The 56991-nt window shown below is 46.9% G+C and overlaps 1 protein-coding gene and 1 pseudogene across 1 annotated transcript; one reads left to right on the top strand and one right to left on the bottom strand.

Annotated features, from left to right (window-relative positions):
• Positions 1-18821: 18821 nt before the first annotated feature.
• Positions 18822-30259, top strand: TXN2 (thioredoxin 2). The gene is made up of 4 exons (XM_043967084.1): positions 18822-18979; positions 21644-21903; positions 23156-23279; positions 29197-30259. The coding sequence occupies exons 2-4, from the start codon at positions 21644-21646 to the stop codon at positions 29311-29313; spliced, it is 501 nt and encodes a 166-aa protein (XP_043823019.1). The 5' UTR covers positions 18822-18979; the 3' UTR covers positions 29314-30259.
• Positions 30260-46026: 15767 nt separating this feature from the next.
• LOC122729054 lies at positions 46027-50592 on the bottom strand (annotated as a pseudogene).
• Between the last annotated feature and the right edge of the window lie 6399 nt (positions 50593-56991).

The following is a 56991-nucleotide window of genomic DNA, read 5'->3' as shown; positions in this document are numbered from 1 at the left end:
TAATTAACTTGAAAATTGTATATGCCATTATGGACGGTGACATCTCTGATACTCAGCCAAATATTTATAATCTAGCTTTTTTGTTCCAAATTTTCATCGTACAATTTGGGGCCTAAGATACTTCTTTCAGGCTCTCTGTTTCTAACTTGGCCTAGATCCTATGGTTCACTGGATTTTTTTTTTTTTAAGTCAAACAGTGATAAGAATCAAATTATACTGAGTAGCCCCTGGTGTCTTTTCTAAGGAGCTTGTAAAAAAAAAATGATTGGTCCATCTGGGGAGAAAAGTAATTGGGTCTGTGAGGAGGAAGTGTGCTTAGAACAGAGTGTGCCTACAGGAGTGGGGGGTGGGCACCACATAGTGAACCATGAAGCCCCACACTTCTGCCCCAGGATTATGAGGCACAATGTGAAGAGAGGAGAAAACTCACACATCAGCACCTTCCCTACTCATTCACATGTGTCCTTTTTTAAAGTTTTTTTTTCCAATTACATATAAAACAAACATTCTCTCTCCCCTTCCTTTCCTCCTCTCATTGAGAAGACAAACAATCTGATATAGGTTATACATGTGTAATCATGCAAAACAACATATCTCCATATTAGTCATGTCCTGAAGGAAAACACAGACCAAAACAAAACCAAGAAAAATGAAGTTTAAAAAAGTCTGCTTCGATCTGCACTCAGACTTCATTAGGTTTTTCTTTGGAGGTGGAGAGCATTTTTCATCATAAGTCCTTCAGAACTGCCTTGGATCATCATGTTGCTGAGAATAGCTAAGTCATTCACAGTTGATCGTCATACAATATTGCTGTTACTGTGTACAGTGTTCTCCTGGCGGCACCATTCAGCAAACAAAACCTGTCCCCAAAGCCTTCCTATGGATAAACTCATGGGAAATGAATGTGCCTGCACAGAGGCACGTGTCCAAAACCCACCACATTTGGATATTGCTTCCCGAAAATGAAATTTCATCTGAAAGAATCTGGTCAGTTCATCACTTTCCAGCAGGCCTTCAAAGGGACTCTCTCTGATCATTCAACACCACCATCTGCTGTGTTATCCTCTCTCTCAGTCTCCCCTTCCATAAGCACAAAGTGATCCTCTAACCCAGGAAAGGGTGTGTTCACAAGAAGAGGTTAAAGAAAATGCCAAAGCACGAAGCACAGATGAGAAGATGAAAGGGGCCCCCAAGGACAGAATGAGCCCATTCTGTTCACTGAGGCACATGCCCATCCTGTGGCACAGGAGACCCACGATGCTAGGCTCCTTTGGAGTTTGCAGGGTTCTGAGTAGTCATTCAGCATTATCCTCACTTAAAGCATAATATACTATCTGACCAATTATGACATCATACCCAAAAGCCAAATTGGATTCCTTTCTAGAAAATAAACCACAGACCACACCATTACTCTGCAGATGCTCATTAAAAAAAATAGGCTAAAAGAGCTGACGAGGGAAAGATTTTTGTCAGATTTCAGGCTTTAAAAAAGCATTTAATTCAATCTGGCATCCCAGACTGAAACTAAATCTGCTGCATCGTGAAGTTGATGGGGAAATATATGAGACACTTCAGTCCAAGTATTTAATCTAAGTAAATCACAGCACCAATTCATTTACCCAGAAACAAAAATAACAGGCAACAGACGTCCGCAGGCATGGAAGAGAAAGAACCACGGAGAGCATTCATGCTGGTCTCGCTCCTTTCCCATCTCAACATATACATTTGCCTCCTGCTGGAAGCAGCTCTGAGACGAATGTGTCCAGTAGTGAGGGCCTGCTCCATCCTTCAGGTGGAGAAGTCATCTGTTGTATCACTCATCACATTGACCCCATGACATCTCCAAATCAACTACAATACTGCTTCTGTGAAGCAACCTAGGGAAGACCCACATCCTCCCTACAGGGGAAGGAGAGTCAACTTGAATTTCATCTTGCTCCAGAAACTGGCCATGTCTGGGCTGCAAAATGAGAGCTACAAAATGTAATTTAATTGAATGTTCCTTAAGTCCCCATTGTGTTCTAGGTAATGGGGGAAAAACAAAGATAGACAAGATATGGTCCCTGCCTCCAAAGAAGCCCTCAGAGTTTACAATCCAGTGGGGATGAGACATGTCCATACATAAAGTGTAATACTTAGGCTCAAAATGCACTTATGGGCATGTGTCATATGTACTGCAACTTTAAATATGGCAAGTTTATGAGACAACAAAACACAAAGGTGAGTGAGATCGTTACCAACTCTGCAAATCTGGGAAAACTTTATGGAGAAATTGGTAGCTGACTTGAACCTCAAAAAATGTGTAAAATTACAGCAGGCGGAGATAGGGAGAAGGGATGGGAAAGGAATATGCTGGTAAATGTTTAACAATCGGCTCTATGAGAAAAAAAATGTACCCATACCTTTAAATTTCATCTCCATTATAACCTTTTTCTCCATTCCTCTTAAATCTAAACCATCAACCAAACAATGAAGTTCTGATTCACAACATTTGCTGATTTCCAAGGCATAAATGCTCATACTGAAATCTGAATAATCAGTTCTCATAAGCCTGTTAGAACCTGCTCCAGCATACCTCTGATTTTTGTAATTAATATCTTGGAGATTTAATCCTGACTTCCCCCACCCCCATTCCAAAGTTCTTCTTCATAAAATAAAACCAGCTCTCCTTGGCCCTGGTCACAGCTATAAACCTTGAGAAGACTGACCCTTCTAAATTCTTGTTAGGATCATAAAAATTTTGTTTGGGGTGAAGATGAATAATTAGCCCTAGGTTGGGGTGTGGTCTGCTATCAGCCTTACATTTTAATATATCCCACCTCCAAATTAAGAACCAGTTAGGGGTGATTAGGCATCCCTCAGGAACACCTCCTCTTCAAAGGACATGTCATCTGTAAACCCATCACCACTAGGGGTCTTTGGTCCAAGAGAGACAGCCAAACGATCATCCTTTTATCTGTAACTTGCCGGCCTAATTACAAAAATATTAGGGGCAGCTAGATGGTGCAGTGGATAAAGCACCGGCCCTGGATTCAGGAGGACCTGAGTTCAAATCCAGATTCAGACACTTGACACTTACTAGCTGTGTGACCCTGGGCAAGTCAGTTAACCCTCACTGCCCTGGAAAAAAAAAAGAAGAAAGAAAAAGAGAGAGCATGACACCAGCAAGGCCCACAGTAGTACTGGAGGCTCTGAGGGACAGTAAGTAGTATAGAGTATGAGGAGAAATAGTATAAAATATGTTGTGTTGTCTTCTGTCATGTCATGTTATGTTAACTATTTGGGGGGGGGGGGACAAGGAGGGTTAAGTGACTTGCCCAGGGTCACACAGCTAGTAAGTATCAAGTGTCTGAGGCTGGATTTGAACTCAGGTCCTTCTGAATCCTGGGCTGGTGCTTTATCCACTGCGCCACCTAGCTGCCCCTGTTATGTTAACTATTAAATAGGTCTGGAGAGGTCAAATGGAATCCAATCACAAAGAGCCAAGAATTCCAAGCTAAAGAATTTAAATTTTTATTCAGGAAATAGGGAGCTATTAAAGGTTTTCAAGAATGGGAATAGCAGGATCAGAATTATTATTTTTGGGTTGTTGCAGTTGTGTCTGACTCTTCATGACCCCATTTGGGATTTTCTTGGCAAAGATACTGTAGTAGAGGGCACAATGGATAAAGCACTGGCCCTGGAGTCAGGAGGGCCTGAGTTCAAATCTGTCCTCAGACACTTGACACTAGCTGTGTGACCCTGGGCAAGTCACTTAACCCCCATTGCCCCACAAAAAAAAAAAAAAAAAAAGATACTGGAGTGCTTGGCCATTCCTTCTCCAGCTCATTTTGCAGATGAGGAAACGGAGGCAAACAGGGTGAAGTGACTTGCCCAGGGTCACACAGCCAGGATGTGTCTGAGGCCAGATTGGAACTCAGGAAGATGAGTCTTCCTGATTCCAAGCCCAGTGCTCTATCCACTGCCTCCCCACCCCCCCCCAAAAAAAATCATCTGAATACAATTACAAAATCATGACAACAAAGCTTAGCAAGTGGTGTGTTAGGAAAACCCCACTTGTTGACGCAGTTCCTTAAGAAAACAATTACTATGACAATTTACTAGTATGAGGTTCAAATGGATCCTGTCTAGGTCTTAGATCAGCCTACTTGGAAAAGATGACTTTGGTGATTTCAGAATGCATTTAACCCCTCACAAAAAAGAAAAGGAAAAAAATAAATATCATACAATAAGGGGCAGCTAGGTGGTGCAGTGGATAGAGCACTGGCCCTGGAGTCAGGAGGACCTGAGTTCAAATTTGACCTCAGATATTTGACACTGTGGGGACCAATTTGTAACTGGAGAGTGCTAGCTAAGCGGCTTGCTGCAATATTGGGGCAAGGAAGGAGACCGGCAGCCTCCCTCAAAACAGAACAGGATTTATTTCAACAAGAACGAACTTAAAAAAACAACACAAACAGGATCAGTAGGATCAAGGGAAAGTAAATAAAATGGGGAAAGGGAAATTATAATACCTGAAAAAATACCACCGCCCAGGAATCAGCTGAAAATACGCGGAACGCCTGTCACTTTCCAGATTCCACCTAGAATGCCCAATTCTCTTCCCCCAAACCTAGAAACACCCCACACAGCCCCAGCCAATGGGATGGCCGCTCTGACAGTCACATGACTGCCCTCACTAGGCTTCCAATCATTATAATTTTGCCAGGCCCATGTAGGCGTCAGCGAGTGGTGATGACGTAAGTGCCAGAGCCCTGGCAATGGCTAAAACCAGTGGGTAGAGCACCCTGCGGTTTTCAGAGCCCCAGGCCAGTGCGCGCCGAGGCATAAAAACCTCAAATAACAATTAATTCTTTACAACACTTACTAGCTGTGTGACCCTGGGCAAGTCACTTAACCCCAATTGCCTCACCAAAAAAAAGAGAAAGAAAGAGGAGAAATATCAGAATGCATTTAACCCAGTTGTGCCCTTGATCATGGTCCCTCCTCAAAAGGGAGCAATGACCCCAGTAGTACTCAAGATAAGAGCTTCATGTCAACGCTGCAATAGCTTATCATGGGATCGTAGGCTGGAGTTGGGGGTGAGCCTGAAGCCATTCAGTCTCCCCTCCTTCATTTTACAGTTGAGGAAGTCGAGGCCTTTCCTAAAGTCTCACAGGGACTGAGTAAATACAGGGCTGGGATTTGATCTTGGGTCTTGTGACACCAAATTCCAGAATCCTCCCATTGTACCCCACTGCTCCCAACCACATGTGCTGCTCACCGTCAGCTGGTTTGTCGGGATATGGGTAAAACAATCAAAATGGAGCCTAGGGAAATCCCAGCTCTAGGCCAGTCAGGGCATGGGAAGGCACCTTGATAGTGTTAACCACGGTTAGTCACAGGGACCACCCACCCCTGAGTCAGGAGGACCAGCAGCCAGGCTCCCCTCAACAACAACTGATCTCACTAACCTAATCTCTGCATCAGTGTTTTCTCATTAAGAACATGGGGTTCATATTCTGAGCTTCCTCATTTGAATACCACAGTTGGAACAACGTGGAGCTAAACAAATTGACCTTGATACCAAGAGGTCTGGGTATGAGTCTCCACTATTGCATTTACCAGCAGTGTGAACGTCAGCAACTCTACGTTGGTTTTCAAGCAGGGAGATGATCTAATCAGAGCTCTGCATTATTAACATTCCTGTGGCCTCGAGGGGGAGGCTGGACTGTCCTGAGAAAATCTGACATGCATTGTCCCCTATAAAATGTAGATGATACCCTTTCTACCTTGCCGCTAGTGACATCACATGAGACATTGTGTGTACAACTTTCTATAGCTAAGGACAGAGCTATTCCAAATGTAAGCTTTTTTTAAAATAAGAGCTTTGAATTCATTGCTATTAGAAACACGTTGAGTGATCCCCTTTGCCAAGGCATATGGGCACCCACTCTGTAATCCAAGTCTTAGAGAGTCACTTGGGGGCACTGAGGAGGCAAAACAGCAGGCCCAGGGTCACACAGCTAGGATGTATAAGAAGCAGCAACTGAAGCCAGGGCTTCTTGCCTCCATGGCCAGCTCTCTATTCATTACACCATGCCATCTCTCATTAATATTAAAGTCATTAAAATATTTCGACATTATTTTAACAGCCTGAGAGAGGATCCCAATAGAAATCCATGTGGACTGCTACCAGCCACAGCCCAGGCTGAAGGAAACCTACCAGATCATCTGCCAACCTCGAAATTCCCACCAAGGCAGTCCAGCCTACAGATCTATAGATCTACAGATCTATAAAAAAAAAAACAACAACAACAACAACACCACCTGCCTCAGGTGTTTTGGACAAGCAAAGCTCTGATTATGACATTTCCCTACCCCACTGCCACCATTACCCTCTTGCCTATAGAACAACGTATTGATTCCTTAAGCTCTCATCTGATTCCCTCCAGAATTTGGTCTCAATCGATGAGAATGGCAGAAGGTTTCTTACAAGAATCCATTTAAAGAACTAGAGATGTTTATCCACAAAAGAGAAGATTGGAGTGGGGTGGGGGTGGGCATTGAATAGCTGTCTTTCAGTATCTGAAGAGCGTTCCTACAGAGAGGCATTAGACCTGGGGGCTGTAAACTTCTTTGAGTTTTTTAAGATGATCTTGACAACTATACTTCACCGTAATTGGTTTCCTTTGTAGTTCTATATACTTCATATGTTTGAAAACATGATTCTGAGAAGGGATCTGTAGGTTTCCCCCAACTGACTGCCCAGGGGATCCAGGACACACAAAAGGTCAGGCACCTCTGGATTAGATTGTTCTGATCATCCTCAGAGGACAGAACTGGGAGCTATTATAATGATAATTGAGAGCGGACAGGCTTACAGAGCACTTTACATACATGATGTCACTTGAACCTCATAAAGTCCTGGGAGGCCAGTGTTCTTTTTCCCATTTTACAGATCCAGAAACTAAGGTTTATTCAGTGATCTATTCAGGATCACATCAGTGTCTGAGACAGGATTCTAACCCAATCTTCCCTAACTCCAAGTTCAGGGTTCTACCCACATGCCAGCAATAGATAAAAATTGCAGAGAAGTAGATTTTAGCTCAACATAAGAAATAGTTCCTAACTCCAAAGAAATGAGATTGGCTGCTTTGGGAAATAGTGGGTTTCCCCCCACGGAGGTCTTCAAGCCAAGGCTGAAAAACTATTGTGGAGGAGATCCTCAGCCACATAAAGGATAGGTCAAATGGTCTCTTCCAGTTCTTCATTTGGGTCTTTTCCAAAGTCAGGGGGAGCAACTGTGTGCCCGTCGTGAGTTGGGGTGAAGGAGTGGAAATCTCCTGCTTGGAAGAGATTTCAAAAGCCATCCAGTCCAAAGTCACCCCTGATTCTGAACCTCTCCCACAACAGGCCTGAAACCCACTAGTTCCTCACACTGTCCACAGTACCCCTGGATACCCCAAAGCCTCCAGGAAGCCCTTGTCTGCATTAAACCCAGAGCTGGCTCCCCGCATCTCTGGCCCATCCTTGCCCACTCTGAGGCAGTGCCCAAATGAGCTTCCCACACACCGCACTTCACCCAGGTCTTGGTACGATTCACTCCTCGCTTGGGCAGTACCCTTATGAGCATCACTGTTTACCCAGCTGAGTAATCGAAATGCACGTTTTGAGTGAACACCAACCAAAACATAGATTTTAAGTGGTGTTTTCTAAACACAAAAGAGACGCTTTGGCAAACTCCGAGGAATAAGAGGCTTTCCATCTCAATAACTGGGTAATCTGTGGGAGGTAAGACAGGGGCGGTAGAAGCTTTTGTGTGTGAGACTGAGATGTAGATCTAATGGGAATGAGAGACTACCCTAGATTCCATTTCGTGCTACGCTGACTTTTGCATTTATTGCCTAGTATAATCACTGAATGAGCATGTATTCACAACCCTGCCATTTTCACCCCTTAAATCTTATCCATCCTTCAAGACAAGAATCAAAAGCCATCTGGAAGCCCTGTCTCCCTCCCCCTCATTGGAAGTGATTTCTCCCGGCTCAGATACCTGCAGGACGTTATTCAATCTAGACAGTAACACTTACTGCCACCTCCTAGGATCACTGAATGCACCTCCACTTAAAAGGAACGAATGTCTACCATGACATAACCAACGCCTCTTCTTGGAGAGCCAGAGCCTGCCCCCTGCAGAGGCAGCCAATCCCACCCACCTTCAGGCGCCTCTCATTGTTGGTAGTTGTTCTGGACATTAGGCCTAAATCTATCTCTCTGCAATTTCTTAAGAGGCAATGATACTGGTATACATTCCCATTTCCTCTGGCTTAGAGGGCAGCAATTACTTTATTAATTTTTCTATCTCCAACAGACTCCAGCCAAAGTCTTTGCATATAATGGGACTCAGTAAATGTTTGCTTAGTGACTGAACTTTAAACAAATTTAATGAAGGTATTTAAAACTTCATACGTGGGTCTTCTGAACACTATCCCAAGTTCAAAACATGTTGTAGGGAGGGACTCAAGCCCTTGGCTTGTGAGCCCCCACCAATGTGTTTCTTTTTTTACCAGCCATTAGTGCACATTAGTGCACAACAAAAGATATTTAATTCAACAACATATCTAGATAAATGAACAGGAAAGTTTCCCTCCTACACAAAGGGCTATTCTCTCCCACATCACTGGGGTGGGAGGTGGGAAGGATGCCACTCAGGGCGTACATATGAAGATACATATAGGGAACATGCATGACCAAAGAATCTGTGACTAGGGTGACCCCACACCTTTACTGCAGAGCTGCTGATGTCCTCTAGTGAAGTCAGAGGGTAAGCTTCACAGCACTGGTGAACTGGCGACCTCTGCTGCCCTGTTTGCTGAACTGCACTGTCACTCCCCTAGGTTTCTCAGCTAGGCTGCTGCTACTGCTGCTTCCGTTCTTTCCTTCCATCTGCTCCCTTTTATCTGGGGTGCACCTTCTTCTCCCTTTGGGGAGGGGTCTTTCACTTCAGTCGCTGATAGCTTCAGGGGTTATCTCACCATTTTGTGACGCAGACCCAGCACCAAGTACTTAATTGACTGCTCTACAGCTCGTCCTTCAGACTTCCTGCCTAAGTCTGATCAAATGTCATAAAATCTTTTTTACTTCTTACCATATCCCCTAGTCTAAGCAAACCACTCCCCAGGGTTCTCCTGAGCTAAAATACAAAGCTGGGTGAAGCTCTCCCCCTCTCTTTAACACTCCTTGTGTGGCATGCAAACCACAGGGTCTAGACAGGCTGAGGTTCCCCCAACGAGACCACTGCCCCACTTCCCTCCCTTATTATGTGTGATATACATTTGATAGATAGATGGATGTGTGTGTGTGTGTGTATATATATATATATATATACATATATATATATATACATATACATACATATACACATATAAATACCCTCTCCAAGTGCCCAGCTGTGCCTACACGCACACGTGCGTGCGCACACACACACACACACACACACCCCTTTTTATTTAATCCAAAAACAATTCTCTCTTTCTCTCTCCTACAAAATGCAGTTACATGAACCATGGAGCCACAAAGGGGCAGGAGAGTGGACTCATCTGGTCACCAAACTGACTTCATCTGTCCTTCTGCCTCATTTTGCTCTGCACTCATTCTGTTATTGAGTGACTAGAGCTTGACATTTTCTTAATTCCCCAATCATTTGGGCCTGAATGTATACTCTGTCTGCAGCTAGATTAGTCCCCATGCAAAAGTTTTCTCTCCCATTTTAAATGTGGGTCATTTTACAAGATGGGAGACTTAGCAGGAAAATCCTAGCATAATGATTCTACCTTCTGGGTTTCATCTCAGGGTGGTTCCCACACATATATTGTTATGGTAAAGATTAGATGGGTTAGCATACCTTATATTTACCTTATATTTTTCAATAAACAATACCTTTTCCACAAATATTACCCTTCCTTCCCTTGGCATGCAAGACTTTCTTTGACTTCAACCTACCTTTCTCACCTTACCAACTGCCTACTCCCCTTTACTGCTCTGCTCCAGTCAAATTTGCTATTTGAAGAACAATATTTCGCACAGTTTTCCACTTCCATGTCTTTGATTACTGTGTTATTTCTACCTGAAAGTCCCTCTCCAACTCCCTAACTGTGCCTTACAATTCCTATCCATTCACTGAGGCCCACATCAAATACCACTTCCTCCGTGGTGCTATCTCTGATCGAGACTTCCCTTCTCGGGGCGGCTGGATGGCTCAGTGGAGAGAGCACTGGCCCTGGATTCAGGAGGATCTGAGTTCAAATCCGACCTCAGACACTTGACACTTACTAGACCTTGGACAAGTCACTTAACTAACCCTCATTGCCCAGTCCAGAAAAAAAAAAAAAAGATTTCCCTTCTCCAAACCGTCTTTGAACTTTATACCTCTCTTATGACATGTTTATATTATATTTTGTATAATAGTGATTTGTATATGTCTTATATATGCTCATAAATGATAAGCTTCATGAATAATGAGGTTACTGCCTTATTCTAATTTATAATATATCCCCCCAACCCCATCACATACACATTCAATATCTCACTGAGACTTGCATATAGTATGGACTCCATTCTATTCAATAAAAATTTCAGTTCCCACTATGAGCACTTACATATTTGTTGAATGAAATTGAATAAATGTGGTCTTCCTAGCAACCTTGTGAGGAAGGCAGAATGCTATTCCAATCACTTTACACATTAAGAAACCAAGACAAAAGTAATACCTTACTCAATAGAAAAAATGGGTGTAGAACTCATGTTCTAGATCCCCATAGTTCAGTGAATCTTACAATGACATTGCAGAAATTTCATGGTTTATAGGGAATGGCATGTCACTTGTCCTTTACTGGACCCTGGGGTTCCATGCCTAACCAACCCAAGGGCAGAATTTGAACACAGGAAGCCAGCCCTGGGACTGCCCTCCCAGAGATAGAGGGACAAGGCGTCAGACCAATTTTGACAAATGTTGCTTGTTATCTTGGTATTTTGCTCACATGTGGACTGTGACTGAAGCAGAGTGGCTACTACACCCACTACATCCATTGATAAGAAGTTTTAGTGGCAGCAAAATAAAGCCCTTATTCTGTTCATAAGTCACTTAAGAATAAGGCATTACAGGAAAGTGTCCTTATTCACAGAGGACAGGTTCTAAAAATTCCCCCAAAAAAGGAAGCTAAGAATTTTAAATAAATAAATAGATGAATGAATAAATGAAAGCTAACAAGTTCCCAACCCTAGCAACCCTAGATGCTGCAGACACTTGACCGTGTAGCATCTCTCTCTTTTCCTCCTTTTAAACCCTTGTCAGTCTCCCTGAGGAGAAAGACGTTTCCACAGTGGAGTCTATTTCTAGGCAGTTGTAGCTGTGGACGGTCATTGATGCAGGGTTAGGTCCCCAACCAGGAGCACAGGTTCCAAGGATTCCAAACTGGATGGGACCTAGGAGGTCATCCTGTTCAAGGCTTTAGGGATAGGACTTATGGCTTCATATGGGAACTCTTGGGAGAGGAAACTCCTTCTACCAGCAGGTCACCACCCACCCTGAAGCCTCTGGTCTGAGAGGGTTGCCTAGAGAACAGAGGGATGAACTTGTCCAGTCCCACACTGTGACTCGTGTGACTTGCTGAGAGGCACACAGTCAGTATGTGGCAGAGGCAGAACTCAAGTCTTCTGGATTCTAAGACCAGTTCTCTAGTCACCATTGCCATATTGCTTCTCCTTTTGTCAACTCCTTATGTTAGAGATGAGGAAACTGACATCAAAGGAATCAAGGGCCTTAGCAAGCTCATATAAGTGGTGACTAGCACTCATTCATTCATTCATTCATTCATTCATTCAACATATCTTTATTAAGCGCCTGCTCTGGGGTAAACAAGGTACAGGTTCAGGATTTGAACTCTGGTCCTTAACTCCAAATTCAGTGAGCTAGTTTACCCTGTCATACTGAAGCAAGTAGCAGTTGAATTAATGACATATTCTCAGGGTATTGCATGGAATATTCAAAACTTCAAATCGATACCCTGTCCTGTATGTCTTGAAGACAAAAATGCTAATGGATAAAGGGTCTAGAGAGCCAAGGGAATGAAGAAATCCACACATTCCCAACATAAAATGTGGCTGTGCCCCTATCTTTCATTTCTACATCTGTCCAGCTGCTTCTGGGGATCCTAATGGGGAGCAACAGAGAAAAATAATTCCTCCCCATTTACAAATGAAGGAATAAGGATATTGGGAATTATAGTAGAGCCAAAAATAAAGCAGAAGGACTCTCCCAATTTTAATACACTGGATCAAACCAACTTGGGATTACTTCTTGCCAAAAATTCTACTGCAAGACAATTTCAAGCCAGCATACTGGATAAAAATCTTACAACATGGCCAACGGATATGCCCCCTGTTTCTTCCTGACCAAAGCCTTACTGTTTTATTGTTGGGTGTTTTTAAAGCTATTATGATGCTATTGGAATACACACAGAGACCCACAAATATACACACATATACTCAGAGGTTCAGGGATTTAGAGCTGGAAATGACCTTAAAAGTCATGGAAGGTCCAATCCCTTTGTTTTTCAAATTGAAAAATGGAACCATGTCCACAGAAGTTAGGTGACATCCCCAAAGTCACATAGGCAGTAAATGGCAGTGCCAGGATTTGAATCCAGGACCACTGACTCCAAAGCAGTCTCTCCACTCCCCCACCCCCGCCCATAACATTATTCCTTTAACTAAGGCATTCTTAGAGAGGAAAAAAAATGGTATTTAATCCTATTTTTCTCATATCCAATTTTCCTAAGTCCAGGCCAATTTCACTCAAGCTCAATGGACACTTTTTGGGCATCTTTTTGAAAACTCATGTCCTTTAAGGCTCAGCTTAGATCAGACCTTTTCCATGAAGCCTTCCCTATTCCCCTCTCTGCTCACCCTCCACCCACAATCTCACCATCATCATCATATCTCTTATTACTTTGTGTTTACCTAACTTATCTTACCTCTGGGTATGTCTCATTTCTCCAAATAAGAAATAAGCTTTTATAGGTATACACTAACAAATTTCATTTTGGTCAAAGGGTTGGGGTTTTTACCCTTACTCCAATTGATGTAAACGCAAAAAATCCAGATTTATTCACTGAATCATCAATCAAAGTTGGGAGCAAGGTATGAACAAATATTTTATCAACTTGGAAGAAGCATAATGCTTTGACCATTAAATATAGATTCTCTCTCTCCTCTCTCTCTCTCTCTCTCTCTCTCTCTCTCTCTCTCTCACACACACACACACACACACACACACACACACACACACACATATCTTGTAATTAGCTAAATCAAATGTGCCTCTGAACCTATGTTTAGCACAAAAAGTCAGTTTGGAATAATGCATTCTAGCAGTAGGTCAGTCAAGTCAATCGACCAGAACAAGGACTAAATGGAGAGAAATGTTCTGGGGGAAGGGGAAGATCAAGTTTTTCTCCCCTCCCCACTCATGGGCCCAGTAAACTTCCAAAGGTAGTAAGGTCTGGAGTCCCCACTAGTAGCAGTGTCTTTCAAGCATCAATATCTGATGGTAGCATCTATATCAAGAACTAAAAGATATATTGAAGCCAACTACAGAGGAACCTAAGGGGAAATTCATGAGAACTCCAGGAAAGGAGAAAAGGACTTCTAATAATCAAGATCTGTGAAGTTGTCATTTGGTCACATATGCTAAGCTTGAACCTCTTATGCCCCTAGACCTGAACTGTGCATGGAGAGAGTGTGCCCTTAGTTGGGAGATGTTTTTGTAAGAACTATCCTTGCTATACCAGCTTAAATATCCTTAATAAAAAACAATGAAGTATGGTTGATAAACAGCAGAGAGTGCACTGATGGGGGCTCACGAACAATAGTATTAGAAACCCCAACCCCTTAAGATCAGCCCTAAAAGCCTAAGGGTGGTGGCAGTCATTAGCCTCTGGGGACCCAATCACTAGGTCCGAGTGCCCATTCGGGGAACTGCGCCCCAGTAGCCAGCACTGCGCCTTACACAGAGTGGGAACTTAACTGCTCCCACATGGATTGAGAGCTAGAAGAGACCTAACGGATCACAGATCACCTTGTCCAACCTCTTCACTTTACTGATAAAGGAACCAAGAGCGGTTCCTTCTTGTAATAAAATTCTTGCATACAGCCCCACTGTCACTCTAACATTCTGGGAAGCAATCACCCCATTAGAACCTGTGAACTGTAACCCACAGGGATGGAGGCTGGGCTTCTTTGTCCCAGGGCATTAAAAGGTTTAAGGATAAGGACCAGAAGGTTAAATCTAAAAGGCAGTTAGGCCCTTGACTAAATTCTCAAACTAATACTAAATACTGATGCTAGACATTAGCGGGGCAATATTGGAGCAGAAGTCTCAACAGCAGGGCTACCTAGTGCCCTTGCCTTCAGATGGGTCCCCATCTCTCCATTCCCCTAGCTGCAAAAGGGGATACCAATCCTGGCACGACTTTGACATTCGAAGGATGAAATGGAATTTGGCTCTGCAAAATTCTGCACAAATGCTGAATAAGACGAATATGCGGTTCTTGAAAAGAACTTTGATTAAAACAAAGAAGCAGAAATGAAAGCAGGTGGGACTTGAGCACTCCTATTAGCTAGCGTCAGCTAGTTGGAGGCCACAGCTGCACTGCAGGATGTGTTCATCAGAAGCTGTCTTGTCCTGTGGTGCCCCCGGAGCTCCTTGCCCCTTAGTGACCACTGTAGAGCAGGGGTTGACTTTGGCACAGCGAGGAATCAAATGCTGAAATGTGAGGTCAGTTGGGGAAACCGGGACTGAACTGCAGAGGAGATAGAAGTATAACCCTCCCCATTACCCACCCCCATCTTCATCCTGCCTGTGACAAGGAAGCTCATTGTGCTGAACGCTTGGCACAGAGCATCGGCTGCCTGGTGAATGTGGCTCCATTCCAAGCATTCCCCTCACCCTGGCCTGAGCCTGAGGATCTGTAGGCAGCTGCAGCCTTGCTGCTGGCACCTCAAAGGAATTGGGCAATTGGTTTGGGGAGGGGCAGACAGTTGGCAGTATCAGAGCTAAGGATGGTGGCCCCATATGAGAACAAAGAATAATGTGAGGTGGGCAAAATCAGAATGAGGAAGTCAGAGGACAGGGAGGTACTGTTCCTTCTTTATAACTTTCACTCAATCAAAGGTTTGCAGTGGCACAGAGATAGAGATTGGAGCCCAAGTGCCCAAGCGCCCTGCCCCAAATCCATAGTTCCTTCTCACTTAAATCCAATTCACTTGCAAATCGAAGACATCACTGTCACAGGGGAAATAGGTGGTGGGGGGTCCTTAGGTATTCCTCTCACACAAATCCAATTAGAATAAAAGACACTAGAGAAAGGGACCGAGAGAGAAGTCAGAGACTTCTCTTGAAGGGAGAAAATGGCTTACAGACATGATTCTCAGAAATGCATTTCTCCTAGACTAGAAGGGAGGCCAAAGTCTTTATAGAGGGAGATGGTGGCTGGACGGATGAGGTGACCACCTAACTATGAAAAGTTCCCTTTGGGGATGGGGAAAGCTTGAGTGAGGGGTGGTGTCCTGACTTCAGGAGTTATCTCTGTCCCCTGGTGCCGACCAGGTGGCAGCCATGCCTAATAAGCTTTTTGTCCATCCTTTAGCTGGTAAGACGATTTAAACTTGAATAGTCCCAAATTCCTTGACATGTCCCAACCCCATATCAATTACCCTCCTGCTGTCATTGGTCCTCTTGGAGAACGAAGGACGAGCAACAAGAAGTTTCCTTCTTTCTACCGGGTTTTCTGTTTCTCGGGCCAAAACCTTCCTTTAATTTATGAGGAAGCTAAGATTCAGAAAGGGGCAGTGAGACTTGCCTGAAGTCACAAATAATAACAATACTATCTCACTTTTACACAGCATGTCACGGATTCTTGGGGTGATCTAATCCAACCTTGAACAGGGAATTCCCTTTACAACATAAAAGTAAGTGATCACCCAGCTTTTGCTTGAAATTCTCCTACTGATGGGAGAACCCATTATATCCCAAGGCAGTGTGTTCTGCTTCTGCACAGCTCTACCTTTCGTCTGAATGTAAGCCTAGACCCAAAGCCCATTGGTCTCTCTCCTCATTGGTGAAGATCGATGCCATGCCTGAGTGAGGATGGAGTGGAGCTGACTTCCACCAATGAGAAGGAAGTCCCATACCAATGGGCTTTGGGCTGGAATTTCATAACTGAAACCAGCCTCTCTCCCTTTATTTTATCTTTCCACTCCTATTACTCCCAGGCCTACCCTCTGAGGTCAATCAATTAAGTGGTATGGAATAAAAAGACAAAGATTACACAGTCCCTGCCCTCAAGGAGTTTATCATCTATCTAGGGAAACAACAGGTCCACACATAAGCATCAAGCAGAACTCCTAATCCTTTTCACACATGACAGCCCTCCAAATTTTTTAAAACACAGTGGGCTTGGGTCCTCAGAGACTCCATGTTTAAGTGCCAGCTCTGCTGCTGTTTAAATAGCAATGAGACTTTTCCCAATCTGGACCTCTATTGCCTGACTTGCACAATTAAGGAATGGCACTGGATAACCTCTTATTGTGATCTGCTCTAACCCTAAATCTATAATCCTATGAGACAGAGAAGTCACCTCTTGTGTGGCAGTGACAACCCTTCAAATACTAGAAAAGATACTTGGTTTTAAGAGTCAGAACATGCCCACCCTCTTCTCTTCTTATCTCACTCGACCCTCACTACCAGTCTGTGAGCTAGGCACTACCAGTATCTTTATCTCCACTTTCCATACGAGGAGTACAGAGGTGGGATGAGAACCAAACTGACTCTAATTTATGAACAACCTCCGTTTTGGTGTTTTCCTGTAAATCACCTGATTTCTGGAATTCCACTTGAGCTCTCTCCCTCTCCCAACTCAGAAAGTCCCTAATCTTTCATCCAACAAGAAATCAGATTACCTAATCCCGTTTTTGTATCCTGTTTACTGTTTTCTTTTAATGAATAAAAACCGGTTCAAGGTCTGTATTCAAGGTCCTTGTGCCTACCAAGGGGCCTTGGACCCAATTTGTTCTGCAACTACATGACATGCAAATAAATTACATAGCCCAAAATTTATTTCAGTCATTATCAATTTGCTCACATCAGTGGGGATTAAACACTATGGGCCAGACCGGGAACTGTGAAGACAAAAGTATCTCTGCCATCAAAGACCAAACACTGTAACAGGGAAAAAACCTAAGTATGCATTTGGGTGTGTATATATGTGTATGTGTCTATATTCTATATATGTTTGTGTGTATGTATGTAAATATATACGTGTCCTATATGTGTGTGTGTGTATATATATATATATATATGTATCTGTATATATGTGTGTGTATACACACAGAGATAGCTATCCAATAACATAAACAGCAGGTAACCTTAGGCACTAACATTAAGGTTAATTTTTTTTTTTGCAGGGGGTAAGTCTTTATGGATAAAGTGCTGGACACCAGAGCCTAGGACAAGTCATTTAACTGCCTCAATTTCCAAGTGTAAGTGTAGATAAATGCCCGACTTCACAGGGTTGTGAGGATCAAATGAAATGATATTCATAAGGCCCAGAACATAGTAGGCACCCAATAAATGCTTGTTCTTTCCCCCTTTTTTTTGTCAGGGACCCCTCTGACACTCTGATGAAGCCTACAGATCCCCTCCTCAGAAGAATAGTTTTAAATGGATAAAATTCCTAGAATTTTAACATAAACTTGTGAAAAATACTTACATATACATACATATAGGCAATATATATAAATAAATTATATATAAATATATATCACAGCCTCCAGGTTGAAGAGCCTGTGCTTGCCCTAGGAGGAGATCAAGACAGAGGTCCTGGAGAAGGCAGGGTTTTGAGCTGAGGCTGGAGGTTCCAAGAGGTGGAGAGTGTGCCAGGCAGGAGGCACAGCCTGGGCAAAGGCTCGGAGGGGGGATGGGACGACTGGCACTTGGCCTCCCGGCTCCCCTTCCTCTGGCTGTCCCACATGCCCCCTCTCCCTCCTCTACCCGGACCAGTGACCTCTCCAGCTCCTGCCAGTCCCAGCTAAAATCCCACCAGGCACAGGAAGCCTTCCTGACCCCTGTGAAGCCCGGCACTTTCCCGTCTACCCCGCCCCTAGCTCGGTATCTACCGGAACCAGACTGGGAGCTCCCCAAGGGCAGGCACCGCTTTGGTCACCTTTGTATCGTCAGGGCTTGGCACACAGTAGGCGCTTAATCATAGTCTGTGGGTTACCTGGATGACGTCATCGGGGGTGGCTGGCTATCAGGACTCTCACTGGAAGGGCTTTAAAAGCCGGGACCACCCCCTGACGCTAAGCGGCAGGGTTTGGGGGGGAGGGGTCTTAGGGGCGGGGCGGAGCCAACCCTGACATTTTGCAGATGGGGAAACTGAGGTTCAGAGAGGGCCAGGGTCTCCCCAAGGTCGTACAGCCTGATCTAATAATAATAATAGGGTCTCTCTCACAGCCCTACCCCTTCAGGTAATGGGGAAACTGAGGCCGCCCAGAATGACCCGGGGGCACCACGGAAGAACCGGTTGCTCATCACGCCCGCGAGACGTTAACGTCCCCTCGCTCGCTCGCTCTCTCGCCCCACCCACTTCCGGGCCTAACGGCTGGCGAAACTTCCTACGTTGTGCGCATGCGGTGCTAGGCCCCGCCCCCTCCCCTCTCTGGGGAAAGGAAAACGCGAGGCCGGAGGGCGGTGTCAGGAAGTGACGTGATCACGACCCCAGGGGCGGAAGTGACGCGCGCGGTGCCCTTGACGGGCGGGCAGGGCCGGGCCGGGCCGCAGGGGGCGGAGGCGGAGGCGGAGGCGGCTGCAGAGGAGAGGGTCGGGTGGCCCGGGTGCCTCTGCTCCTCGGTCTCGTGGCCGCGCTCGCGCCGCAGGGAGGTAGGAGGCGCGCGTGGGGGATCCCGGGGCGGCGGGCGGCATCCAGCTTCCTCCCGGGCCGTCCGTCCTGGCGGCCCCCTCCCCACCCCGAACCCCGCGTTCAGTCGAAACCCAGGCCTTGGAACTCTGGTTCCCCCGGTCCTCGGGGTCACTCCCTCTCCTGCTCACGTGGCTGCCCCTCGGTGCAAACCCCTGAGCCCGGCGTTCAAGGCCCTGCCCTGGTCTCTCCCCCGCTTGCATTCCCCACTCCCCCACAGGCATTGATTACGCGCTCTCCATGTGCCTGCACTGTTCTGGGCGCTGGGGGTGACCAGGCGATCAGTCCATAAACACTATTTTCCAAACAGCCCCTGCCCTCGAGGAACTAATAGACTTCAGTGGCCATTGCCCTTCTTCATGCTCTGCCATTCTGTTCTGTCTTCTCCCTCCGTGCTTTTGCCGAAGCTGTCTCCCCAAACCCGCAGTGCCCGCCCGCCCTCCTGATCCGGTGCCCAGGTCGGGTGCTGCCTTCTGCAAGCAGGCTTGGCCAGCCACCATCGCCTCCTAGCGCTCTCTCCCTCCTTAGATCACCTGCCTACTGACCGTGGTCAAATGTCCGCTTCCTGAGGCTAGGAACGGTCTCATCCCTGTGGTTTGTATCCCCAGGGCCTGCTGTGCACATAGTAGGAACTTTGTAAACGATCTCAACATCGTGTGTCCTTGGCTGAGTCGTGGGTGGCTCTTGGGCTATAAGAATTATAATAGCTTGCGCTTGTATAGTACTTGAAGGTTTGCTGTCCATGTTGCCTCATTTGGTCATCTGATTCTACGCGACCAAGTTGTTGACATGGACTCTTAGTAAGTCTGGGGAAGACCTCAGAATTGGGTCGTTAAATAAAGTACACAGGATGGCAAAGGAAACCAGTTATATCACAATAATTATACAAATGCGAGTTTTTTTAAAAACCAAGTTCACAGGCCACAGGTTAAGAACACCTGCTAACTAGGGGTGCCTTCTTACATTTAGAGGTCAAGGGGCCTTAGAAGCCTGATGGAATCTCCACCCTCAGCTTTCCCACCCACCTCCTCCTTCCCCGTGAAGGACTGGCCCCAGGAAGATTGAGGCAGGATTTGCACGAGGTTCTCCAGCTCTCTTACTTGACTGTGGGGTATTGTGCAGAAATCCCAGAGGACCTGGGTTTGAATCTCCTACAGCCGGTGTGACTGGGAGCCAGATCTTGCCTCCCGTCTGACCTTTCTCCCCACTCTTACAGCTGCCCCCGAAGTTCAAGCCTTCAGCATCTCTGGCTGGATCATGACATCAGCCTTCTGATTGGGCTCCCTGCCTCCCCTCCATCCTGCACACAGCTGCCAAAGGAACTTTTCTTAAGCGTAGATCTCAGCGGGCTCCCTTGTTCAGTCGCTCTGCTGTCTTATTGCCTCTTAGAATGTAAACCATTTAGCTTCTAAATCCCAATGTCACTTGGTCCCAGCCAACTTTCCATCCTCGTTTTGTTGCAGTGGGTAGTGCTGGACCATGGGCATCACTTGCCTCTGTTTGCTTCAGTTTCCTCAACTGTAGAATGGGGGTGATAATAAGAGCACCTCCCTCCCAAGGTGGTTGTGAGGATCAAATGAAGTAACAAATGTACAGAACCTTAAAGTACTAGACACATGCAAGGCAGATGGGCCGGGCCTTCTCTCTGTCCCTCACGCATCAGATGATACCATCTCCTCCCTCTGTGCCTTTGCATGGGCCCACTGGCAAGCCTGGAATGCAGGCCTTCCTCATGTCCCCACCTCACAGACTCCCTCTTCTTCACCATCTTCTGCGTGTGGCCTTTCCTGCCCCCCCCCCACCTGCTGGTGCCCTCCTTCCTGAACCGCCTTGTATTTCACTGCTCTGTATCTATCTGTGTCTGTTAACTCTATGTTTGTGCTTTGTGTTTTTCTGTTCCTTGTATCCCCCATGAGAATGTAAATTCTTGTACTGTACATTCTTCTCCCCTAGCAGGGTCTGACACATCATAAGTACTTAATAAATGCTCCTCCTCATGGGTTGATTGATTATCCGACCCAGGTCAGGTTATTTCCCCATCTGGGCCTCAGTATCCTTGGCTGCACAAAAGGAGTTTCGACTAGATGACCTTTCAAGCCGTTGCTCTTGAGCACTTTGGGTGGATTTCTCCCTTGTCCAAAGAAGAGATTTGCCTTCCCTCCCCCTGTGACTGACGCTTCCAGCCTCCGGGCAGGCAGACTGAGCTCCTCAGAGGAAGCTGCTGGACACACAGGCGCCAGCTGCCAAATCCGAATGGTTCTCGTTCAGCTCTCGCTCTGCCTCTCACAGGGACCCCAGTCATCCTTGTGGCCCCTCAGACTCGCCCAAGGTCACAGAGCCAGGTGATGCTAAAGCTAGAAGGGCGGCCCAGACCGATCCCGGCGCTCGTTTCCTCATCGCACCTTGTTCTCCTTTGCCTTCTGGTTTCGCTCTTCCTCTTGGTTACCCCTTCCTTTTCCCTTCTGCTGTTCATCCTTCCCCTGACCTCCTGTTTGAGCATCTCCCTTTCTTGTACTTGATTCCCCCCAGGAGGCTTCCTCTGTGTTCCTTTGTTGGTCTCTGCAGCCTTGTTTTGGTCTCAGTTGACTGCGTTCACAAATCCCCACCTTTCCTTTTTTCCCTTCTAGATGGCTCAGCGTATGGTCCTCAGGAGATTGTTGGCACCCATCTTCTCTAGAAAGCTCCCTCAGTGTCGCCCGGTGCCTCTCGTTCCTGAGGTTCTGGCCCAGGGCAGCTCCAGCAGACCCACCGCTGCTACACCCCGTTTGGCCCGGACGTTCTCCACTACCAAGATCTCCAATGTTACGTTTAACGTCCAGGATGGGCCTGACTTTCAGGACAGAGTTGTCAACAGTGAGACTCCGGTAGTTGTGGATTTCCATGCGCAGTGAGTATTGGGCATATGCAGAGGGCAGTGTTTTTAAGTCCGCAGTTCACTTTCCCATGAATTCTATCATGTCTCCAGGACCCCAGGTCTGGAATACTGTTCAAAAATATACGCAGTTTGAATAAATACTGTTTTTTTTTAAAGTGTGTCCCAAGTACCATTAGAGGGCAGTATTTGGCCTCCTGGGTTTCCGAACAGTTCAGTCACCTTGCAGATAAGCCCTTCGTCTCTTTAAGTTGTCGCTCTCCAAAGCTGGGAAAGGTCAATGCCTTCCCCGAGGTTTGACTGTAACTGGAAATGTCCTTGGTAAGACGTTGGTCCCCAGGGCTGTTGATGGTGGGCTTGCTTCTTGTTATTTTAAGTTTAAATCACCCACAACCTCCCTTTTAAGCCTGATCTGACTTCTTGATGGTCCATGGCTTCAGTCGACTCAAGGGGAGTTCATAAAACCCCTCTCAGTAAGGTAAGGTGTGAGGCGGGAGGTGCTCACCATCTCAAACCCGGGAGGGCTCCTGGGTTCTTAATCTTGAACAGACACTCGGGTTGTTCTCTGACTCATCTCTTGCCTCACCTTCTTCATTTGTCGAAGGAGATAACATTTCCTGGGTTAGGCCCTGGGGTTTCTTTGACTGAGGTTCCTGAATCAGGGATTTGATGACTGCTGATGGGACAGTGCTTTGCACAGGTTGATTGGCTCTTGATAAACAGTGCCCCTAAGCAGACTTTGCCCCCAGCTCTCCTCCTCCTCTGCTGCCAGGAGGCCGTTGCCAGGGATGGTGAACTGAAAGTGCCAGGACAGCAGCATCCCTTCCTTTTTATACCTCCTGTGCTGCTGACTGAACCACGCCTCCCATGTGGCGTCTGCGGTAAACTGAGGAAGGGGAAGCCACCTCTGGAGGAGCCCTGTTCATGCACAGTCAGAGGCCGAGGCTGTGTTGTTGCCTCCCCGTAGTCAGCACGGACGCCTTTCCTGAGGGTTTTCGGCCAGGGCCCAGGAGGACAGACATTCTCTTCTGTGGAGATACACTGAGATTTCTTGGAAGCCAAGGCTCAAGGGCTGCATTTTCCTTATCTCATTTTAGATGCCTCTTTTTGCAAAGTTTTATGGATAATTACTTATTTTTCATCCCCATTGCGTCCCAATAAACCTGCCTGTCCCTGCTCCCCACACAGCCCCCCTTGGAGCAGTGAAAGCAGGGGAGGGGGACAAGCCATGTCTGACAGAGATGCTTCCTTTCCTCCCCTTTTTGAGGTGGTGTGGCCCCTGCAAGATCTTGGGGCCCCGGTTAGAGAAAATGGTGGCAAAGCAGGAGGGGAAGGTGCTGATGGCCAAGGTGGACATTGACGACAATACAGACCTCGCCATCGAGTATGAGGTATGAAGCGGTGGCGGCGGGGGCCCTCCCGAGCCCCCGAGCCACAGGATGGGGCTGGGTAGTGTGTCTCCTCATCCTCCTCCCCATAATCCCTGCCCTGGACAGAAAGGCCAGTTAGGGGCTTGGCTGTTCCCAGTGTTCTCGCCGCCTGACACTCACTAGCAGGAGGGCTTGTCCTGTGCCAACCTTTCCCACACTGTGACCCCTTAGAGGAGGAAGGGAGTGGGTGAGGTGGTCTCCAGCCGCTCTCAATCTGTGTCCCTCTCTTAGGGGGGTGCCCTTCTGAGGTGTTTCAGGGGTTCCTTGGAAGGGCTGAGATGAAAAGCACACACACCACTCACTACTACTCTGAACAAAGAGTGTTCATGGACCCCATCTCCCCAAATGCCCCCCTGGAGCAGCAAAGATTCCGGTGACCATGGCTCCCTGCCCTGTCAGGGAGCCCACCAGGAGCCTTGTGGTCCAGGGGTAGACACCAGCATCCTGAGGAAAGCTACGCTGAGAGTCTGTGCATCTCTCCTGGGCTGCAGAGGAACTGTGGGTAGGCGTGGCACAGTGATCCGTACAGGGGGGCAACAGCCGGCTGGAAGATCTGAGTCATCTGACTCTAGCCATTGGCTAAGATCACAGCCCAGGAGAAGGGTCTTTCTTGATTTCTCTTCCCCAAGCCACCTTCCCTCTCCCTGCTGGGTGTTTTATCTCCCTTCTTTCTGGTAAAATGAGATGGGAATCTCAGCTCATGGACCCAAAACTTTCTGAAAGTCAAGGAATTTTGGAAGAAATAGGGAGTAGACCTGTGATTTCACTGAGATGGAGAACAAACTCCCTCCACCAATATAGGTTGGCACCTTCTCTGAGATTTAGGGTCTTAGAGAGTCTCAGAATTTAGAGTTTCAGCCACTTGCCCAAGGAGAGTCCAGCTAGACCTTCTTGGCCCCAGAGACTGACTGTGCATCGCACCACACTTCTGACAGTTGGTCACCCCAGCTTCTTCATATTCTCTTTTTTTCTTTTTGGTCTTGGGGGGGGGGGCATTGAGGGTTAAGTGACTTGCCCAAGGTCACACAGCTGGTAAGTGTCAAGTGTCTGAGGCTAGATTTGAACTCAGGTCCTCCTGAATCCAAGGCCGGTGCTTTATCCACTGAGCCACCTAGCTGCCCCCTTTTCATACTCTCATGGAAGGAAACTCATTTCCATTCAAAGAAGCCTCTTAGACTTGAGTTCATTTCTGGTCATCAGGAGAGTATCCCTTCAATTGGCCTCCCCGTAGCTCTGCCCATTGCTGCTGGTTCTGCCCTTGGAGGCCTGATGGAGACTCATGATTAGCACGTTAAGCAGAGGGTTTTTTTTTGTTTTTGGTGTTGGTTTTTTTTTTGTTTGTTTGTTTTTTAAGCAGAGTTCTTTAACTTCTGAGATTTAGATGCATTTTCTCAAATTCTCCTACATCCTCTTTTCCTTTTTCTCTCCACCCCCCCCCATATCCTCAGAGTAACCCTCCCACCTCAGACACATTCATTTGTTCTCTACAACCAAAGCCCACTCCCCTGCCCCCACAATTGGCGTACCCCTGGCCAGCTGCCCAACTTCAGATCTCACAATCCTCAGCAGATTCCCCAGGGGGAGTGGGACCCCCTCAGAGCTTTGGAATGTGCGTACATTCCTTGCCTTGTGTGTCAGCGTGCCCCCCCAGGCTCCAGGCACTTAGCCCACATCCCTGGAGTATCTCAGGTTTTCTGTGGATAACAGCAGCTTGTTTTCTCTTTGTTATTGCTCTTTGTCCTCTGCCCTCTGCCCTGACCTCCCTTGGTTTTGGAGTTGGTGAAATCGCCTTTCCCAACTCACCAGGACTTTGCTTTGACTCTTGGCCCGCTTGAGTGGGGGGCAGAATTAGGAACTAATGGTTCCCCAATCTTCTCCTTCCCTTCAAGCTTTGAGCCGTTCAAAGCCTTCCTCTTACCTGACATGGATTATCTACTTAGCAGAGGCTTAAGAAGGTTGATCCAGAGCCCAAACTTGTTTTCTCATCATAGATCATGAGAGAGAGTTCTCCTGCCCCTCCCCCACTTGTGTGTGTGTTTAGGACGTGTGATGTCAGTGTAGGTAGCACCGGGTGTACACCAAGGCAGGTTAGCAGCTCAGAGAGTGTCTGAGGCACTAGGGCATGGAGAGGGCCCAGGGTCACACAGCCTGTATGTTCCGAGACAGGGTCCCACCCCTCCAACCTCTAAGCCAGGTCACCGTGCTTGCCCCTGTTGTCACAGCTTTTCCCAGAGTTTGTGTCATGACCATAGAATGCCTCGGATCCTCCTCCCCATGGAAGACAGGTCTAACTGTGGCTCCCACTCACCAAGCACCTTCAGAGTCACCGGCACACTTGGCATCACAATCTTAGGGTGGAGATAGCACAAGGATTAGTCCCATTTTCCAGAAGAGGAAACTTGAGGCCTCTGGGAGGTAAAGGGCTTGCCCAGGGTCAGCCACCCAAGCTTGATGCCAAGCCCAGTACTCTTTCCATTACACCATAGAGCCTCTGTTTCCTTGGTCCCTCCATCTCCTGCGGCCGGATATGCAGGAATCAGGTGGGGCTCCCTGGTCTGCCCCTTGCCCAGAGCCCCCAGATCACACTGCTCTCCCGAGGAAGCTGCCTTTGAAGCCCTGGGGAATGCTGAGCAGAGGGGCCTGTGTCGGGGACTGCAGCTGCTCTTGAAAAGGCCTGGGACAAGTGCTCCCAGTCCCCTGCATCTTTCCCCAGGGGAGAGCCTCAAGTGAGTATGGGAGAGAGCGGAGGCAGGATTCAGGTGACCCGCCTTTTCTCAGCAGTAATTCTGCCCAAGAACCCTCCTGTGCACAGGCTGTTGATAAAATGCATGGAGCTGCTCCCTCTTTGTGTTCTGCCTCCCACTCCTCACTCAGCAGGGACACTGTGTTGATCTCAGACCTTGCTTTCAGTCAGATACTGCCTAGGTTCTCGGTGCTTATTCAGCTCCCAGCTTGGGGCTGTGTTAGAGGAGTCTTGGGGTGGGGGGTGATTCCTGCAAGGCTGCTGTTAGAGGTGCCGTCCGGGGCAGCTGGACCATGCTGATCCATGAGCCTCCTCATGGGCTAAGTGCATACTAATAACAACTGAAATGTCATCACTTGACAAACACTGCCACGTAACACACATCAGCCCTGTGGAGCAGGCAGGCTAGGAATTAGCCTGATTGTTTGGCTAAGGAACTGGGTCAGGATCACTGTAAGTGGAGGGAAGGAGCTGGGATTTGAACTCCAAGCTCAGTGGTCTCCGTCCCTGCAGTTGGTCAAGCCTTGGGCCGAGGGCCGAGGGGAAGGCTTGGGCTCTGCGGGCACTCCCGCAGTGACATTTCAGTCAATAGTTTTCCCACCCAAGCGACAGGGCAGCTTGTCCTTTAGACATCGGGGAGCAGGGAAGTGACTAGGTCAGTACAACACAGCGTGAGTGCTCAAAGGGCCCTTAGAATATAGACTGTCAGAAATGGAAAGAAGAGTGTGGGATAGTGCAAAGAACCCTCAATTTGGAGGTGGGAGGACCTGAATTCAAATCCCACTTCTGCTAGTTACTAGCTGTGGGGCCCTGGGCAGGCTGGGCCAAGGGTTGACTGACCATACAGCAAGGAGGTTGTAGGGTCATCCCATGGTCCTGCGGCCTTCAAACAGCATCTTAGCAGCAGTCGGCCAAGCCTCCTTGCTTTACACTTAGGAAACTGAGGCCCCAAGGAGGGACAAAGGGAATATAGAATGACGAAGCAGCGGGGCTATCCCTGGGACCCCAGCAGCTGCCCCAGAGTCCCCAGCCTTATCCACAGAGTGCATGGTCATCTGGTTAGCCTTGACTGTATGGGGGAAGGGGGGGCGTCATTGGCTGTCTGGGACTACCACTAGAGGGTGCCCAAGAACAGCCGAGCTAGGCCAGGCCCATGGAACTCCCAGCCCCACACACATCCCCCTGGATCAGCATCTGCAGCCTTTTTTGGTCATTGGTTATGCAGGGAAGAGGGGTGGGGCACATGCAGGCTTCTCGGCACTCTTACGTGCCCACCCACCCAATCATGTGCCTGGGAGAGCTCCACGAAGCCTAGACCCCGGGGGTGTGGGGGCCCCTAGGCAGCCAGGCGACTGCCGTGCCAAGGATCCCCAACACCAGCCTTTGTGCTCCTTCCTCATGGTTCCACGCCCTCCCTCCTGTGAGACTTGGCCAGTCTCAGTGGCTTCCTCTGCATTTTATGATTGCTTATGGTTAATGTGCAGGGAGTGGGGTTAGCCATGTTTGAAGGGATGTGGCTGAATTGTCTCAGCCAGGGAGGAGGCTCCCAAGCCTGAATGCATTCTGTGGATGCCCCCAGGGGCTCCAGCCTTATCCTTTTGGGGGATGGCTCAGTGTCACCCCGTGCCAGGGTCGGGTCAGGAGACAGGGGTGACTGTGGGGAGACTTTTTACTGCCTTGGAGGAGTTCAGAAACTCCTAAGCTGTGGCCACTTGAATGAAGTACAGAGCCTCCTCACAGGGACTAGTTTTCATTCATTCAACAAATATTAAGGTGTCCACCTTGTGAAAGGCATTGTGCTGGCCACTGGGTCATACATACAAAGCTAGAATCCACGTAATCCCTGTCCTCAAGCAGCTCACAGATCCATTCTTAAGCTGGGGTCCACAGCCTCTTTTAAAAATATTTTGATGGGGGCAGCTAGGTGGCACAGTGGATAAAGCACTGGTCCTGGATTCAGGAGGACCTGAGTTCAAATCCGGCCTTAGACACTTGATACTAGCTGTGTGACCCTGGGCAAGTCACTTAACCCCAACAGCCTCACCAAAAAATATATTTTGATAACTGTAGTTCAGTATCACAGGTTTCCCTCATTGTCTTCTGTATTTCATTTTGTTCCCCTAAAACCAGGATTCTGAGTAGGGCCCCTGGGCTTCCTCCCCAGCCTGACTGTCCAGGGGCCTCAGACACAACAGAGATTTAAAAACCACTGGTCTAGTGGGTGGTTTTGAGTGGCGACATTCAGCTGAATGTCTGAACTTGTAAGAGATTTGACTGGGCTGCTGACTGTGCCCGCTACATAGATGGCGGGGAAATAGACGTCGGCGTGGGACCTTCTGTCCTGTTAGTGTGCAGGCTCTGAGGAGGTGGGGTTCCTATCTCCTGTAGCCAGTGTATGGCTCGAACAAGAACAGTCATGATAGCTCGTGAATGGGTAGCACTTCATCAGGTCTTCATAACAACCCGGTGAGGGGAGAGGTGACGATATCCCCATTTTACAGGTGAGCCAGCCGAGGCTCAGGGAGGTACAGGGAACTACACAGAGTCGTGTAGCTAAGAGGTGACTGGGCTAGACCTCAGAGTCAGGCTGCTCCGAGCCACACGCCCACCCCGGTAGCTCGGCCACAAGCTGGCTCATCGGGCCTCTCTTTCCAAATCATTCCTATCTTGCCTTGCCAAGGAACATGGCTGAACCATTCCTTTCCTCTCTCCTGGGAAGTTTTCCATGGATTCCTCAGCCAACTTTGAATTCTAGTGTCTCAGTCAGGCACTGCACCAAGGTCTTTCAGCCTGTCTGTATTCTCTTCCCATTCCCCCACCCTGTGGCTGGTTTTTGTGGCAGTAGTTATTTTCATCTCTGCTTTGCCTTCAGCCAGGCCGCTGGGTGATGAGTCAGTCTGTGGTTTTTTCAGGGGGAGGGTAGATACTGGGAGCTTGAACGGAAAGTATTTTTCCGTCGGGGAGACCCCAGAGCTCTGGGATGTTCTTGCCCCAGCGGCACTTCCCAAAGGACGGGACCTCATTTTGGCCTAGAGAAGCCCGGCACTCTCCGCCCCCAGAATAGCAGTCGGCAGGCATTCTCCGGCCTAGAAATAACGTCGTCTCCTTTGTCCCCCTTGCTCCCACCCCCTCCAGGTTTCTGCTGTGCCAACTGTGCTGGCCATCAAGAATGGGGACGTGGTGGACAAATTTGTGGGCATCAAAGACGAAGACCAGCTGGAGGCTTTCCTCAAGAAGCTGATTGGCTGCTGAGCTAGGCCCACTTTTGTTTTTCCCAGGGCCCCCCTAAGGACTCTCATCCTTTCCAGCCCCCACCTGTCTGGCCCCCATTGGCCCTTCCTGTGTCCTGGGACAGGGCTCTTCATCTCCCAGTTGTCTGACTGCAGAAGACTCATCCTTAGGGGAGGGGCGCTACTGCTCACCTGGGGAGGGAAGCCTGAGGCTGGGGGCTTGGAGGGCTTCTCGCCCTCCCATGCTTGATCCTCCCCCTTCCCACCACCAAGCCCAACCCCTACCATTACCACCCCCAGCCCCAACCTCATCTAGGCCCCAGTCGTAGCTGTCTCCAGAGAAGTTTGGAGAGGGGCCTGTTGCAGCAAGATTACTTTATAGTGGGGTCACCCTGTCTTGACTGTGAAGTTTTTATTCTTGTCCTTTGATATCTGTGCTTTATCACAGGCTCCATGACCCTGTGCCTGACCTACTGGCCACATTTTCTCCTCTGATGCTGTTTTGTAAAAGAAAAGAGAGCAAATTATCTATGTGTGCATATATACAATTCTCTCATTTTTTGTAGGTCTGTAATAATAAAGAGAGCTTTACTGATCACTTCTACCTCCCGCTGTGAAGAACAGACCCCCAATGTACACCCTGCAGTTCCTCAGTAGCCACCACCATCTATCAAAATCTTCCCTCGCTCCCCTTTCCTTTCCAGCCACAAAGGGGTGAGGGCAGGCACTGGCCCTGGGATGGACCTGAGGAGCTTCCTAAAGCCCCATCTTACCTTAGCATCAGAGTCCTCTGGTTTTATGAGCGGGAGGTAGAATCACCTGTCCTGTGTGAGAGAGCCACTTGAACCCTCTCGGGGTGGCCTCTGGTGTTCCTTGTCCGGTTGGTTCCCTACCATGTTTACAAAAACAAGCATCTTCCCGCTCCCCAGTCCCAGCCCTTTCATTAAAGTGAGACAAGCCCACCGACAGCCTCGCTTCCTCTCTTGGTTTGTTGGTCGCCATCCCTTCCCTTCCCCTCCCCACCGTGGGAGGTTTTCTACTGAGACTACCCCTTCCAGGGCAAACAGGCTTTTTGGGGTCCCCTGTTTATGCCCTTACCTCTTCCGTGCATCTTTATCTCTGTGGGTTGCTTGTGGGTGGGAACTACGATAGTTCATAATAGATAAGAGCATTGGCCTTGGAGTCCAACCTGAGCTTGAGTCCTGCCTCAGATGCTACCTGTGTGACCCAGGGCAGGTCACTTCTGCCTGCCTCAGTTTCTTCATCTGTAAAGTGAGGGGGTTGGACTCCAGTAATGGCCCAGCCAAACTAGATCTGAAAAGGCTTGGCATCCAAAGCCTGGCCACCAAGGTCCCGATCGGCTCTAGATCTGTGATCCTATAAACTCTGCTTTTATCTGTAGTGCCATGAATGTAACTCAAAACTGTATGCCTCCGTCTGATTTTGACCTATTAGGGATACCACAGAATGGGGAGGGCTGGTCTAAATGGTTTGCAGAGTCTTGTCTCTAAAGTTCTATGGCAATCACGGAAGCTGCTAGCACACGACGTTGTAGAAAGTTTAGGGAATAGGGAAGGCAGCACAAACACTAAAAGGAGCAGGGTCTCAGCTCTAGCTCCTAACTCAGACTGAAGCCTACTGGGGAATGGCAGGGCCAAGGATCCCAGACCATGAGGGAGCCCGTAGTTCTGTCCCTCCAAACCAGTAGAGTTTTCCAGGTAGCTGAGTCCAGCCATAGTCTACTGGAACACCAAACGAGGCAAGCCCCAAGGTGTGTTGGTCAGACCTAAACCCAGGTCAGGAAGTTGCAAAGCTCAGACCAAGAGATCAGACCGCTTTGAAATCCCTGGAAGTTTATAAGTCAGCAGCCTGATCTGTCCTTGAGATCCCAAAATAGAGCATTTAGTATAAGTGAAACGAAAGTGCTGGAGGAAAAAATGGGGGGAAATTAGAACTATGAAAGAAAGATTTGAAAAGGGACTTAACAACATAAGAGGTACAAAACCTAAACTTCTTGAAAAATTAGGAAAGCAAATAGAAGCTAATGACTTCATAAAGCAACAAGAAATATTAAAGTCAAAAAGCTGGGGCAGCTAGGTGGTGCAGTGGATAGAGCACCAGCCCTGGAGTCAGGAGGACCTGAGTTCAAGTCCCGCCTCAGACACTTGACACTTACTAGCTGTGTGACCCTGGGCAAGTCACTTAACCCCAATTGCCTCAAAAAAAAAGCTAAGAAAAAAAAATAGAAGAAAGCATAAAGTATCTCATAGCAAAAATACTGACTTAGAAATCTTCAAGGAGAGATCATTTAAAAAATCATTAGGCTACCCGAAAGACGACCAAAAAAAAGCCTAGAAACCATATTTTAAGAAATCCTAAAAGAAAACTGCCCGGATCTCTGAGGGTCACAGGTCAATGTAGATATAGAATCCAATGATCGTCTTGAAAGAAACCCCAGGATTAAAACCAGGACCATCATGGCCCAAATCCACTTTCCAGATCAAAGAAAAATGTCTGCAAACAGCCAAAAAGAATGAATTAAAACGCTGAGAATCTGGTCAGGATTACAGTTTAGAAGGCATCACTGTAATGGACCAATGAGCCTGGAACGTGATATACCAGAAGGCAAAGGGTATAGGCTTGCAAAACTGAGTGTAATTCCATTTCGGGGAAGGGGGAAGAATGGATTTTTAATGAAATAGAGGACTTCCAAGCATTCCTGATGAGAAGACCAAAGCTGTGTATGAGTGCTAATACAGCAGCCAAGAGAAACAAAAAGATAAACATGATGGGACAATTTTAAGGGTACATCTTGTATGGAGAAATGATACATGAATCCCTTCAGAATTTTGGTCGTGGTAGAGGAGACTAGATGTAGGCTTTGGGAGTATGTTATATCTTGATCTTCAAAGAAGAATGGGAGTATACAGCACCTACTGTGTACCAGGCACTTTACAAATATTTCATTTGACTCTCACAACAGCCCTGGGAGGGAGGTACTGTTACCATTCTCCATTTTACAGTTGAGGAAACTGAGGTCACAAAGGTAGTATTTGAGTCAGGATTTGAATTCAGGTCTTTTTTTTTTCTTTTTTTTTTGCTGGGCAACGGGGGTTAAGTGACTTGCCCAGCGTCACACAGCTAGTAAGTGTTAAGTGTCTGAGGCCGGATTTGAACTCAGGTCCTCCTGAATCCAGGGCCAATGCTTTATCCACTGCGCCACCTAGCTGCCCCAGAATTCAGGTCTTCTTGACTCTAGGTCCAGCACTCTATTCACCATGCCTCCTAGCTGCCTCAGTGGAAAGAGAAAAGAAGAAGAGGATACATTGGGAGGAGGGGGAAGGAAGCAGAATGGGGAAATTATCTGATAATTGGGGTGCACAAGTAGAAATCTGTATGAAGAGGAAGGAATGTGAAGTGTATAAGACACTTGAACCTCATTTTCATCTGAACTGGTGAAAAGAGGGAAGAAGATACACAGTTGGGTACAGAAACACACTTCACTCAACAGGAAGAGGGAGAATATGGAGAATAGGTATTGAGAAGGATTCATCCTAAGCAAAACAAACACTAATGATGTGTAAACATTAACAGCAGCTTTTTTTTTTCTGGGGCAATGAGGGGTTAAGTGACTTGCCCAGGATCACACAGCTAGTAAGTGTCAAGTGTCTGAGGCCGGACTGGAACTCAGGTCCTCCTGAATCCAGGTCTGGTGCTTTATCCACTGCGCCACCTAGCTGCCCCAACAGCAGCTATTTCTGCTGTGGCAAAGACTTGAAAGCTGAATGGGTGCCCAGAGCTAAGGAGTGCTATAACAAAACGAAGATGGGCTGGTTTCAAAGAAACTGGGAATACTCGTATGAAGTGACAGGGAGCGAAGTGCATGGAACCAATGGAACAATTTTTATGACAATGGCGACAGCGTTGTAAAAACAACTTTGAAAACTTGGACTCTCTGACCTGTACGATAACCAACCTCAATTCCAAAGGACTTGTGCCGAAGCATGCTGCCCGTCTCTAGATAGAGATTTTTTTGTTGGATGTGGTCAATGCACAATTTGTTTTGCTGGACCATACACGTTTGTGACAGAGGTTTTGTTTTTCTTTCTCAGTGAAGGGGAGAAGACAGATTTTTGCTGATTAAAAAAAAAAATAGGAAGAGATTCAAGAGGGAGTGTACTGGAATGTGGTCAACAACCCTTTTGACATGTATCTAGGACCGCGGGTGAGGTTAAAGAGTCTCTGAGGATACCATTGGCTGGCCTAAGAAATGAAGAGGAAAGAAAAATAAAGAGGGCAGAGAGAAGGTAGAAGAGAGAGAGCCTGCTGACAACTGCCCCCCGGGGTCCAAACTAGCAGCCTGGATTCCATGGAGAGGATCCTGTTCTGCCCACCTCACCCATGAATTGGCTACTATTTGTGATGTCGTGCTTAGGTCCCCCGGGTGCTTTGCCTACCTGAGGAGGGCAGGGGAGAAGGGGGCTGGGTGGGAGAGGGCACTGAATGTGCAGTCTGCACAGTCTGAGCCTCACCCGGTGCCCTTCAATAAGAGCAGATAACACAATTTATTGTAGAACAATCTCCATTTGCTCTGGCACTTAACTCCCCAGCATCCTACGAGTTAGCCTTTCATTACAGATGAGGAAACTGAGGCTCCAAGCGACTTGCCGAGGGCCACGCAGCCAGTAAACTGCATCACCGGGATTCAAACCCAGACCTTCTTTCCTGCCTCTCTCCATACCTAGGGCTCTTTTCCCCAGGAAAGCAAGGAAAAGTCTCTGATAAATCAGGTGACTATCAAGAAAGCAGGCCATAAGCTTAAAGTCAAGAGCAGCTGACAATTGTGGGTCTCCCCCAGTGCCTGTGCACACAGTAGGTGCATGGATGCTTGTAGGAAAGGACTGCACCTAAAGGATAAGCTATTTGGAACAAGGCTACCCTAAAGGCAGCCCTGCCCTAGCATGTCGTTCTCTGGGCCTCAGTGTCTTCATCTGTAAAGCAGAGGCTTGGACTCCATGCCCAAGGTTCCCTCTGACTCTCGACCCAACCATCTTATGGAAAACAGCTGTCCCCTTCCAGCTGCTGTTAGAGTCCAGATTGGGGAGGGGGCAGCCCAGAAGAGGCTTGTTTTCTCAGCTCTTCCCTGCCTCTGTGGGGCCAAAAGGAAGTATTTGGCCTTAGAACTGCTAATGAGCTTGTTATGATGAAGGGGCCGGACTAGATTCCTCCCAGCTCCCAATCTATGATCTGTTTACTCTGGCAGGACCTCGGTTTTTGGATGACCGGACACAATCAAGCCGTTTCTAGAAGGGACTGAGTTTTAGTCTCGCCACGGGGTGTGACCACGGCCACAGGGGAAGGGAGCAGAGAATTTAAAACAGGAAGGGACCTCAGAGGTCAACTTGTCCAACCCCCTCATTTTCTAGAGGAGGAAACAGGCCCAGAGATGGGGAGTGATTGGTCCTAGGTCACATGGGGTCCTGAGCCTACTCTGGCACCTTGGGCGGTAAGCGCTGCTCAGAAGGTAGGTGGTTCTACCAAGGGGAGGCGGGGTATGTCTGACTGGAAGGGACAGAGAGCTCTGTGGATATGCTCTGGCTCTGGTGCCTGGGGAGACTAAAAACACTGCCATCCCAGCGCGGAACGGGCCTGGACGCTGGAGTTAGAGAAGGCTTTGTGCAGGTGGCCCTTGAGCCAAATCTCAAAGGAGTATCAGGGACACTGAGGCAGAGACTCTCCCTGAGAGGGTCCCAAGTGACTCCCGAATTCAGGACTCATGCTTTGCCTTCCCTCCCTACTCAGGTTTCAGCCGGGTATAGGATCAGTATGGTAATGGAGGAAGAGATCCGACTTGAGAACAGGGAGACCAAAGTGTGAATCCTCCTCTGCCACTTACTGTTCAAGGAGGTAACCTCTCTGACCCTCAATTTCTTCATCCGTAAAATTAAGACAATCATCCTTTCACTACCTCCCTCTGAAGGGTGCTGGGAGGGAAGTACTTTGTAAATCTTAAGGCGCCGTGGAAATGTGAATCCTAGGTATTAAGGGACTGTGTGCTGTCTCTGAAGGTGCCAGAGGCCAGGCAAGGGCCTGCTAGTAGTGATCTAAGCACATTCATCCCACCAATCTTTCTGTCTCTCCTCTCTGTCTCCGCCCTTTCTCCATAGCTTGCTTGCGCTCTCTCTCTCTCTCTCTCTCTCTCTCTCTCTCTCTCTCTCTCTCTCTCTCTCTCTCTCTCTCTCTGTGTATCTGTCTCTGTATCTGTCTCTCTTCTTTCTCTGTGTGTGTGTGTGTGTGTGTGTGTGTGTGTGTGTATAGGCTTCCCAGCAGTCCCTTCTGCTAAAGAGGAAGCCTGCAGCCCAGTGCCCACCCCGCGGCTTCTCAATAATCCTTACAAGTCCCATCAAGCCGCAGGAAGCTTCTGATGTGACGAGGTGGGGGCCTTGGGCTGGATCTGATCCAAAGAACATTGTTTTGGTCCTTCTGCTGGTGCTGCTGTTGTGGCCGGATGCCGCTGCACAAACAAGGATTCCAAGCAATAGTTTGACCGATTCCTGTGTTTACTGGAACCCCAGATCTGGACATGGCTGTGAACTCCACAGCCATACAGGAAACCCCCAGTCAGTGTTTGTCTAGTGGCCCTGGCCTATTCTCCCCCACCCACCTCCTTCAGGAGCATCATCAGCCTAGCTCACCCTGGGAGCCAGGGGCCCACAGCTAGTCACCTCAGAGTGGCTTGACCTGTAGGGAGGAGGGGGAGGTCACCAGGCCAGATGCAGACCAATGGGCTCTGCAGCCCAAGAGGTGCTGGGCCTGGCCCTAACCCTGGCTGATCAAAGAAGAGAAGGAAAGAGAAGGCAGAGGAGACTTAAAGAGCACCTCGGGGGCCCAAGCCTCTGTCCCAGGAACAAGGGACGAGAGCTGTTTCCTTCCTTGGTTTAGCCAGGCCCTTGAACATATTCATCTCCTTCCAGCCTTCTGGGCCTTCCATTAATTAATCAGTCGATCAAAAAAACATTTGTTAAGTACCTACTGTGTGCCAGATCCTTGACACCAAGAGCATGATGTTGGTTTAGAGGACCCACTCACATATTCAAGGCTTTCCCCCATTCCCTGCCTTTCCCTAATCAGGAAATACCAGGCTCCCTGATAAGGTCCACCCTGGTTGAGCCAAGGGAGCTGCTCCCATCCCCTTGTGGTTTGGTCTGATTGGAACTCTGGGACAGATACCCAGAAGACATAGCTTCTCCCAGCCTGAGGGAGCCAGTGGCCCATGTGCTCCTTGGGAGCAGCTGGGAATGATCTCACCCTCGGGGAATTCCTGTTGGAATTCACCCATCTGTCCTGGTCTGCTGCTTCTGGTTATCTTCACCATCAGCACATCATTCATTCATTGGAGCAGGGCTGGTCTAGGATGGTCTGCCACTCAGAGTTTGAGGTGCCCCACTGACATGTCAAGTTGCAATCCCAGCTGGATCACAGATGCAGAAACGCAGTGCACCAGTGCCCCCGGCCTCCCCATCACCTCCCCTTAATGCTCCTTGGGGGCACTCTCTCCTAGCCGGCCGCAAATCTCTGGGCAGGTGGCCTGCCTTTCAGGCCTTCCTTGTCTCTCAGCAGGCCCCTTCCCAGCTCTGGTCTGCCTCCCTCCCCATCCATCCTTCATCTCACTCCCCAAAGAATCTTCCCAGTGTTCCACTGTGGTTAGGCCACTGCTCTGTGGAAGACCTTCCTGTGGCCCCTCACTCCACAAAGTAGAGTATAAACCCCTTCTGGAATCCAAGGCCTTCCACACTATGTCTGAGCCACTGCCCTCCCCCAGTTTCATCTCGGCTTCCCTGGACCTTAAACACGTCAGAAACCCCTCTTCCTCCTCCCTCTCCCTCCCCTTCCTTCAAGGCCCACTTCCTGGGTCACCTCCTCCAAAGCCTTCCCTGATCAACCCCCCCACCTCCAGCCTCTGGCATTCTGCCCGGGCCTGGACACAGTCCTCGGGTCACCTCCCCTTTTGGGGAAGAAGCTCCTCAGGGGCATAAACACAGCTATTTTTTCTTTGCATTGCCAGCTCCCAGCTCAGTGCTTGTATACAGTAGGTTCTTAATAAATGCTTGTTGAATACTGACTACAATACACGGACTCCATATTCTGTGATGTGGAGCTGACCTCGGGTTCTCTAGACTGTTCCTCTCCTACCAAAATGGAAAAGCTTTGAATAAAGTTATGGCCCAATCAGGCTAAATCAGAAAAGGACACACAACAAGTGTCTGGCCACCAAGGGATGGTCTCTTTTTTCTTCTATGCTAAGGAAGGAGCATGGTGTGGTGGAAAGACTGAATTATCTGGAGTCAGAAGACCTGGGTTCAAATCCCAGATCTGCCTCTTCCCCAACCGCAACTTTGGGCGAGTCCCTGGGGCTGTTTTCTCATCTTTAAAATGAGGGGTTTGGATCAGAGGCCTCTGAGATGCCTCTAGCTGGAGATCTAGGCTGCTAGGCACAGTCACAAAGACGATTCTATCGGGCAAAACTATTAATCAGAGAAATGCAAGTTGTTGTTGTTTGTCCTTCATTAGGAAGAGGACCGTGACATCAGGGTGATGCTATGACTTGCAGTGAATGTAAGTGAGGGAGGACTGTGTAGGGTCACCAGTCTCACTCTCTCCTCCAGAACCATCTGAGTCCAGTGGCAAGATAGACATCAGGACGACTGGAGATGGCCCCGGATGTTTAAGGCAATTGGGGTTAAGTGACTTGCCCAGGATCACACAGCTAGTAGTGTCGTGTCTGAGGTCATATTTGAACTCTGGTCCTCCTGATTCCAGGGGCAGTGCTCTATCCACTATAGTGCCACCTAGCTGCCCAAAGAGAAATACAAGTACATTTATCCCCAAGATACCAATGGGTACCCATCAAAATTCAAGGCTGGGGGGGAGGGGGTCTATGGAAACAGGCTCTTCTATAATGTTGGGGGAAATGAGTTGGTGACATTTTTAAGGAAGGGACATAATAAAAAAATTCTTTTTAAAAGGAAGGGGCATAATAAAGGATTAATAAAAACAATAAAAGATTCAAAGCTGGAAGGGACCTTAAGGGCTCCCTAGTCCAACCACCCATTTTATAGTAACAATAACAGCTGCATTTATATGTTATAATTATAACAAATTTACGTGACACATTAAGGTTTCCGTAGGTTATCTCATTTGATCTTCACAACAACCCAAGGAGGTTGTAGGTGCTATTAGCCCCATTTTACAGATAAGAAAATTGAGGTTGAGAGAGGTTATGGTCCTTGCCCAGGATCACAGAAGTACTAAGTGTCTGAGGCGGGATCTGAACTCAAGTCTTCCTTCCGAAGTCAAAGCCCAGCTCTCTGTCTATTCCCCCACCTACCTGCCTATGAGATAAACCTGAGGCCCAGAGCCTTAAGTTCACAGCCAGGATTCTAACCCAGAGTCTCTGACTCTGTCTGGCAGCAGAGGCCACCACATATCTACTGAGCTGAGGGAATTAATCATCTTTCATCCTCTGTCCTCCAGAACCGCTATCAGTCCCTGCAGTGATTCCGGGGCCAATAGCTTCTCAGTGTTCTTTTCATTTACATTCCCAGAAACACTGTATATCTTGCTCTCCTGGCTCTGTAAGTCTTCAAATATACACATTAGAAAACAAAAACTGTAAACAAGTTAGGGAAGTTTATGGTTTCTATATACAATAACTTGTTTTATTTTCATTTGTGTATTTGAATATTTGTATTTGATGGTTACTCAGTTTATAATAAAGACCAAAAAAATGAAAGACTGTCTCCTCAAGCACGCATTGAAGGGGGCTCAGGAAATCACGGCTCCTGAAAGTATGTGGGTGTCAGGGAGGCATTCACGCGAGAGCGAGGGAGAACACAGAGGCTGAGAGCATATCAGTAACTGACCCTCTGAGGAGCAGTGATGACTACAGCCTGGACCAGAGGCCACACTCCAGAGGGGTTTGCCCCTTCCCCCACCCATGATGCCCTCCTCAGGGACATAGCATGGCAAGACAATACAGCCACCAAAGGGTCCCTTTCTTCCCATGCTTTTTTTTTTTTTTTTTGGTGGGGCAATGAGGGTTAAGTGACTTGCCCAGGGTCATACAGCTAGTAAGTGTCAAGTGTCTGAGGCCAGATTTGAACTCAGGTCCTCCTGAATCCAGGGCCGGTGCTTTATCTACTGCTCTACCTAGCTGCCCCTTCTTCCTCTGCTTCTTGATCACAAGAAGCTGGGCTGGGCTGCCCATTCTTTGCTCCAGGAGGACAGAGTATGGTCCAGACCTGTGATTTCATGAATGTGTGGAACTTTCAGTGTGGAAACTCCCTTCACAAATGCAGATCAGCAACTATAGAAAGTGCTAGAAAGTTGCCTAGGGGGCAATGAGAGGGTTAAGTGACCTGCCCAGGGTCACACAGCCAGTACGAGTCAAAAAGAGGATTTGAACCCAGGTCTTACTGACTCATAGGCCAACTCTCTGTCATGCTATTATTGCTTATTGACATGCTGCTGCTGCTGCTGCTCCTTTGGGATCTGCTGAGGACAGTTCTGGAAGCATGATGTGTATTTAGTCAAAGATGAAGTGAGTAGAGTGACCAGCGCTTTGACGCAGGGCAGCAGATTTATAGAATGCAAATTTTGACACATTCATTCAGTCACTTCTATGAAGAAGTGAACAAAAGGCCATTTGTTACATGCCAGACACTGTGCTAAGTGGTAGGAATACAAATACAGGCAAGCAAGACAGCCCCTGCCCTCAAGAAGCTTACATTCTTTTTTTTTTTATTTGTAATAAAGTATTTTATTTTTTTCCTGTTACATGTAAAGATAGTTCTCAACTTTTGTTTATACAAGCTTTCCAATTTCAGATTTTTCTCCCTCCCTCCCCCCTCCCCTAGACAGCAGGTAATCTGATATAGGTTTATATATATATATATATATATATATATATAACATTAAACATATTTCTGCATTAGTCATGTTATAAGAGAAAAATCAGAGCAATGACAAAAAACCTCAAAATAGAAAAAAAAAACAACAGCACCAAAGACAAAAGAAATAGTATGGTTCATTCAGCATCTATACTCCACAGTTCTTTTTTTTTTTCCTGGATTTGGAGATCCTCTTCTATCATGAATTCCCTGGAACTCTTCTGTACCATTGCATTGGTGAGAAGAATATAGTCCATCACAGTAGATCAACACACAATGTTGATGACACTGTGTACAATGTTCTTCTGGCTCTGGTCATCTCACTCATCATCAGCTCATGCAAGACCCCCCCAGGTTTCTCTGAACTCCTCCTACTCATGGTTTCTTACAGCACAATAGTATTCCATTACATTCATATACCACAACTTGTCCAGCCATTCCCCAATTGATGGGCATCCCCTCAACTTCCAATTCCTTGCCACAACATAAAGAGCAGCTATAAATATTTTTGTACATGTGGGTCCCTCTCCCCTTTCCATGATCTCTTTGGGAAAAAGACCCAAAAGTGGTATTGAAGAAGCTTACATTCTAACAAGGGAAGAAAACAGTTACAGGGGAGTCATGGCTAAGGAGGGCTATTTTGCAAAATGAAGTCAGAGGGAATGGCTGGCTGAGTCCAGGACATCTGACTGACGTGTCCTTTCCAGTAAAAGTGGTGTTAATTGGACTGCTTTTCTCAGAGTTTAGTCAGAAAGGGAATAGTTGGAAGGCTGAAGGTTACTCATGTCATGAAAACAGCTAGTGTCACAGTGTGATTGTGTCTGGGCAAGATAGCATGAATGCTCACCCCTGGAAGCCCCGTCCTGTGATTCGGGGACCAGAAGAGGACAGAAAGACTTGCCTTGCTCAGTACCCAAAACATAATTAGGCAGGAATAGGATCCTTCGCCTTCGATGGCTATCTTCCTCTGATGCCTCATGGTGACATGGGATGGCCCTTGGAGATGGGGTTCTTGGGGGCTCCATCACAGCAACCAAAGCTCAGACTGGCCCAACCCCAGGAGGGAAGAGCTTTAAGAATGGGACTGCTCAGTCTCTCATTATGAACTTACCTGGCACAGGGGAGAGAAGCTTCTCATCAGAAGTTGGCCACTAGGTGAGGCATTGTGGGAGTCTTGAACCGGCCTATAACCTGTGAATGGCTGGAGCCAAACAGAGCAGGCCAGAGACAGGAGAGTCAGGAATTAAATAGAAGTTTGATTTTCAAAGTGAGGAAAGGACGCATATGCCGAGGCCCTGCCCCTAGTGGGGAGATCTCAATATTTTTACTAGTGGCTGCCCAGTGAGCTCTTTGACAATGAGGGGTAACCACATGGAGGGATGATGGGCTCAGAGAACCCACACAGATCCTAGAAAAATTAAGGAACCAAGGTCTCCAGACCAGATGTAGCACTGAATCTCCCCCAGTCCTAAGACATCCCTCACTGTCAAGAATCAAAAGGAAAGAAGGCTCCAGGACCCTGACCAATGTGGCGATTGGCCACAATTTCGGGTGACAAAACAGGCTTCCTGCCTCTTGGCAGAGGTGGTGGGCTAGGGATCCAGGATGAGGCATATTCCCAGACACAGCCAATGTGTATATTTCTTTTCTTAATTATAAGGGAGGGCTTTTGGGGGCTTTTTTTAAGTTGGGGGAGGAAATAATAGAGATGCCCAAAAAAGAATGAAAAATACACAAATGAAACCGTTAAAAAAAAATTATACAGTAGAGCCAAAGGAAGTTCAGATGGGGATACAGACAAGAAGCAAGCATGGATTGAGCACTCACCTGCTGCAAGGCACCATGCAAAGTGCTAGGGATGCAAAAGACAGTGCCTGCCCTCAAGGAGCATTCAGACTAATGGGGGAGATAACAAGTAAACAACCATGGACAAAGAAAAAGTGTGTGTGTGTGTGTGTGTGTGTGTGTGTGTGTGTGTGCATAAATTGGACATGTCTCAGAGGAAGGACCCTAAAATGAAAGGGGATCAGGAAAGGCTTCTTCAAGAATGTGAGACTTTTGGTTGGGACTCGAAGCAAGCCAGAGAAGCCAGGGGAGCACAGGGGTGAGGAGGAAGAGCATTCCAGGCCAGGGGGACAATATCTAGAGTGAGGAGATAGAGTGGCTTATGGGAGGAACAGCAAGGAGATCAGAGTCACAGGACATTCCGAGTATGGGACTGGGGAAGACCAATAAAATTGGTGATTTTGCACACAACCCTTTCCCGCTCCATTCTCTATATATGGAAATATTCATGTGTGTTGACATTTGCCAAGTCTGTAATAAAATAAAAGAATGCAGGGGAAAGCTAGGTGGCACTATAGTAGATAAAGCACTGGCCCTGGATTCAGGAGGATCTGAGTTCAAATCTGGTCTCAGACACTAGAAACTTACTAGCTGTGTGACCGTGGGCAAGTCACTTAACCCTCTATTGCCCCACCACAAAGAAAAATAAATACATAAATAAATAATGAAAGAAAATAAGAGAATGTAAAAGAAAACCAAAGAACAAAGGAGGTGTTGAAAGATAAAAAGCACTGAGGCCTCCTTGGGGCTGGGAGGAAATGGAGGGAGATTGGGGGGAAAGGGAAGGAGGAGGTCTGAGGTCTGTGGCCGCAGACAAAGCAGCAGCAATGAAAGGGACTGATCATTGTAATGGTTCCCATTTTACAGATGAGGAAAGAGCCCTACCCCACCCAGAGGTCAAGTGACTTGCAAGAAGTCACCCAATTAACAGGGGTCTTTGCAAACTTGAAGGTTTGAAAAATACATTCTCTCTTTTGATCCTTACTAGAGTCTGGTAAAGCCAGTGCTATTATTATTGCTGCATTACAGCTGGGGAAACTGAGGCAGATATATTCAATTACTTGCTCAGGATCATACCACTTATGTCTGGAACGGATTTCTAATACAGGTCTTCTTGACATAAAAGTTCTTTAAAAATATACTGCCCCCCCAATATATATATATATATATATATATATATACTGCCATATTTTGTTTTTACATCACCTTCATTTGGGGGGCGGGGAGGGCAATGAGGATTAAGTGATTTGTCCAGGGTGACACAGCAAGTATCTGAGGCTGGATTTGAACTCAAGTCCTCCTGAATCCAGGGCCGGTGCTTTATCCACTGCACCACCTAGCTGCCCCTTCATCACCTTCATTTTCAAATATATCCTTTCTCCTCCCCTACTTGTCCCTGATAACATAGACTAAAAGCAATTTGAAAAACCTTAACCAGCATCAACACAGTCTTATGACTACACTATTCCATGCCCATAGGCCTCCACCTCTGAAAAGGAAGGGGGTGCCCTTCTCATTCCAGTTTTCTTGGCATTATACCACTACCACACTCCCCACCCTTGGGTTCAGTCATGTGGCATGAGCAAATATCTTCGCTTTCCTGACTCATTTATTCTGACTCATAACACTTTTCTCCTCATTTATAAAGCGGTCATGATAACAGTTGCTCTGCCTAACTAGTGGGGTTGTTTTTTTTTTGTTTTTTGTTTTTTTAAGTGAGGCAGTTGGGGTTAAGTGACTTGCCCAGGATCACACAGCTAGTAAGCGTTAAGTGTCTGAGGCCGGATTTGAACTCAGGTACTCCTGACTCCAGGGCCGGTGCCCTATCCACTGCGCCACCTAGCTGCCCCACTAGTGGGGTTGTTAAGCTCAAATGATACATACAGAGTTATAAACACTTTGTTTTCTTCAAATCAAGTCGTTTTTATTTCCCTCACCCACGGAAATGACCCCCAATCACATTTTCCAATATCAAAGAAGGGAAAAAAAACCCAACCTCATTCCATTATGTATTACAGCTAGGCTAGTCATCCCAGGGAGGAAACATCACAAGGTGTTTCTTTAACAGGATTTCAATGCTTTGTCCTAAAGGCACCATGATTCAATGAGAAAGGCATTTTAGAAAAATGGTCGAGATAGCTAATTGAGAAGTTATTAACAAAAAAGAACAATTACAAGTGTAAACCAGGATAGATACCATTGGTTTCTAGATATATTAATTTGGGGGGGGGGGCGGAATGCATACTGGGCAATAGGAAATGGGAGGCCAGATTTTAAATAATAATTGTGCACAATCATTTAGAAAAATCAGCCAAATTCTGCTTTTCTTCTTAGAAAACACTTAACACTGTTAAGATTTTTTGATATAGATGACCAGGGGAAGGATCATAGAAATAAACTGATACTGGTTTTAAGGTTATGATAAATCAGTATGCCAAGATGAAATATGAGATTACTATTATGATATACTCCAAGCCTTTCACATAATTACTGTTTTGTTTTTGTTTTTGTTTTTGTTTTTTTAGTGAGGCAATTGGGGTTAAGTGACTTGCCCAGGGTCACACAGCTAGTAAGTATTAAGTGTCTGAGGCCGAATTTGAACCCAGGTCCTCCTGACTCCAGGGCCGGTGCTCTATCCACTGCGCTACCTAGCTGCCCCCACATAATTACTGTTAAGAGTATGCTGTGAAAAAAAAGAAAGGAAAAGAAAAAAAGAGTTTGCTGTGGCAGAAAGCAACATTGCAATCCTGACCCAAGCAAATGGAATCTCAAAAGCTGCAGTTATGTAGCATAGAAAAAACTGCTCGTGTCATCCTAATGGACTTCTGTTATGTAATCCCCACATGTTATATTGCCACGATCCTCACCCCTAGAGGGTAGAAATTGCTGAAGCCTGTATTCAATAAATCAACCGTGCTACCATCTTTCATGACCTTGTCAGGACTGAACTGATGATGACCACACTAACCCCTATGCACTGAAAGCATGGATTAATCAACTTCCACATTCTTTTTTTTTTTTTTTTTTTTGCGGGGCAATGGGGGACAAGTGACTTGCCCAGGGTCACACAGCTGGTGAGTGTCAAGTGTCTGAGGCCAGCATTGAACTCAGGTCCTCCTGAATCCAGGGTGGGTGCTCTATCCACTGCGCCACCTAGCCGCCCCCAACTTCCACATTCTTAAGCAAACAGATGTACTAATTTCAAGTCCAATATTTGCCTAAAAAAAGAAAATGGGGACGAAAAATGATTCAGTTTACCTTTCACTAAATAAATGCCAACGTGCTTTTCTTACAATCTTTGACTCAAAAAAAGGCCCACATTTTAGTTGAATCTCAAGGGAGTAAGAGGGTAGAGACTTTTGCCCATTCTGAAATGCCTAAGATTGTGGAGGTCATGTAAACCTCAAATATTTACCAAAACTTGATTCCTTGTGGCAGAGGAAGGTGCTTACTGTAGCTGATGGTACAAGTAGATGTCATATAGTGCTTCCATGCATCATTGCCTGATTCTCTGCCATCACCAGAATGCTGCTCACCTCCAATCTCAGTCTGACCCTTTCTGCCCAAACCATTGAAAAGATTTGACCTAAATGCTTTGTGAAGATATTGCTTCAAAGACCCTGTTTTACTTCACTGTTCTATGTTTAGACCTCTTCTTCATTCTTGAATTTTAGGACATAAAGTATAGGAGCAAATATCTCTCCCTGCATAATGGGTGCGTCATGGCCAAGACCAGTCACAATCATTGGCTCTACATAATTTCCCATGCAATCTATAGCCTTCCCACCATAGACCATTCAACCATCTTTTTTTTTTTTTAAGGCAATTGGGGTTAAGTGACTTGCCCAGGGTCACACAGCTAGTAAGTGTTAAGTGTCTGAGGCTAGATTTGAACTCATGTCCTCCTGAATCCAAGGCCAGTGCTTTATCCACTGCGCCACCTAGCTGCCCCCACAGCCTGGTCTTTTAGAAGTCAACATGGGTCCTCTCAGCATTGGGGACAAGCCAACAGCGTAATCATGGATATCTACATTCTCCTGGATTTCCTCAATGCCTTCCGCTAAGATTCTTCCCAACTCCAAAGACACCAAAGTTTTCTAAGATCTGGATCATCTGAGGCAAGGCTTTACCAACCTGTCTTACAATTTCTCCTCTTTTAGGGGCTGGTAGATTTGCCCATATTTTCCAGGCTTCTTTGGCCTTGGTTAGTGTTTCTTCATAGTCTCTACCAGGCTAGCCTGATGGAATCTTGCCATCGGCTCATTATCAGTTCATTATTATTGGTTTATTATTGTAATAACCTCTCCTCCCCCTCCCCAGGTGCCATTATACACACCTTCATTTTCTTCTTTGAGTCCCAGCTCTTTCAAGCCGGCATACTGGGGCTAATTGATGAGCAAAATAGACAGAATCATAGCAACTTTGGTCTAGGCTCTCTAGATCTTTTTACTTCCTATAATGTTTTGTGGAAGAAGAGTAAAGGCTAGGAGCAATATAAGGAATACCAAGAATTTTTTACACTATTGGGCACTATCCAGATATGTTACTACCACTACTACTACTACCACCACCACAACTACCACCACCACCAATACCCCAGCAACAACTACTACTACCACCACCACTACCACAACAACTACCACCACCACTACCACAACAACTACTACTACCACCACCACCACTACCACAACTACCACCACCACTACCACAACAACTACCACCACCACTACCACAACAACTACCACCACCACTACCACAACAACTACTACTACTACCACCACCACCACATTGCTATTATTCTGGCAGGACGATTACTGCCCTATTTCCCACCATGGCTGCCCTTCTCTTAGTGGACAGAAAAAGTAGATAGTTGAATTATACCCTTTTCAGCTACCATTCATATCTCTGGGTGGCCTTCTGCCAGGTCATACTTCCCAACCATTGCCAAGCCATGACATCTCTTCTCTGGTATTCTCCTCCCATTAGAACTCAAACCCCCACTCCGAGGGCTGTGGGCTCTGGCGGGTGACCTTTTACCTCATCTCACCCAGTTCTAGTCCACCATGCACTGTTGGCACTTCCAGGCCATCTGCAAGTCATGCTGCTGTGGAGGTACCTGTTTGTCCTCAGCTACTCCCTTTCTTTATTTCACTTGTGGCTCCCCAATACGAGTTGGCTTCTCCTATTCAAATTGAAACTACTTGAGAGCAGAGGTTGTCTTGCTTGTTTACTTTTGCACACTGAGCACTTTTTTCATTCATTAATTCATGTGGTTAAATCATTTCACTTTATCAAGTGAGACAGTAAGCAACCTAAAAAAAAAAAAAAACAAGGAAGATGACTTTGACATTCCAATTCAGGGAGGCAAATTTGAGTGGTGGTAACTTAGACCTATGACTCAGATATCACCTTACAACCACTAGAATGAAGCAGCAAAAACTGAGGAAAATGGAACATTGGCAAGAAAACAGGCACTCATACATTTTTGGTGGGATTGCAATCTGATGCAAGTATTGGATTATACATTTAGAGTGTACAGGGACCTTACAGGTCATTTAGTCCAAGCCTACAGATGATGATGAATTGACACCCAAGAAGGTGAAATGACTTGTCCCAAGTCACATGGGTAGTCCATAGAAGGGCAGTTTGACCTCAGGCGCTCTCTCAAAATCCATCAGTTTTGTCCCACTCTGCAGCCTCTTCTGTGTTTTGGGAAACAAAATGGCAACACGCAACATTACAAAGAATGAATTGTTTCTTTTGACCTGGTGATTGTATCAGTAACCTCCTGGGTAAAAGGGAGGTGGGGGATGGACCAATGGTTTCTAAGGTCTCTTCCAGCTCTAGAGCAAGCATCTAGAAAATGATCTTACCTCCACCACATCGATATAAAATGGGGGTGGGGTGAAGTGGGAGAATTTACTGTTAAGTTAAAAAAGAACTCAGGGGCAGCTAGGTGGCGCAGTGGATAGAGCACCAGCCCTGGAGTCAGGAGGACCTGGGTTCAAATCCGCCCTCAGACACTTAACACTTACTAGCTGTGTGACCCTGGGCAAGTCACTTAACCCCAATTGCCTCACTAAAAACAAAAACAAAAAAAAAACTCTATGTATACTAGCCCAACACTAGAAATAACCTACCTGTCCAACAACTGGAGGATGACTAGGTACATTATGGTGTGTTCATGGAATGGAATGTTATGGTGCCATAAAAAATGGTACTGATGAAACACACAAGGAAATATGAAAGACCCAGAAGAGGGTATGCCAAGGGAAACCAGGACTTTGTACCAGCTGAGTATAACCATATAAAAGAAAGAAAAGGAAGGAGAGCAGGGCCAAGGGTGGCGGAGGCACAGAACAAAAGCATTTTCTTCGCCCCTTTGTTAGGTATGAATTAATCCCTTTAGCTCTGCCTCAGTGAAATCTAAGGCTCTGGGGGGAGAGTTTACCCCTAATTGTACATTCCATGCAACTGTTTCTGTTGATGGTTATTAAGTTTAGAGGGTTTTTTGTTTGGTTTGGTTTATTTATGTTGTTTTTAAGGAATGGCCCCAAGTTCTTTGCAGGGATAGAGGAGGGGGCAGGGGGACACCCCCTGTTTCCCAGAGGAGACTGCTGAGATGCACCCAAAGGGCCTGACTTCCTGCAAAGTCATGTGGCAAAGGGGGCAAATTGGAAGTGAGCTCTGGAAGTGGCCCCTGGAGGCCTGAGTCCCAGCTACGGACCGGACCCTACTCATCAACAAGTCAAGGCAAGAAGCACTTACCAAAAAAATTAAAAAAAAAAAAGAACAGGAAAGGGGCAGCTAGGTGGCACAGTGGATAGAGCACCAGCCCTGGATTCAGGAGGACCTGAGTTCAAATCCAGCCTCAGACACTTGACACTTACTAGTTGTGTGACCCTGGGCAAGTCACTTAACCCCAATTGCCACACCAAAGAAAGAAAGAAAGAAAGAGAGAGAGAGAGAAAAAGAAAGAAAGAAAGAAAGAAAGAAAGAAAGAAAGAAAGAAAGAAAGAAAGAAAGAAAGAAAGAAAGAAAGAAAGAAAGAAAGAAAGAAAGAAAGAAAGAAAGAAAGAAAAGAAGCACTTACCAACATGCCTACTAAGTGTTGGGCCAGACTTGGAGAAGTTTACGGTCTGATGGAGAAAAATAACACTATCCATATGGGCAGCTACAAAATACAAAAATCGTAAATGCAAAGTAATTTGGGGGTGGAGGAGGCAGCGCCTGAGCAGTGCTTTTATAAAGGGAGCCAGGGATTCTAGAGGACAGAGGACAGCCCAGTTATCCTGGGCTCCACAGCCCCCTTCAGTTCCACACAAATACTCAGCTCAGATGAGTGTGGCTGATCATGGGGGTTTGTGATTGTGACCCTAGATTATTCTTACTGTAGGCCAACTGACTCTCCTACCCCACCTGCAACTACCACTAGGGAGTTGGGGCCCGAGGCAGGGGCTTTCCCAAGTCCCGATGCCGGGTTTAAACCCAGTACCCACCTCCAGAAAAGCTGGGCGGAGGGCCTAGGACACCTGAACACCTTCCTAGAGCCCAGAAGTGCCAAAGTATCTGCCCTTAGGGGCCTTCTGAGGCCTACTCCCCCACCTCAGCATGGAAACATGAGCAGCCTTCAGTGATCTCTGCTCTTTACCCCACCTGACAAGACACTGGGGAAGATACTGCTGTCTCCTGTACCTGCAACATTCCGGTTTTTTGGTTTGTTTTTTTTTTTTTTTTTTGCGGGGCAATTGGGGTTAAGTGACTTGCCCAGGGTCACACAGCTAGTAAGTGTCAAGTGTCTGAGGCCAGATTTAAACTCAGGTCCTCCTGAATCCTGGGCCGGTGCTCTATCCACTGCACCACCTAGCTGCCCTTGCTGCCCCTCCCCCCCACCCCAGTTTGGTTTTTCTAGGGGGATGGGAGGAAGAGAAGTAGCTACAGGAATCTCTTCTGCCTTCCCCTCAAGGACAGCCCCATACCCCTTTGCCCCCTGACCCTTTCTAGCCACCCCCAAAGCTCAAGGTCCCAGCTCAAAGTGGGGAAGGCCTGGGTAGTGCAAATCATTCTAGACAGAGGCTTGAGAGACTGGCCTCTCGTTCTAGTTCTGCTAATGACCAGCCACATGACCTCCAGCAAGTCACTTTCCCTCTCTGAGCCTGGTTTGTCATCTGTAAAATTGGGGTGGGGGGGTGGGGGGCTAGACCATGGATCACCTCCAAGGTGCCTCCCAATTCCATGTTCTAAGGTTTCTCCCAGCTCTGACTTTCTCAGTTTTAAGGCCCCTCCCAGCTCTGATATTCCGAGTTCTAAGGTCCCTTTCTGCTCTGATGTCCCATGAATTTCTAGGGTTCCAAGGCCCAAGTTCTTGGCTCCTCCAAAATCCATCCTGGCAGCCCTCTCACCTCTTGCTTTAGCCTCATCCTCAGGACACTGGGCAGGCCCCTTCTCTCCTCACTGCTGGGATAAGGAAACAGATGATTCATAAGAGTGTCTTTGAGGCCCCCCATGTCGGCAAGAAACTTGACTGAGGTCCCCCCAGCAAAGCCACAGCAGAGGGGAGACCAGAAGGTTGACCGGTCCCAGCTTGGTGCTGCCTTTGCCACGCAGGGAGGTGGTTGTCTCTCCTCCAGATGCTCTAGGGAAATTCTTTCCAGATGTTTGGTTAACCTTTTTGCCTTTGGAGGAGAGTAGGGTGGGGCTGGATACTGACCAGGCCCCTGGTCCCTCCCAGGAGGGGTGACCCTGGTTCCTCAGTCGAATGGGCCCCCTGGGCCCCAGCACATACCACTGGTTCTCTCTCTGCCTGAGGGGTTCTGGCTGGCCAGCTGCGGGCTGCAGGCTCTGGGAAAGGCAGGCAGGGTCACTTGGAGCCGGCCAGGCCTGAAGGCACTCTTAAAGCAACAGCAATTAGCCTTCCGAGTAGCATGGTGGCCTGGCAGCCTGGAGAGCAGCAGGCCTGGTGTTTGCCCAACACTTCACCACCCACCACACTGAGGCCTCGCCTGGTCGTCAAGGGAAGGAGGCAGATCTGCCTCCCTGGCTTTTCTGAGAGGGGAAACAGAGGGACAGGGACAGTAAAATTGATTGGGGTGAGCAGAGAACTGGGAGTTAGGAGCCCTCTCTTACAGTCTTGGTCGTGCCACTGTGCATGTGACCTTAAGTCAGTCATTTCCTTCTGGGGTTTCCTACTGTGTGAGTTGAGGGGGGTAGACTAGATGATTTCTCTCCCTTTAAGACCCCTTCCATCTCCAAGGTCCCTCTCAGCTGGAGGATTCTCTAGTGCAGAACTTTTTCCACTTACACCCCTTTTTGCTCAAGAAATTTTGACATGACCCTGGGTATATAGGTATGTAAAGTAGCTACACATAACCTACTGTTGCCAAACTTTTGGCAACCCCTACATTCAGTAATACGGCCCCATATTAGTGTCTCGACCTACAGTTTAAGAAGCTTTGCTCTAGGGGCAGCTAGGTGGCACAGTGGATAAAGCACCGGCCCTGGATTCAGGAGTACCTGAGTTCAAATCTGATCTCAGACACTTGACACTTACTAGCTGTGTGACCCTGGGCAAGTCACTTTACCCCCATTGCCCTGCAAAAAAAAAAAAAAAAAGAAAGAAATTATTAGCAACTTTTTACAGGGGCAGCTAGGTGGCACAGTGGATAAAGCACCAGCCCTGGATTCAGGAGGACCTGAGTCCAAATCCTGCCTCAGACACTTAACACTTACTAGCTGTGTGACCCTGGGCAAGTCACTTAACCCCAACTGCCTCACTTTAAAAAAAAAAGAAGCTTTGCTCTAGTCTAAGGGCTCTTCACCTCTAGCATGCCATGGGCTAAGGTGCTTCTGGTTCCAAGGTCCCTCCCAGCCCAGCTTGGACACTCTTGGTCCTGAGGTCCCTCTCAGCTTTCACATTCTACAGTCTGTGATTCCCAGGTGGCCCTCCCACTCCCTAGACTTGCCCTTTCCTCTTCTTCCTCACACTGGGGTGTTAACCCTTCTCTCTGGTCTCTGGGAGCCTGGAGACAGCTGAGAGAGCCTTAGGGTGGCCAGAAAGGACCTAGGACTAACTCCAGCTCTGAACCCTCCCACCCTCCCCTCCTGAGTTAGAAGGAATTGGGGAGGGATCTGTGTTTGCTCAGCCCAAGGGACAGCCTGAGAAGATTAGGATTGTTTATTTTCACAAGCTGCACACTCCCAGGCACACACATTCTCTCTCACAATCAGACACACCCCATGTAAGCTCCATTAACCTGCCGCTTCCTCTCTTGGGGTCGCCTTTCCCAGAATCATTAGGAGATCTGCTCTTCTCTCCCTGAGGGCCTCCTCTGTCCCCTTTCTCTCCCCAATCTGTAGAATCACCCTGGACTATGGCAGGGAGGAGGAAAGGACTCATTGTGTAACCTTCCTCCCAGGTGGGGTGGCATTTTCTCACACAGAAAAACTTAGAGGAAAAAGAAATGTTCAGTTGTTTCCTTGAGAGATTTGGCCTTTGCTTGCCTCCTTTTCCTTTAGGAATCTGAAATTCTTCCTTTAAAGCAAGGATTGATTGCTCATGGACCCCTTGGGCATTCAGTCTGGTGAAAACCTATGGGCCCCTTCTCAGAAACATGTTCTCCAATGCACAAAATGGATAAAACGTAGGATAATAAAGGAAACAGAAAATATATTGAAATATATTTATCAAGGTATTTAATAAAAACAAGTTATGGGCCCTGGGTTAAGAATTCCTGTTTAAAAAAAAGAATTCCTGTTTTAAGGAATCATTCCTGCGGGTAAAGCGTCGGAGGCATTAGGTTTGATAATTAGATTTGGCGTCTGGAATGCTTTGGTTCAAACTCTGTCTCCAACTCTTACCTAGCTGTGTGACTCCAGGGAAATCACTTGATCTCCTGCCCCTCAGTTTCCTCAAGTGTAAAATGAGGGGGTTGACTGGCTGGTCTCTAAGGTCCTTGCCTGTTCTAAATCTATGATCCTGTTGACACGCCCCATTCCAAAAACTGGCTTATCCTAAGCCTACAGAGCAATATAACGACCACCCAGTCTCCCTCATTCCCTTCCTCTTGGGCTCTAGGAAAGCAAGTTCTGAATTCAGGTACTCTTACTCTGAGCCCGAAGTTAGGAAAATCTGTAAGACCCAGACAACAGTTAGGTTCTCCGCTTAACCTTAGACTTAGATCTGTCTTGAGGTAAGCCCACACTGTTGGTGGTTGAGGCAAAATCCAATTTATGGCAAACATTTGGGTATAGAAACAGCAGATTATATTATGTTGTCTGTGAATGGACATTAGGAGGGAAAGCTGGGAAAAGAGAAGACGGCCTTTTCTTGGTACCTTTCTCAACCTGTGTTCTTCATTCTAAGATGCTTGTAAAGTTAAGAACTTTCTCCCTTATCTCCCTTCTCTTCCAGCCCATTCTAATCATTCTAATCATTCTCCTTTTGTTTCAGAGAAAGTGAGAAAAGGTGGGTGTGGGATGGATAGAGAGGCATCATTGGCTAATCATTCTCCTTTTGTTTAATGCTTTTTCTAACATCTTGATTTAAGTGCTCAAAATCTGCCCCCCCCCATTCTGAGACAGCTCCTTCCTTTAATTAGATTATATACCATATGACATATTCCTTTTATGTTTTTTTCTTTTTTGTTTTGTTTGTTTTTTGTGGGGTAATGAGGGTTAAGTGACTTGCCTAGTAAGTGTCAAGTGTCTGAGGTCGGATTTGAACTCAGGTCCTCCTGAATCCAGGGCCAGTGCTTTATCCACTGTGCCACCTAGCTGCCCCCTCCTTTTATGTTTAGGGCATGACCCAGTCTCTGGCTTTGATTCAAGGAGGTATACAGGCCCTGTTCACATTCAGTTTTGATTGTTTGGTTCAACCAAAAAGTGTTTGCACTAGTTAAGGACACTTGAGTCAAAATGGGATGAGTTTGATCCCTTCCCTCACGCAACAATTGCCTTTCCCTTACTCTCCTGTCCAACCAAACTGGACTGCTTGCCCCCCAAGTTAAGGTATGATTCCCAATCTTCTGTTTCTGCTTAAATCAGCAACACTCTCTGTACCCCTGCCTGTTGAAATTCCATTCATCATTCAAGGCCCGGCTCCAGTGCCACTTTTTCATCAAGTCTGCTTCCGGCTCCTCTCACTTAGAGGGATCCTTCCACAGTTGTCTATATCCTTTCTCTGCACCTGTTTCAAGGTCCTAGCTCAAAAAATCTGGAGCTGGAAAGGATCTCAGAGGCCATTCTGGAGAATAAACTAAGATATAAAGAATTATTCATTGTGTAGGTAAGAATACCCAGTGTCAAGGAGCTTCCCTGACTTATCTGCCCAAGGTCTCCCAGGTGGTAAGCAAGGGAAGAGCTCCTGTAGGGGCCAGCCACCCACCAGAGCTGCACCTGGTAGTGTCCAATTGTATCTTTACATGAATAAAATATTAACTATTTATACTACTATACAGATATTATCATAATTATTAGCATTACCATATTAACTCAATAATATACTCATCATATAAATGTATGCTATAGTAATTTAATTAATATAGTCATTGCTATATTTGCATGTTGATCATTATATTAACTCAATATAATCATTCAATTGACATGTTAATCATTATATTGATTATTCTTTTTTTTTTTTTTTGCGGGGCAATGGGGGTTGTGACTTGCCCAGGGTCACACAGCTAGTAAGTGTCAAGTGTCTGAGGCCGGATTTGAACTCAGGTACTCCTGAGTGCTTTATCCACTGCGCCACCTAGCCGACCCTATATTGACTATTCTTGATAACTAGGTGCTAACCTCAGTTGTCCTGCAGCTGAATTGCCAGTACCAATGTCACCCCTTTTAAACTCTTTGGCCCCACTAATAGCGATAGAGATTTAAGCTTTACAAAGTATATTGCAAATATTATCTCATTTTGACCTCACAACTCACAACCTCTGAGAACTAGGTGCTATTATTATCCTCATTTTACAAATGGAGAAGCTGAAGTAAGCAGAGGTTAAAGTGACTTGCCCAAGGTCACACAGCCAGGTGTCTGAGGCAGAAATTTGAATTTAGGGCTTCCTGAGTCCACGTCCAACACTCCAGCCACTGGACCACCTAGCTGAACAGTGGATAATAATAATAATAATAACAGCTAGAATTAATAGTGTTAAGTGCTTTACACATGTTATCTGTGTTTTATTCTCATAGCAACCCTGGTTGGTAGGGGCCATTATCTCTATTTAATAGATGAGGTTGGGCAGCTAGGTAGCACAGAGGATAGAACAACGGATCTGAAGTTGGGAGGACCTGAGTTCAAATCTAACCTCAGACACTTACTAGCTGTGTGACCCTGGGCAAGTCAATTGCCTCAAAACATACAGGGCCATCTCCAGTTGTCCTGATATATACATACATACACCTATACATATATACACATATATCCATATCCATATACACACAGACACATATCTTACCACTGGACCAAGATGTCTCTGGAGGAGAGAGTGAGGCTGGTGACTTTGCACAGCTTTCCCTCACTTCAATTCACTGCAAGTAGTGGCATCACCCTCCGATGTCATGGTCTTCTTTGAGAAGGAAGGACAAACCACAACAACAGATGAGGTAACTGAGGCACAGAGAAGCTAAGTGATGCCCAGGGTCACACAGCTAAACAAGTATCTGAGGCAAGATTTGAATTCAGGTCCTACTGACTAAGGCCCACACTCTAGTCATTGGGTCAATTCAACTATCTCATTATAGTGAGTCCCTATTAAATTAATTCGTTCAATTGGTTTGTTCAAGTGAAAATCTCCCAAAAGGAACAACTTACTCAATTCTCAGCATGTTTGTGGTGCCTAAAAGTGGTAGGGAGAGGCTGCTTGCTAGGCTACGCTTGAGGGCTAGGGTTCCAGCCTCCCATACAAGAAAGAAAGAAAAGAGCTATTCAAGCTCTCCTTAAGTGCCCATAGAAGGGGATAAAACCAAGACAAGTGAAGCCGGTCCCTGCCCTCAAGGGGTTTGTGTCATCGGGGAAGCTGGAGAAGTCTCCAGAGAAAGTGAGGTGGAATGGGAAGGGTGGGTGTGGGACGGATAAAGAGGCATGATTGGCTAATCATTGTGGCTCTCAGTGCCTCAGGCAGCTGGAAGATACAATGAGGCACAGAGGCAACCGGCCCAGAGCTCCCTACCCAGATAGAGTCACCAGATTTCTGCCAAAGAATGAGGATCCTAGGAGCGAGGCACGTTTCCCTGGGATTCTGGCTTCCATACAACATCCCCCTTTTACAGATGAGGCAACTGATGAGAAGGGAAATGATTTGCTCAAAATCATACCCTACAATACATAGAAGAGGTAAGATTCAAATCCAGGGTCCCCCACTTCAGATCTGGAACTTCTCTTTCAAAAATGTTATTCTGGGGGCAGCTAGGTGGCTCAGTGGATAGAGCACAGGTCCTGGAGTCAGGAGTACCTGAGTTCAAATCCGGCCTCAGACACTTAATACTTACTAGCTGTGTGACCCTGGGCAAGTCACTTAACCCCAATTGCCTCACCCAAAAAAAAATTTTTTTTTAAATGTTATTCTGGGGGGCAGCTAGGTAGTGCAGTGGATAAAGCACTGGCCCTGGATTCAGGACGACCTGAGTTCAAACCTGGCCTCAGACACTTGAGACTTACTAGCTGTGTGACCCTGGACAAGTCACTTAACCCCCATTGCCCCTCAGGAAAAAAAACAAAACAAAACAAAACAAAACAAAAAAATGTTATTCTGATTTTGACAAACAGCAACTGCTGTGAGCATTTCCATTTACAGAGAACAGGAAAAGACAACAGAGTTCTTTTCCCCAGGAAACACCTGGGCTGGGGCTGAATCGGGTGAAAGTGAAGAAAGACTTGAAGGGGAAGGACCCAAGCAAACTTGACA

The sequence above is a fragment of the Dromiciops gliroides genome, chromosome 5 (genome assembly GCF_019393635.1).
Source record: "Dromiciops gliroides isolate mDroGli1 chromosome 5, mDroGli1.pri, whole genome shotgun sequence".
Classification (NCBI taxonomy): Eukaryota; Metazoa; Chordata; class Mammalia; order Microbiotheria; family Microbiotheriidae; genus Dromiciops; species Dromiciops gliroides.
The sequence above is the reverse complement of the archived record's forward strand: the minus strand, read 5'-3'. Positions and strand labels throughout refer to the sequence as shown.

Bases quoted from the DNA above. Each gene is read 5' to 3' on its own strand.
- TXN2 (XM_043967084.1), top strand. From the start codon at position 21,644: ATGGCTCAGCGTATGGTCCTCAGGAGATTGTTGGCACCCATCTTCTCT. The intron at 21,904-23,155 runs GTGAGTATTGGG...CCCCTTTTTGAG, and splicing joins GTTGTGGATTTCCATGCGCA to GTGGTGTGGCCCCTGCAAGA. The intron at 23,280-29,196 runs GTATGAAGCGGT...CACCCCCTCCAG, and splicing joins ACCTCGCCATCGAGTATGAG to GTTTCTGCTGTGCCAACTGT.